Source organism: Malus domestica, chromosome 15, assembly GCF_042453785.1.
Source record: "Malus domestica chromosome 15, GDT2T_hap1".
In the NCBI taxonomy this organism is placed as follows: Eukaryota; Viridiplantae; Streptophyta; class Magnoliopsida; order Rosales; family Rosaceae; genus Malus; species Malus domestica.
The window spans coordinates 30,220,549-30,288,289 of record NC_091675.1 but is presented as its reverse complement, the minus strand read 5'-3'; the positions used below and the strand labels follow the sequence as shown (position 1 = coordinate 30,288,289).

At 39.6% G+C, this 67,741-nt stretch overlaps 3 protein-coding genes across 4 annotated transcripts; 1 reads left to right on the top strand and 2 right to left on the bottom strand.

Moving 5' to 3' along the window:
• The first annotated feature begins 10,917 nt into the window (after positions 1-10,917).
• On the top strand, positions 10,918-15,958 carry LOC103431625 (serine hydroxymethyltransferase, mitochondrial). 2 transcript variants are annotated; one of them, XM_070813548.1, is made up of 16 exons: positions 10,918-11,297; positions 11,460-11,504; positions 11,609-11,695; positions 11,973-12,094; positions 12,190-12,266; positions 12,508-12,632; positions 12,910-13,002; positions 13,488-13,580; positions 13,668-13,865; positions 14,005-14,109; positions 14,220-14,285; positions 14,474-14,551; positions 14,741-14,852; positions 14,927-15,037; positions 15,198-15,365; positions 15,775-15,958. In XM_070813548.1, exons 1-15 carry the CDS (start codon positions 11,208-11,210, stop codon positions 15,341-15,343), a joined length of 1,548 nt encoding a protein of 515 aa, XP_070669649.1. In that variant the 5' UTR covers positions 10,918-11,207; the 3' UTR covers positions 15,344-15,365; positions 15,775-15,958. The 2 variants fall into 2 exon arrangements, with proteins under 2 accessions (XP_070669649.1, XP_070669648.1); XM_070813547.1 differs by having other exon boundaries at positions 10,976-11,297; positions 14,912-15,037.
• A 9,201-nt stretch (positions 15,959-25,159) lies between these two features.
• Positions 25,160-41,568, bottom strand: LOC103431631 (nodulation receptor kinase-like). The gene is made up of 14 exons (XM_070812875.1): positions 41,563-41,568; positions 40,657-41,195; positions 38,865-39,343; positions 38,634-38,784; positions 38,186-38,284; positions 38,013-38,081; positions 37,155-37,226; positions 36,872-36,934; positions 36,590-36,765; positions 35,370-35,528; positions 34,952-35,078; positions 34,801-34,869; positions 26,673-26,862; positions 25,160-25,599 (listed from the first exon to the last, which is right to left on the bottom strand). The coding sequence occupies exons 1-11, from the start codon at positions 41,566-41,568 to the stop codon at positions 35,050-35,052; spliced, it is 1,842 nt and encodes a 613-aa protein (XP_070668976.1). The 3' UTR covers positions 25,160-25,599; positions 26,673-26,862; positions 34,801-34,869; positions 34,952-35,049.
• Positions 25,267-25,959, bottom strand: LOC139187561 (nodulation receptor kinase-like). Its single transcript, XM_070812876.1, has 2 exons — positions 25,834-25,959; positions 25,267-25,599 (listed from the first exon to the last, which is right to left on the bottom strand). The coding sequence occupies exons 1-2, from the start codon at positions 25,957-25,959 to the stop codon at positions 25,267-25,269; spliced, it is 459 nt and encodes a 152-aa protein (XP_070668977.1).
• Positions 41,569-67,741: the final 26,173 nt, after the last annotated feature.

Below are 67,741 nucleotides of genomic sequence, written 5' to 3'. Positions count from 1 at the left end.
GAGCCTTCGGCCACCCCCAGTCGTGACCTGCTATTCCATGTGTTCGACTCATCTATGTTGTGGTTGTGGTTGGTGTGGTATGCTCCTAGCAATAGAGTGAGTAACTCACAAGCTACTGGTTGAACTTGAGCTGGATTGAGTGACTACTTATCTCTATCCGCTGTGCTGCCTACTCCAATGTGAGGTGGATGATGCTCTTTGCAGGCCTTGCCGTGAATGAACACTTTGCCTGGAAGGTTACTCATGTTAATTATCGGAGTGTGGCCCCAACCGTGAGCGTATGTTTGTCTGTGGGCCTAACTGAGAGTGCACGCTCCTCCACATGTTAAGACGGGAGTATATGTTATCTCGGGGGTCCAATTGAGAGTGTACTCCGTTAGAACGCTCGGTTCATAACTGGTCAAGTGGCTGCTTGTCGAGACGTTAATGGAGAGGTTCGTCTGCCTTTGTCCTTCTTCGGGACACCTCATCCGGGGCACGTTAGATCTCAATGCATTGCAAGAGTTGATTCACCAAGGTTGTCTGTTGTGCAAGGGTGTTCGTCAACTATATGACTTGTCGAGATAAGTGTTGTTTGCCATTTGGATTAGAAGAGCTTGGAAGGAATATGCCTCCTTAAGCAATGGAAGTGTGGTAAGCTCCAGGCGCGAGATTTGAATTGGGAAATGTTAAATCCGTGGAGAAACATGGTGAAAATGCCCCTGGCTCAATGATTGGTTCGGATGGTTGAGATAGTCTTGGGATGATTTGGGCTGCTTGGAATGTCACGGAAGCAGGCTGTGCCGCAGGAGCAGGCTAGGCCACAAGAGTGGGTTGTACGGCAGGAGTAGGCTGCTCAGCATATGATGCATGCAAATGCGAGGCTTGGGCTCGGCTTGGCAACGCGTTGGGCGTGGAGTGACATGGCTTGGGCCGTGGCCTTAGTGCAGTGAGCCGCCTTGGATGGCACTGCTCGGGCTGTGGTGGTGACACCATGGACCTCGCCGCAGGTGGCTACCATGGTAGCCACCGCAGTGGTTCCCGTGGTGGAAACTTGTGGTGGTGGTGCCGTTCCACCTATTGTCACATTTAGCCTCATAGATTGTTGTGGTCCCATCTCTTTAATGTTGAAATTTTTATTTGTTGAATTTTCTAAATTTCTTGCCATTGTACTTCTTTTTTACGTTTTATCAAAGAATTTTTGCAAATAAAAAATTCTAATAATAAGAACATACGAAAAATCTACAAATGGACAAGAAAATAGAAAACCTTGGATGCGAGAGTCTTCTACGATTGTGGGACTCAACTCTCAATGAAAGCACCAATTTGTGGATGCAAATTTCCGCCTTCTTCTTCTTGGACAAAATTGCACCTAAAAAAACAATTAACACCTTAGGTCAAGGCCAAGAGCCTCACGCACCCACAATGAATGGGGGGGCTTTGGCCAAAGAACCTCCGATGCCAAAGTTAGAATTTAAGAGAAAAGTGTTTGGAGAGTTTTTTGGAGTTTTGCAAGAGTGTGGCCCTAGTCTTTCAAAGAAAATGGAGTCCTATTTATAGAGCATGGCCGGCCCTCACCTTGGATGTTTTTTGGGGTGTAATGGTGATTAATTTGGTGATTAATGGATTAATTTGGAATTAATCCATTAATTAGCCTAATTAATTTAATTTATATAGAAGGTTTTGAAGGTTATGGAATGATTTCCTTGTAGAGGATATGGAGTAAAGATGGATGAGATAAATTTGAACTTGTTAACTATTTTGGGCACTTTTGACTCGGTTGATGGATGATTCTCCATTGCTCGTGTGTAGGAAACCCGGTGTGTCTCGAGGGTAATTTTGTCCTCTTCACCTAAAAATCCATATGTCACCTCTTGATTATTTTTTACTCCACAACGAGCCTGTTGGCGAAGCTGAAAAAGCAACTACTATGATCTTCATTCGAAGACATATTCATGATGCTCTATAAACTGAATATCTTGCTGAGGAGGATCCAAGTGCATTATGGGTCGCTTTGGCTGATCATTTTTATCACCGAAATGACATATTCTTGCCTGAAGCAAGACATGACAGGCATCATTTGCGCTTCCAATACTTTAAGTCATTGAATGAATAGAACTCTGAAGTTTGTCGAATCCAATCACTTCTTAAGTTTTGCAATGAAACTTTGATTGAAGAGGATCTCATGGAGAAGACCTATTCGACCTTCTCTGCTTCTAATATTGTCCTGCAGCAACAATATAGAGCTCAGAAGTTCACCAAGTTCTCAGATTTGATCTCTGTTTTACTTCTCGCTGAAAAGCAGAACCAACTGTTGATGAAGAATCATCAAGCTTGACCTACTGGGACGACTGGTATGCCTGAAGCACATTATAGCAATCATCAACGCCCAAAACGCCAAAGGGGGCGTGGTAGGGGCGGCCAGAAGCCATCTGTGAAGACCTATATTTAAATATTTTTATTTAGTAATTAAAGAAATTTTGATTAAATAGACAAATATATATGTTTCAAATTTATTTAGTTGTTGGTGTCAACGTGTTGGCCAAATGAAGGGATTGGCATGCTTGCAATTTGAAAGAATGAATGAGTAATTATAGCATAGGACTACTTGGAGAGCACTCCAGTTTGGAGGTGGCAAACCAGTTTTCATCTTTCCTTTCGAGTGACACCTCCCCCTTCACTTTGATCATTGAACACTTGTAGCTCGTGCTTTGCATGATGATAAAAAAAAAAACCCAAGCCTTATCTATTAGCTAGGTGTAGCTGCCTTATTTTTTCTTCTTTATTAAGTCGACAGCTCCTCCTCTCCAATTGCCGACTATTCCTTTATATATATTTATCTGATGCGTAATCATCAAGGATTGTATAAGTATAAATAGGGACCTCAAGAGCTGCAAACTCCAGTAAGAAACGAGTCTAGTGAGAGATGAATAAAGAGAAGAGGGAAAAGGTACTTTGGGTTGGAGAAAGTGAGCGAGTGAGAGAGAGGATGAGAAAAGAAATTAAGATGAAGGTTGAATTGGATGTCTGCGGAGATGGAAAACAAATTAAGGTATAAGAGAAGAGAGCTGTTGTGTTGATGATGGTCAGTCGGTTTTGAAAGAATCAAATAAAGGAGCAAGGTCGATTACGGTGGACTAATGTCCTTCTGCCAGTATGAGGGGAACACGGACACAGAGGGGTAAGTACTAATTCTTTGACCTAAATGGTAGAGCTTCTGAGCTTTTAATTAGGGTTGTGATTGAATGGAGTTAGACAAGAAAGTATTAGTATTATTATAGTTTACAGTGAATCGTTTGGTTGTGATAGCTCTTATGAAATTAGCTTCACAAAATCCAATCCTACAATATTGCTATCTTTTGCACTACCGCTTCAAGTATATATGTCAATTGATTTCTCAACGAGTTATATATATAAAGCAGCATATTAGTATTAGACTATATATATACACTAATCGGAGGAAAGAGCTGTTATCTACTAACTTGATCCAAGCTTGTTATCTTGTTATCAAGCTACAGACACATATGATATAAATAGTTTCAATTATATATAAAGTAAAGCATATGTCTTGGAGTTGGAAATAATTGTATTATGCATACACATGGTTTAAAATGCCACCTTTCTTAATTATATACCAGAAGAAAACATGCATATGTATATTTGAATTTCACATGCTCCCTGATTTTCTAAAAGTTGTACTTATTCAAACATTTAGTTTGTTATGACCAAGCTATTCTAGATCAACCAAAATGACGTTTAAATTGGTTGGTGTTCAATTAGTAATACCAAGTTATTTGACTGGGGTTAGAGTTCATGTCATGCTTTTTAGTAATTGCTTACACTTGTGAATAGGAGTTGCTGAAGGTAGACTCTTGTAGTAAAGAGTCGGAGCAATGCATTGGAATCCAGGTAGGGGAAATACGGCAGACCTTTACGGAGATTGGCTTTATTAAATTTCATGAAGCATTATATTATTATCGATCTTGTTGGTTGATTAATGTGATATGGGTTGCTAATTGGACAAATACTGCTCTTGCGTGTTTACTTGTTATTGGTTATGGAATTATTGGTGAAATGCGATTGGTTGAGAATATACTATGGAATATGTGAATGATAAATGAAAGTATTTGTGAATCATTCATAATTGGTCGTGTGGTTGGAGTTTCAGTGGTGAGAAGGAATTGGAAATGAGGGTAGTTGGAAATGATGTTTGTGTAGTTAAGCCAAACTCTTAGCGGGTACTAGGTCTCAGGCGAGCCCACAGTGCACAGATTCTTTAAGGGTAATTCGGGACTGGCGATGAAGAGTTTAGGCAAGATGACTAACAAAAGGGGAAATTGGGATGATTGAGTTACAAGGGTTAATTTGTATATTAAAACATTCGAACCACCATTGCAGAGGTAAAATGCACGGGTCTGGGGTGTGACACCATCCCACCAAGGTCAGCAGAGTCAAGGCCCATCCAAGGGAGGAAACAAAGCCCATAAGTGCCCAAACCTCGCTCCCAAGGCCCCGAACTTCAAGAATAAGGGCAAAGAACTTGAAACCATGGATATGGACATGTGCTATTGATGTGGTTCAAAGGACCATTGGTCCCGTGTTTGCCGAGCTTCCAAGAATGTTATAGATGAATATCATTCTCGTCGTAAAAAGTTTGAATCAAACTTCATGCAAGTGGACGAACCGGAGACTACAAAGATGGAGGTTTTTTATTTTAAGGCGGATACCACCCCTATGGAAGATTAGAATCTTAGACATAGACTAATTTTTAGTTGAAATAAGACAATTGGGGTCGAATTCCACCTAGTGGCCGAACCCCTCCTTTGTTTTTGGTTGATTTTTGAACAATTTTCCTTTATGTTTGGATTATTAGTTGGTGATTTGTTTTGGATATTAAGTTTTTAATCCTTGAATAAATGAAATTCTTTTGAATTGATAATTTTTTTTATAAACTTTTATGTAAGTGACCGATTCAAATTAATTTTTCATTCTAGGTATGACTAGTGGGAAAGTTAGTTGTTTGGCAGATAGTGCAACCACGCACACATTTTTGCATGAACGCATCTATTTCACTAACTTCATACCTAAAAATGCACCTCTGACAACCCTCTCAGGCCCATCCAACCTGATAGAAGGATACGGTGAGGAATGTATAATGTTGTCTAATGGTACAATCTTGACCATTTATGAGGCACTCTATTCTCCATGTTCAGGAAGAACGTTGTTAAGTTTCAAGGACATTAGAGACAACAATTACCACGCTGAAACCCACGTAGAAAACGGAGTTGAATTTCTATGTATAACTTCCTACGAATATGGGTAGAAGCATATTCTAGAGAAGATAGAGCGCATCCTGAATGGTCTGTATACTACGATCATGCTTCTCATTGAATGCCACTATGTGGCCGGCCCTACTACTGGGACCGCGCACAAAATTACACTTTGGCATGATCTTTTGGGACATCCTGGACGAATAGCGATGCGCCGTATCCTCAAATCTTCACACGGGCATCCACTAACTTGAAGTTTAGGTTTGATCCAAGGAATCGCATGTCAAACATGTTCGATGGGAAAGTTTATTACTAAGCCTTCTTATGACAAGATTCATTTGAATCCTCCTATTTTTCTACAACGGATTCAGGGGGACATTTGTGGACCGATTCACCCTCCCTGCAGACCATTTAGATACTTTATGATTTTGGTTGACACTTCCACACATTGGTCACATGTGTGTTTGTTGTCCACAAGGAACACTGCATTCTCCAAAATGTTGGCTCAGGTTATCAAGCTCAGGGCTTACCACCCTGATTATCCGATCAAATCTATTTGATTGGATAATGCTGGAGAATTCACATCTAAAACTTTTGATGACTATTGCATGTCGGTTGGGGTTGAAGTTGAACATCCTGTACCTCATGTTTACACCCAGAATGACCTGGCAGAGGCTTTCATTAAGCGCTTACAAATGATTGCTCGATTGTTGGTCATACGTACCAAGCTCCCAATCGCTGCTTGGGGCCATGCATTATTGCACACATCAAAGTTGGTTCACCTGAGGCTTGTTGCGACACAACCATGTAGTGCCCTTTAGTTGGTTGCCAGATACGAACCTGACATATCGCATCTGCGCATTTTTGGTTATGTGGTATATGTGTCGATCCCGCCGCCCTTACGTACAAAAATGGAGCCTCAGCAAATGATGGGAATCTATGTCAGATATGATTCTCCTTCAATTATTCGTTACTTAGAACCTTTGACAGACGATCTGTTTACCGCTCGTTTCGTGGATTGTCACTTCTAAGAGATAATCTTCCTGTCATTAGAGGGAGATAAGAACGTCAACGTTCCTGAAGAACGATGCGAATTATCGTGGACGACTCCCACTTTGTCTCATTTAGATCCTCACATCGCTCAGTCTGAAACTGAAGTGCATCGCATATTAGATCTCCAGAGCATAGCTCAGAGCATGCCAGATGTTTTAACCGATCTAGCACGTGTGACAAGATCACATATTCCAGCTACGAATACGCCTACAAAGATGGATGTACCAAATGTACGATGGATTGCCCTCCTAGAAGCCAATCATCCGCCCCTACACAAAAGCGTGGTAGACCCCTTGGTTCAAAGGATTCACACCCCCAGAAGAGGAACACCACGGCACAAGGTCTTGAAGAACCTACCATGAATCCGACTATCGCTTACTTATTCTACCCAACTCATGAGGAAATTCTAGATTATGGAAACGTCCTTGAAGAGACGAATTCTCCTCCCAAGAACCGTGAAATTTCAGTCTATTATGCTAGCTTATATGATGTATGGCGTAGAAATGAGATGATTGTCGACGATGCATTAGCATTTGTAGTAGCTACTGAGATCATGTTGAGCAATAACATTGAACCACGTTCCATTGATGAATGTCGACGTAGAACTGATTGGTCAAACTAGAAACAAGCAATCCAAGTCGAACTCGATTTGCTTGCGAAACGTAAGGTGTTTGGACCCGTAGCTCCTACTCCTGCACATGTGAAGCCCGTTGGCTACAAATGGGTTTTCATTCGGAAGCGTAATGAGAAGAACGAAATTGTGCATTGCAAAGCTCGTCATGTTGCACAAGGCTTCTCACAACGCCCCGGGATTGAGTATGACGAAACTTATTCACCTGTTATGGATGTTATTACTTTTCACTACATTATCAGTTTGGTAGTTTCCGAAAAACTAGATATGCAGTTGATGGACGTAATAACCGCATATCTCTATAAGGGTCTTGATACGGAAATCTATATGAAAGTTCCTGAAGGACTTGCATTGACTGGTTTAAATACTTCTAAACCCCGGAACATGCTCTCAATTCGGTTGAGGCGTTCACTCTACGGTTTGAAACAATCCGGAAGAATGTGGTATAACCGTCTGAGTGAGTATTTGACTAGTTAGGGATATGTGAACAACGAACTATGCCCTTGTGTGTTCATTAAAAAGTCACATTCCGGATTTACGATTGTTGCAGTATATGTTAATGACATGAATCTTATCGGAACTCCTGAAGAGCTCGCAAAAACTGCCGCGCACCTGAAGTCAAAATTTGAGATGAAAGATCTAAGTAAGACTCGACACTGTCTCGATCTCGAGATAGAGCATTGTTCGGATGTAATTCAAGTACATTAATCGAACTACACCCATAAGGTGTTGCGCCGCTTTAATAAAGATAAAGCGAAGTCTTCGAGTACTCCTATGGTTGTTCGTCCGCTAGATGAAAAACGAGATCCCTTCCGTCCGAAGAATGATGATGAAGAGATTTGGGTGCCTTAAGTTCCTTATCTAAGTGTGATAGGCGCTTTATTGTACTTAGCTCAATGTTCTAGACCCAACATGTCCTTCGCTGTTAATCTTTTGGCAAGATACAATAATGCACCTACACATAGACACTAGACTGGCGTGAAAGACATCTTCCATTACCTTAAGGGTACTACAGATTTGGGCTTGTTCTATCCCTACGAATCCTCGAATGATGCTGCACCCTATGCTCCTCGAGTTGATTCTCGCCTTGTTGGTTATGCCAATGCAGGATACTTATCTGATCCGCACAAGGCACGCTCTCAAACGAGTTATGTCTTTACCGTTGGAGGCACCACAATATCTTGGAGGTCAACTAAACAGACCTTAGTTGCCACTTTGTCTAACCATGCTGAAATTCTCGCCTTACATGAAGCAATTTGGGAATGCTTTTGGTTGAGAGCAGTAGTGGGCCATATTCGAAGCTTCTGTGATCTTCATCTCGACGAGATCTTTGAAGACAATGCAACTTGCATTGAATAGCTCAAGAAGGGTTACATCAAAAGAGACAACACCAAGCACATTGCGTCGAAGTTCTCCTTTACACATCAACAACAAAAGCATCAGAAGATTGAAGTCACGCAAATCCGTTCACAAGACAATGTGGCCGATCTCTTCACCAAATCACTGCCGAAGACGACGTTTCCGAAGCTTGTTCATGGAATTGGTATGCATAAACTTTCTGAGTTGTAACTTTGCTAGCATTTTTCCCATTGGGTTTTTGCTACCTAACTAGGTTTTAACAAGGCACCCACCTTGGGCTGGTCATATCCCTGATGACGTCCCGTAGACATTTCTTTGACTTTTGTATTTCTCACACATTTTTCCTTAGACCATGGATTTTGTCTCTCCTTGGGTTTTTGCCATAGCCTTCGGTTTTTTTTAGTGAGACTTACTACTTATGCAAGTTCCTACCTTATTGAGAATAAGTGTTGTTCCTTGGAATCAGTACCGATGAGTCGACTTCCTCAACTTCTGCATGATACTAAATCTACCTTGAGTATTTACACACTCAAGGGGGAGTGTTGTAAACATTCTTAGTTTAAGTGTGATTGTGTAAATCCTAGATTAGATTTGATTATAGTTATCATTTCCTATTACAACTTGTATTACTTGGGGAATAAGGAATATCTTCTCTCCTTCTACCCCTATAAATAAAGGCACAATGTAGGAGGGATAACAACACACATTCTTCTTCAATTCCACAAACACATCTCTCTTTTCTCTCTTCTCCTTGCCGCCGACCACCCTAAATATTATCAGAAAAAATAGACCACAACATAACATATTATAATGTAGAGTTTATTCATATATTTATAACTAGCTCAAGTTGTGACAAGAAGTTCTTATGACTACACAAAGTTATTCATTTATCACTCTAGAGGTTCTATTATATCATATGCAAGTAAATACAAGCTAAGACAGTAATTATATACATATTTTAATGCTTGTTTCTATTTAATTATATTTTTGATCTCATCAAGAAAAGAAGACAAACATACAATAAAACATCTCTATAGTGATACTCTATAAGGGAATAACCTTCATGTAGTCATACAAATTTCTTATCTCAACTTGGGCTGATTATATATGAATAAACTCCATATTATAATACGCAATACTATAACAAATAAAAAAAATTAAGCCAAAATAAAATAAGGAGCCTTACATAGAGGGACAAAAACACAACCTGCAATTTTTAAAGAGTGGTACTATCCATACACCTATTTTTACTTCTCACACATCCCTTTCATTTTTACTTTTCATACATCTCTTTTCTCTCTTCTTGCCGCCCCTCTCCTTCTCTCTATAGTTCTTTAGTAAAATATGCCTACAACATAAATTATTTTTTAAAATTTCCACCCTATACTCTTGACTAATCCGTTGGTTAACGGAGCCCAAACAAATATTAGAGTCACGCAACTTGTACGAAAGTACAACCCATGCCATTAGCTAAATGGGAGAATGATTGTTTGAATATGGAACGCAAAACGTTGAAGAAAAAATGTTTAGACATTTCTTTTGACAAGGGGAAAATCACATTCTTCTAGTATTAGAAAACAATCTAAACTTGAGTGGCTTGAATTGTTAACGGTTTGCTAAAAGTGGACCTTTTGCCACAAGTACCTAAGGGCTTGTTTTGTCACATCCCGGCCTGGGGCGGATCACTTCCCGAGCCCGCTCCACTACCGTAGCACGATATTGTCCGCTTTGGGCCCCGACCACGCCCTCACGGATTTGTTTTTGGGAACTCACGAGCAACTTCCCAAAGGTTCATCCATCATGGGATTGCTCTGGCCTCCTTCTCGCTTAACTTCGGAGTTCCTACGGAATCCGAAGCCGGTGAGCTTCCAAAAGACCTCGTGCTAGGTAGGGATGAGAATATACATTTAAGGATTACTCCCCTGGGCGATGTGGGATGTTACATGTTTGGTATCCTATTTAAATTTTTTTATAATTTCTCAAAACATTTCTTAAGAATTTTTCTTGAAAACAATTTTCTTTAAGGCTCAAAAACTTGTTTGGTTTACGATTTAAAAATTCTAAATCTTACAACTTAAACTAGACAAAGAGATCCAAAAAGAGGGGGTCTGAGAGAGAAAGATGATAGAGGAGGAAAGAAAGGAAGAGATAATTGGAGGAAAGAGAAAGAAGTGAGAGGATCAGAGGAGATAGAGAGAAAGATGAGCGAGAAAAAGAACCGAGAGAATGATGAGAGCGGATTGGAGGAGAGACGAAAAAGGTAAAAAAAAAAAAGAGAAGGGTGAGAGAGAGAATAAAAGAAGGATAGATTTGGAGTGAGGGGAGGAGGGAGAGAAAAGAAAGGAGTGAGTTTAAGTTTAAAAACTCTAAAAACCTACTTTTTCTATTTTTAGAGAATATACTATATTTTTTAGTTAGTCTTGAGTTCAATTTTTGAAAATAGTCATATCTAATAAGTTTTTAAGGCCTAAAGCTTGAAAAAAAAATTTTGAGTTTAAAAAATTGGATTCAAATAGAGTACCAAACATGCTATGAACGTTTAGGGTTTATTTTGCAATTAGCTTGACAATAAACTATAAAATGAAAATGACATTTGAGTTGGTGAAGTCCTCTCTCCTGCTAAAAGATCCATTCGGAAAGCTTGGGTGGCCAAATATATCTCACAAAACACAAAAAACCCGATCAGGCTATATCTTTCTGAGAGCCCCCTTGTGGCTGAGAAATGACTAGTTTGGATAGGCCTTTCATGGATGCTTTTCTTCTAATTCATTTTCCCCACATAATTGTGTTACAAGTTTACAAAAATCCAATTATTTTTATTTTTATTCGGAAAACCTCAACTCTTAAGCTTTTAGACAAAACCCCACCCACCCAACTGAACTCAGAAGCCAAAGAGTGAGAAAAACTAACCAACCATGGCGATGGCATTGGCGCTTCGCAGGCTTTCGGCTTCTGGGGACAAGCCCATTCGTCCCCTCTTCAATGCCGCCTCTCACTATTACATGGTTTTTCTGCTACCCTTTTAGTTTTCTGTTGTTGGGTTCTTTTCTGTTTTTGATTTGAACGATATTCTAATTAGTGTAATCTAAACTACCAGGACGGGGATTCAAAGTTATATAAATGCATGATAATCACCACTTACCCATTTGTCTGTTTTCATTTTTCAGTCATCTTTGCCCAATGAAGCTGTCTATGAGAAGTCTGGTGTCACTGTAAGCTCCTATATCTATCAGACTTTTTTTTTTTTTTTTTTTCTTTTGGTTTGTAATTTGGTTTGCTCTTGTGTGTTTGCTTCTGAACTGTGAAAATCTTGCAGTGGCCTAAGCAGTTGAATGCTCCATTGGAGGCTGTGGATCCCGAAATTGCAAATATCATTGAGCACGAGAAAACCAGGCAATGGAAGGTATGCTTGTATTTCCATAATCAAATCAAGACTATGTTATGAACTGTAATTGCTACAATGGTGCTTACAATTTGAACAGTGCTTTCTTTTATTAGTCTATGTTGAAAACTAAACAAATTTAGGCCATAACTGAGAAAAGTTTGTATCTTTAATTTTTATATGATTACTTTGGTGTGAAGTTTAATGATTCCAACTGCTTTTGTTTTTAGCTGTATTGGTATGTTGTTTGCATTAATCTCTTTCAAGAACTTTTAAACTTTCTGTTGTATTTTTTAAGGGGTTAGAACTGATACCCTCAGAGAACTTCACATCACTCTCTGTCATGCAAGCAGTTGGGTCAGTCATGACCAACAAATACAGTGAAGGGTATCCCGGCGCTAGATACTATGGTGGAAATGAGTATGTGAAATCTTTCCCATTGTTCCCTTCGGATAAGATACAAACTATGTGATTGAAAGCAGAGTCTTTACATTGTCAACTCTTCGTATTCTCAGGTTCATTGACATGGCAGAATCCTTATGTCAGAAGCGTGCCTTGGAAGCTTTTCGGTTGGATCCAGCAAAATGGGGAGGTAAATTCCTATGGCATGTCTCATGAGCAGCCTCCTGCTATTTGTTACAATGTCTAAGAGTAAGCATACATGTGAACTATGCATCTCAACACTCATCGGAACCATACATTCAGTATCAAACAGCTACAATATGAATTTAAGTCAGTTAAAACCCTGAATGGTAGTGTTTCAACAATTTCTCTAATATATGTTAACAGCAACAAATCTTTCTTTTACATGATGTCGTTTCCTTACATTGCAGTCAACGTGCAGCCTTTATCAGGGTCTCCTGCTAATTTCCAGGTTTATACTGCGTTGTTAAAACCTCATGACAGAATCATGGCACTTGATCTTCCTCACGGTGGTCATCTCTCCCACGGCTATCAGGTGCTTACAAATTCCATTAAGCAGTGACTGGTGTGATGAAATGTCTAATAATTTATGATCATTGTTACTCTGTCTTGATTTTAAACCTAGGGATGTGCTCAATTGGGCAGGAACAATTCCATGCCTTGTTGTAACACCGGCAGATTCTTTTTCTCTCAAAACTTATAACATCTATTGACTTGAAAGAAGTTGAAACTCGTACTGTTTATAATTTATAATTTGTGTTGTTTGAATTTTTTATAGCAATTACATTATTTCTTGTTTTAATAATGTGCAGACTGACACTAAAAAGATATCTGCTGTGTCAATCTTTTTCGAAACCATGCCATACAGACTGAATGAGAGCACCGGCTATATTGACTATGACCAGGTAATGTAGAAATTTTATTGTTATAGCAATTCTTTAAGAAAAACTCTTTTCTTTACTGTTACGGTTCCTAGTCTTTTTAAGTTATTGTAGTATGAAAGAAGCTGCATCATGAATCATGAAAAGGAAAAATGAAGTAAAAATCCAAGTTGTGTAGACATTTAAGATAGATGCAGGAAATTACTTGTTAAAAAAGTCATGATTTACGGTTCCCTCTTTAGGCCTTGACGCGACAGAGGAATTCATGAAGATCAATTAGGGCCATTGCAAATCAAACCTATTACTTCACCTGTAGGACTAGTGAAATGTCATCTTTTAAATCAGGACTGTGATGGATGAATTAAACCACAACATTGTATCAAAAGTTTACCAGACGAACTCTATCTTATTTGATTTAGTCTTGCTTGTCATATTATGTAAATTTTATGTTCAAATTTTCTACTGTGCCAGTAGAAGCATCATTTGACACGATTAACTATGATTTTCAGTTGGAGAAAAGTGCCACGCTATTCCGGCCAAAATTAATAGTTGCTGGTGCTAGTGCTTATGCACGTCTATATGATTATGACCGTATTCGTAAGGTAAAATTGTTTGGATTGGTATAATAATAGTAGAGTTATAATGCGATGGTGGAGAAGTCCAAGATTTACATTTGAAGTGCTTGACAGGTCTGCAACAAACAGAAGGCAATATTGTTGGCAGATATGGCACACATCAGTGGGTTGGTTGCAGCTGGTGTCATTCCATCACCCTTCGACTATGCAGATGTAGTGACCACCACAACACACAAGTCACTCCGTGGCCCTCGTGGAGCCATGATTTTTTTCAGAAAGGGGGTAAAAGAGACTAACAAACAAGGGCAAGAGGTGAGTTTCAAAAGATCACAGTTCAAAAACTTAATTTTATTTGCCTTTTAGCTTGCAGTTTACTCTTTAATTATTTTTTTGTCGATTTATTTTATGAATTAATTCTACAAACTGACCAAATTTCTATACTTTCCTCAAGGTGTTGTACGACTACGAAGACAAAATCAATCAAGCCGTCTTTCCTGGACTTCAAGGTGGCCCGCACAACCACACAATTACCGGTTTGGCAGTTGCATTGAAACAGGTATATATGCTCATTAAGATAAATGCTCTCCACAATCTTGCGCCTTACCTCAAGTTCTTGTTCTGTTGAAATCTTGTCGTTCATTTTGTCCGACTCTTCTTTTAATGTAGGCTACTACTCCAGAGTACAAAGCCTATCAGGAGCAAGTTCTCAGCAATTGCTCAAGATTTGCACAGGTATCAGATTACGAGATGCAAGAATATTTGTTTTCTTATACCTATAAATTCATTGTTCGTTAACTATGAATAACTTTAGACGTTTCCTTTTATTCACGTATGTTAGCATTTCACTGATGATGTCTTTCTAGTATCTTTGTCTATAATTTACTTTTAGCATTCTAATAGCTAAATTGGCAAGTATGCAGTCTTTGGCTGAGAAAGGCTACGAACTTGTTTCTGGTGGAACCGAGAACCATTTAGTTTTGGTGAATTTGAAGAACAAGGTAGCAGACGTTTTTTCCTTTCTGTAATTTTGTTTACAGAATCATCTAATTCCAGTTAATGTGGGGTTGATACCCATTTAGTACTTGCATATGAGCTGTTGACTCGTGTAATAGCATTAGCATATGGTTTTCTCTATTGCCAATGATGTACTGATATTGTTTTCTATTTCTTGAAATCTAATTTTTCAGGGAATTGACGGCTCCAGGGTTGAAAAGGTGTTGGAGGCTGTTCACATTGCAGCCAACAAAAACACTGTTCCTGGAGATGTCTCTGCTATGGTTCCTGGTGGCATCAGGATGGGTAAAGGCTTCTCATGGTTTTAGTTGCTCTTTTGTTTCTTAGATTTTCAGTAACCTTAGTGATTCTTTCGTCAGGAACCCCGGCTCTTACTTCTAGGGGATTTGTTGAGGAGGATTTCGCTAAGGTTGCAGACTTTTTTGATGCTGCTGTGAATTTGGCATTGAAGATCAAAGGAGAAGCTAAAGGTTCCTAAAAATCTTCTATATCATAAATTTCATGCTCGCCAAACTTTTGTTTTTCTAGTTGCCTTTCATATACAAGTGGTATCTAATATTTGTCTGTTGGTAATCCTAGTGCTTGCATCGGCTAATATGGAATTGCGTTTCGTTCCTTTCTCTAAACCAGGAACAAAGTTGAAGGACTTTGTGACCGCATTGTCTGCCCCTCACTTTCAATCTGAGACTGCAAAGCTCCGCCATGATGTTGAGGAGTACGCTAAGCAATTCCCTACAATTGGGTTTGAGAAAGAAACCTTGAAGTACAAGAACTGAAGAAGAAATCATGTTGTGTTAGGTATGGAATTACCTCAATAATTCAAGTCATATACGAGAAAACAATAGGGAGTTGCAAATAGTAGTTTTAGAGATCACGATGTAATACAAGTCTGCGGACATCTCTGCATCACTAATCATCAACGAAGAAATATATTCTGTCGTTGGTCCCCTAAAGTGTATTTGATACATTTGGACTCGAGTGCAGTGTGTTACTATTCAAACCGGTGCAAAGTTGAAACAAAAATGCCACTAATTGCTTTGCACCTGCTGCTAAAGCATGCTTACATTACTAGCTCACTGCTATCTTCTATGTTTACATCACTTCAATCTCATGTTAATTAGGTTTGTTAGTTTGATTGGTTGCTTATGGGTATGTGGTTGATCAGGTATCCAAATATTCTGATTTTAGTTTTATCATTGTGGAACAGGCATGGTCATCATCAACGGAGTTTAATTTCTTGGTTGAGAAAGTGGAAGGATCGTATGTCAAGATCGAAGTTAGAGCTACGGTGTGTCTAAATTCAGCGAACCTCAATTCGGATCCTGATGAATGTATATAAGTATATCTGTTGAAGCTTTGCAATGCAATAAACCTGCCTTCATTTCAAAAAAGCACAAAGAAAATAAGTAGTATCACTAATCAGTACGGCCAACATGATATGACATGATATCCCTCTTAGAGCAACTCCACCACTAATTAGGCAACCCAATGCCTCAACCCCCCAAAAATTGCTCCAGTCCTATCCAATCAACTAGGCTCGAGGGGAGCTGGACACACCACCCAGGCCCGAATTGCATGACCCGCTGACTGGGGGGGAGGGGGTGAAGACATCAGCTTGGCATCAACCACCATTTTATATTTTTTTTAAGTAAGCGTGTGAAGTACATGCAGGAGAAGGGCGACTGGCCCTTCAAGAAAATAGGGCTGGAGCCTCCGAGCAGGCGCACTTAGCCCTTTCCAATGGCTTGGTGACATGTTGTAATTTGAACTGTTAAATTTTCATATCAATGGTTTAGATTTTAAGGCTTTAAAAAAATTAAAAAAAAATTCAAATGTTACCGTTGGCATACGCGTCAAAATATAGACTGTTGGATTACAATTTTTTCTTTTTTTTTTTTTTTTTTTTGTGATCCAACAATTCATATTAATTAAGTCTAGCTTTCTGGAAGGCTTGTAGTAGTCAAGAAGAGGTTTATGCAACAGAAAGAATGGTTTCCTACAGCAGGATGAATCTCTTCTTCCCTAGGCATGAGGTTGAAGGGACGTGTTGGAAGGGGTTTGGTCTGTAGATTTGGTATCTTTCAAGTAGATCAAGGGAGACATTAGAGGAAGGAGAATAGAAAACTTAGGGCTAGGCTTGTGGCTGGTGTAGGAAGCTTGCAGCAGGCAAGAGAGACTTCCTACAGGTGGGGAAGATGTTCTTCCCCTTTGCTTGCAGCTGAGCATGGTGTGTCTCTCCTACCTGTAATCGAACTGGTATCCCCCTCTCTCTAATATGGGCTTCCAAATTATAATAGGCGATGGTTATCCCTAATTTCTGTTGAATAAAAGGATGTGCCAACAACTTGTCCCCAGCGAGTAAAATGAAGAACCGAAGCTGCCTTATATCCAGCGAACAAATGGGGCGCTAGAACTTGAGATCATTGGTTCTCTCAGAATTATTGATTTAGGCTGGAGCCAAAGTAAATAATCTTGTTGTTGGAGCAACTCTTTGCACATTGCTGCTGATATTGGGAGCCCAGAGGTTTAACAATTATTGTTAAAAGGTGGAGGTGATCCCAATATCGATGATGAGGATGGATATATATTGGTTAACAGAGGCTTTTCTAAGTAATAGAGCATTATGATGGCGAGGAGTCTGCTGCGTGGTACCACTTCAATGCTACATATACAATAGACATTCCTACTTTATTTAAGAGTGCAGCCTTATTGAGTTACATACTCAGATCACTTTGTCTAGACCTTTGTTTGTTGCTAATTATGCGAAGAAAGGACAGGATTTACAAGGAATCTAGGTTAAAGTCATGCCATGAAAATATGAGCAGAATTTGCAGCAATCCAAGTGTACTCTATCACCATGTGGATCAGAAGAAAGGTTGGCCAGTATTACATGTGATGCTTGCTCTGAGATCCTGCAATTCCGCAGCGAACAGATGCATATTTGCATAACATTGGCGTGGTTACTTATGTGCTTTGGTATGGAAACCCAATTTTTTAGGCATTCCTTATCCATACAGTTCGAGTTGCAGATGGTCCCATCTTCTACCACCTTGCTCCAGCTTTCACATTTTGGAAGCATAGAACTTGGATTGAAAACATGTCCATTCACAAGGGTGGTGCTACAAGTCCTTTGGTTCATTGGATCAATAGGTATTGCGCATCGTATTTGGTGGTCTTATGTTTTGCACTTAGGTTCCAATTTGCTCCTTCCACCACCCTGCTAGTGAGCACAGAGGAAGGTCTAGTGCAGGAATTCACCCTACAAGCAGCGTTGGACAAAAGAATTTATAAGCAAGAAAATGTTGTTGGAGTTCAAATTTTGGTGCAGTGGCTTAGCCAGACAACAGAAGCAGCTACTTGGGTGGATTAATGAGTTCACATCCAAATTCTCAGCTTTTCAAACTTCAACCTTGAGGACAAGGTTCTTCTTTGAAGGAGAAGTAGTGTTATGATCCTATAAATATCCTGAACACAATTAGTGATATATTAGAAGATTAAATAATGCGTATTAGCGCACGATTAATTATTGCCAGTTGGCAGTTTGGTTATATATCTTGCAAAAGAACGGAGAATTAGATGGAGATCTCAACCATAGAATACAAGCTGGATGGATGAAGTGGAAGAGTGCATCCGGCGTGTTGTGTGATCGTCGTATGCCACTGAAGCTTAAGGGAAAATTCTATAGAACGGCAATAAGGCCGGCGATGCTGTATGGCACAGAATGTTGGGCGGTGAAGCATCAACACAAACATAAAATGGGTGTAGCGGAGATGAGGATGCTTCGTTGGATGTGTGGGCACACGAGAAAGGATAAGATTAGGAATGAGGATATCCGAGGTAAAGTAGGAGTAGCCGAAATTGAAGGAAAGCTGAGAGAAAATTGGTTACGGTGGTTTGGACATGTGCAAAGAAGGCCTACTGACGCTCCGGTTAAAAGATGCGACTACGAGACAGAGGTTCAGGGCCGAAGGGGTAGAGGAAGACCTAGGAAAACTTTGGAAGAGACTCTAAGAAAAGACTTAGAGTACTTGGATCTAACGGAGGACATGACACAAGATCGAGCACAATGGCGTTCTAAGATTCATATAGCCAACCCCACTCAGTGACTTGGATTTTTTCAAGTATCCAATCGAAAAGTTTTCTCCACTCAGGAAATTAAGGGAACACTACCTCAACCTACATGCTCCACTTACAAAGCTTCAACATACAAGCTTCAACAAAAGAAAAATTCAAAGAACTTAGCGAAGAAGGCTTTGGTGTATTTAACACAATACGTTGAAATGAAACAAAGCTTATTTATTGACATCTCCAATAAGTTACAAATATGTACATATACATGAGTCAAAATAAACAAACAAGAGGAAGGCTTCACAAAGGCTGCTTAGGAGAAGCCTTAGCAGTCGGTAGAGCCCCAGAAAGAGAAAGCACCGGAGGGGGATCATTCGGAGCCTCAGTACTGGACAACACCTTAGAAGGAGGAGGAGGCATCGGAGGTTGATCATTTGGAGCTTCATTACGCGGTACAGCCCCAGAAGACGAAGGCAATAAATGCCTTTGGAACAAACCCACAAACCTCTGATGATCATGTAAAATCTGACCATCAGATTCCTTCATCTGGTCAAGCTTCCTCTTCATGTTTGTAGCATAGTCATGTGCGAGCCGGTGCAATTGTTTATTCTCATGCTTGAGCCCTCTAATCTCCTGTTTGAGACTCATCACTTCAGCTGCCAATGATTCAACTTGGCGGGTTCGAGCAAATAGGCGTTGGGCCATATTAGACACAGAACCTGCACACTGAACGCTGAGAGCCAGAGAATCCTTAACAGCCAACTCATCAGACCGTTTGGAAAGTAGTCTGTTATCTTTGGGAGTGAGAAGGTTCATGGCCACCACCGCAGCGGTCATATCATTCTTCATCACGGAATCCCCAACGGTAAGAGGACCAGTAGGGGATAAGAAGGATGGGCGCCATATGTTGTCTGGAGAAGGCGTGGCTGCCTCTTCAACAAGGTTCAAGTCAAAACGACGGTCGGAGGGGCCAGACATTTTCAAAGGTGTTGAAGAGAGAAGAGGTCGGATAAATCAAGATCTTAGAAATGCAAGAAGGGAGCTTCTACTAGTGGAGATTCAAGTGTGCTTTGGAACTTAATACCAGCCTCTATAAAAATCTGCACTCGATGGAGCTTCAGAAATCGAAGAGGCCCCTGCTCAGAAATCGAAAAGGCGTTTGCTTTCTCAAAAGCTGGGCTGCTCAAAGAACACGAGGGCCGATCTTAGGAAACGAAGAGACGTTTGCTTTCTCAAAAGCTGGGCTGCTCAAAGACCACGAAGGTCGATCGCAGAAATCGAAGAGGCGCTTGCTTTCTCAAAAGCTGGGCTGCTTAGAGACCACGAGGGCTGATCTCAGAAATCGAAGAGGCACCTGCTTTTTCAGCCTTGTCAGCATCTGTCACATGCACACTCAACTTTGCGAAAATTACGGGCATTCTGTCGAAGATTTCTGGTGAAGTAGAAAGCACATGAATGTTACTGTTCAATCATCCACTTTCCACACGCAACATCAGCTCACGGGTACCACAGATAACTTTGCCAAAAATCTCTAACAAAGTTTAGACACGTGAAGCTTGCAGCTCCCATTACATCGCTATGACCAAGAAGGGTAAAAGAATAGCAAAGAAACAGCACTAACAAAGTTTAGACACATAAATTTTGAAGGTCTAGCTACCATATTATTACCCACAAGGGTAAAGGAACAGGACCACTGCTGGATAATTGGAAAGTTCCTGTGTGTCAATCTCTGTGCTCCGTGGCAAGGTAGACTAGCAAACAGGCCTAACCTTTACTCACATTCGAGAAAACACTCCCAACAAGATTGCTTGCTTCAAGATCGAAGAGGCACCGCCCTTCGAATCTCAAGAGCCAGACTCCCAACATGATTACTTTCTCAAAAAATGACGAGACACCGCTCTTCTAATCTCGAGAGCCAGACTCCTAGTAGGATTGCTTTCTCAAACATCGAAGAGGCACCGTTCTCCGAATCTCGAGAGACAGATCCCCGACAGGATTGCTTGTTCGAAAACCGAAGAGGCATCGCTTTCTCAACTTCGAGAGCCCCTTAGATAAAGCTTGTCTGTAATCCTCACACCGCTTTCTCAACTTCGAGAGCCAGATCTTCTTGGATAAAGCTTGTCTGTAATCTTCACACGTAACATCAGCTTTCTAGATACCACAGATCACTTTTTCAAAGTGCTCTGACAGAGTTAAAACACGTGAAGCTGGCAGCTCCCACTACCGTGCTATGACCAAGCAGGGTAAAGGAATAACATTACTCCTTGTTGTTAAGGAGACTCCTATATATTTCGACCTCCATCCTCAACGGACAGGCAGACCTGCAAAAATGCTCAACCCTTCCTCATATTTGACAGGGCACTCCCAACGAAACCTCTCGAAATACTCAGCTTTCTTTCCCCCCGAGAATACCTCTGCAAACAAGCTACACCAGAGCAAGAATATCTCATATCATCAGGGTTAAAAGCAAGAGTATCTCATATCATGCTTTTTCCCTGTCTTTTCCTTTGGCCTTGTTCTTACCTGCAAGATAAGGAGAAAGAGAGCAATCAGTCAGCACTTGGAATCAAGCTTCCAGTCTGGAACTGACTGCCTGGAACCCCTTACCTGATTACTTACCTGGCATTGCTCTCGAGTACTCATCTTCAACATCTTATGCTTCTCGAGAAGATACCACATCTGCCTGAGGAACAAATAGGGCAAGTGAGAAGGATACAAGGAAGCATGTAGAGACAAGCGCAACAGAACACGTGCCGATACATCCACTACTTTGTCAACAGCAAAAGTATCTCATATCAGCAGGGTCGAACGTACTCTAGATTTGATGGACTTGTTTTGACCCTCAAATTCTTCAGTCGGCCTTATACTCTGGCTGAAATCAGAAAACCCTCAAGCCCAATTCAAGAGTAAGCATGTGGAAAGTTACTTCTTCAAAAGCAAAAGTATCTCATATCACCTTTTCTCCTTTTCTTCTCTTTATCCTTCATGCTGCCTGCAAGATAAGGAGAAGGATAACAATCAGCCAGAACTCGAAATTAAACTTCTGATCTGGGACTGATTGCTTGGAGCTCTGATTGCTTACCTTGTCTGTCACCTCTTTCAGTAGATCCCCTAACTCGGCGACTTGGGAGACTCCTACTACATGGTTTGTATCGCGCTTGATCAAGCCTGAAACTACAAGTAAGCGTCAAGTGAAATTGATACATTACCTTGTGCATCTCCACCAGTTAAAGATACCACCCCTGAAGGGAGGAAGAGTACTTCCAAAGAAGATGCCACATCTACCTATGAGACAGATAAGGCAAGTGAAGACGATACCACACTTCGGTACTTAAAAGTTTCGTGATTACGAGATCATTCTCCCATAATATTTCCTAATGTCATTTGTACTAAATCATTCACTTGTACTCACTAAAGGAGAGCTTGAACCTATGTACTGTGTAAACCCTTCACAATTAATGAGAACTCCTTTACTCCGTGGACGTAGCCAATCTGGGTGAACCACGTACATCTTGTGTTTGCTTCATGTCTCTATCCATTTACATACTTATCCACACTAATGACCGGAGCAATCTAGCGAAGATCACAAACTTAATATTTAAGATGATATTCTTTGGTGTATGTTTTTCGCAAACGATATAGTGTTGATAGATGAAACTCAGGAAGGGGTAAACGCGAAGCTTAACCTTTAGAGAGAAGTGTTGGAATCTAAAGGTCTTCGCCTAAGCCGATCAAAGACAGAATATATGGAGTGCAAGTCCAGTGCAAACAGAGGCCAAAATGAGTTAGGGGTGAGGATCGGAGATTAGGAAATACCAAAGAGCGACCGTTTTCGCTACCTAGGATCTATCTTGCAAAAGAACAGAGAATTTAATGGAGATCTCACCCATAGAATACAAGCTGGATGGATGAAGTGGAAGAGTGCATCCGGCGTGTTGTGTGACCGTCGTAGGCCACTGAAGCTCAAGGGAAAATTTTATAGGACGGCAATAAGGTCGGCGATGCTGTATGGCACAATATGTTGGGCGGTGAAGCATTAACACGTAGGTGTAGTGGAGATGAGGATGCTTCGTTGGATGTGTGGGCACACGAGAAAGGATAAGATTAGGAATGAGGATATCCGAGGTAAAGTAAGAGTAGCTGAAATTGAAGGAAAGAGGAGAGAAAATCGGTTACGATGGTTTGGACATGCGCAAAGAAGGCCTACTGACGCTCCGGTTCGAAGATGTGACTACGGGACAGAGGTTCAGGGCCGAAGGGGTAGAGGAAGACCTAGGAAAACTTTGGAAGAGACCCTAAGAAAAGACTTAGAGTACTTGGATCTAACGGAGGATATGACACAAAACTGAGCGCAATGGCGTTCTAGGATTCATATAGCCGACCCCACTTAGTGTGAAAAGGCTTTGTTGTTGTTGTTGTTGTTGTTGTGGCAGTTTGGTTATATATGAGCCCATGCTCTGAATGTAAGGGAACAGATATATTTTACAAAATAAATTAAACACACAAAATATATCCGCCTTCCTCTTTCATTCCACTCTCCATTGAGTTTTATCTGGGATTCACAATACAGTGGTGTCAGGAGTGGGGTGCAAATGGGTTACTCAGTAAATGATAAGGATGTATATTTTCTTTCGTTTCTTTATTGATTTATTTTGTATTTATTGTTAATTTTCTTTTTACTTGTTTGCTATCACTCATCATCCTCAGAATTTAAATTCAATTAACTTTTTATTTTTCAATCCATGTGGCATTATTTAGTGTATACGTAGAATTTGCTGGTTTTTGAGATTTGGGGCTGATTTTAAACTCTCAAAGATGTCCAATTTGTTTTCATTGCATATTAACTTGAACCGTAGCTACAATTGCACCCGATGTTGCCCAAGATTTGGTTCTAATTTACCCAATCTCGATATCTAAGTAATTAGAAATGAGAGTTAACATGAGCCGGGTTGATTTTGACGTCCGAAATCAAAGGAATGTGGCATTGTTAATCATCTTGTTCAGGCAGGGTGCTTTTGCCTGACTCAACCCTTCTTCTTGAAGCCCTACTTGAATCTTTCCTTTGGTGATCTTTCCATTGTTTGAACAACTACTTTCCCGACTTTAGTGCAATTGTTTATTATGTTGGGCAATGATTTCGGATGTGGGTTGAATTACATTGCTGGACTATTTCTTGTTTTTCTTGTTTTTTAAGAGGCTTCGACAAAGAGCAAATTGGCGTCATTGAACGAGAAGCTTGATGTATTGGAACGTAAGCTAGAACTTCTTGAAGTTCAAGTGGGTACTGCATCAGCCAACCCTTCGCTTTTTGCTCGTGATGCTTAGCGGATCATGCCATTGTTATAGACTATAGTATACACGGCGTTCCTGTAAGCATCCTCTTGTCTCGAGTATGGACGTGAACATATTTCTTCGCCTTGTAACTCAGTTCTAAATCAACCTATTCATTTCTTCTGCTTTTATGTTTGAGGTAAAGAAATATTTTTGTTTGTCCAGAGGGTTTTTTTTTTTTTTTTTGGATATACACTTTAAATGAGAACACACTCTGCTTAGGATCTTTTATTTTCTCCACGGTGGAAGGCGACTTCTCTTGAAGAAAAACTAGTCCATATGAATGAGAAGATTGCAATCACAACATATCGAAGAGGTCACACCATGAACCTTATTTGTGCAACAACTTCAAGATACGATCACAAACACCCTTAGAGCAAACTATGGAGCTACATTGGGATATTCTTATGTACTCTTAACCGTATACCAAGAGGGTTGACTGCTTGCGGTTGTCACCAGGATACCAATCTCATAGGTTCAATGCATTCAGATTAAAAAGGCAACCCAAAACAACATGTTGCCCATTTCGTCAAAACCTTTAACAATGTCGGAACAAAAGGTGACCAGCTTGTGAAACAGTGAGGGAATGCGTTCGATTGGAGCACGAACCTTAAAACCTAAATTGATCAACAATTGGGACCAGATGGCGCGGGAATTCTTTAATAGCTTCTATAACAACCGTCGCATAGTGAGCATGATAGAATTCACAAACACAAAGAAATGTGACTACATTGACTGATGACGCTCATTAAGCCTTGACTACAAGGATAGACTTACCGAAGTATCAGCAGTCGCCCAGTGGATGCAAGGTATGCATTGGGTGGTTACTCTAAAGCTTAGGGGCTTACCTTACAAGGGAATAAGCCATGATAAAAGATTTAATATGTAGGCTTGCAAGTAATTGCATGCTCGGTTTCTTTTCTTTCTTTCTTTTTTCCGTGATAAGAGAAATTCTTGGTCCAGACGACCATACCACACACAAAACACTTCACTCTTATATTTTGTGCCCACCGGTCCTTTTGCGATTGGCGTCCATATACGAACATCCAGACCAAAGAATTTCTCCTTTCAAAGACGACTTGCTAGGTATAATCCGCAATGGCAATGGTTTTGGTAGCAAAATATATTAGCGTTGCGTAGGTTACTTGAATGTTAAAGGATAAGGAAAATATATTACACAAGAAGGTGCAAAATTTCAAAAAGAGCATTTGGAAATTACTCTAATTCTCTCCTTTATCACTTATGCCAAGCAACAAAACAAATCATTCACAAACGGATGAAAATCTCATAAAACCATTCACTATCTTGGCTCTGGAGGAGCCATTTGTGACAAAATAGGTGAAGGTTCTGAAGGAGTGGGTGGCGGAATCCTTCTCTCCATCACCATGGAAGAAAAGTGATTGGATCCCGAGCTCTCTATGGATCTCATGTACTCCGATGCATTGTTCTCTATAATCAGAGCAAACTCTAGCTCCCTTACGACTTCAATCATGTTTTGTCGTGACGCGGCAAAGGGCTCAATACATGACAATGCAACCTCCACTACTCTCCACATGGCCTCCGCATGGTACGCTCCTTTTATGTTCGGGTCAACAATTTCATCAATCTTTGATTCCCTTGCATAGGATTTTGCCTGCATGAAAAGTTGTCTCTTTGTTAGTTTTCACTTATGAGCTGATTATGATAACTTCCTTCAGAAGCTTCACAATGATAATTAATCTCCAGAGGAGATGGAAAAGAAAAGTTTTCAGCCAGTCTGAAAGTGTAGACTGATGCAAAAGGTCATTGAGCTTTAAGCAAAACATCTAGGTTAGGAACATTAAATGGATCAAGGGTCTCTGGCGTCATAAAACATGATTAAACATACCCATTCAACCAAGCTCCACTCGGGGCGTGGCCTGTGTATGTTCAGAGGTTCCTGACTGCTTACGATTTCAAGCAGAACGACACCAAAGCTAAAAACATCACTTTTTGCTGATAGATGATGGGTCATGTAGTACCAGGTTCTGTTAAATATTTTCTATGGCTTAATTTTCTTCTTGCACTACATGAAAACTTCAATGCGCAAAAGCTAGGAGCATATTTAGCAGTTATTATCTTCAAAGGTTCCTGAATTGTCCATGTACTACATTCATCAAGAGTACAGTGGTTACATATATAATAAAAGAAACAAGATTTATTTTGTAAGCAGATGTGAGCTCAGAAGTTTTCTGGATTCGTATCCAAGATTTTATTTTATTTTTATTTTTATTTTTATTTTTTTTGTGTAGGGGTTTTCTCAATTGAATTGTTAGATTATTATGTTAATTCCTAAGCACTTTAAGAGTCATATCACTTCGGATTGCATCCATATGATAAATGGACCGTAATATTATATGGTTTCATGTTCTGGTATATATATTTGAGGATACCTTATTTTTATCTATTTCAATTTTCTCTTTGAATTTTCACTTCTCTCTTTGAATTTTCACTTCTCTCTCTCTCTCTCTCTCTCTCTCTCTGTTTTCCCTCCTCAACCTCCCTTCTTTTGTTTCTATCATCTTTCATTTTCATTCTGTCCTACCTTAATTGATATTTGAGTGTTCTTGCAGTTCGACGTATCGATAGTCCATACCAATTGTGAATATAATTATAAACCAAACTAAAATTTAAAGGCCCAAAAAAATTTAAAAAAACCAAAGGTATAAGTTGACGAAGCAATCTTACTCCGGATCCAAGTATCCCGCCGTCCCTCTTACTTCCAGAGAAGCACAACTGTCACCTTCTTGAGGAGCATATTTTGAAAAACCTAAGTCTGCCACCTTGGCAGTCATGCTATCATCCAAAAGTATATTACTTGATTTCACATCCCTATGTATAATGCAACGACCAGCAAAATTGTGAAGATGCGTCAAACCTGAACAGTAAAAGCACTCATCAGAGATTCTGATATTCCAAATGCTCAAGGGATAAGATTGTGAAATCAACAAAACAACCAGAAGATGAGGCTATAACATGAGGAAAATTTAAAGTAGGTACCGTATGCCACAAACATAAAATGCTATTACATGGAACTTTACTGAAGCCAGACCAAAATCTTAAAGCACAAAATGAGTTGCCAACTTTCAGGTCCTTCCAATATATGAAGGTCCCCAGACAACAAGTGCCAATCCATGGGAATATATCTAGGGAAATGCTATTTACACCACTTTCTCACCTCATATACACCTCTTGTTTTGTAGCCGTTAGATTGACCACAACAACAACAACAACAAAGCCTTTTCCCACTAAGTGGGGTCGGCTATATGAATCATAGAACGCCATTGCGCTCGGTTTTGTGTCATGTCCTCCGTTAGATCCAAGTACTCGAAGTCTTTTCTTAGAGTCTCTTCCAAAGTTTTCCTAGGTCTTCCTCTACCCCTTCGGCCCTGAACCTCTGTCCCGTAATCACATCTTCGAACCGGAGCGTCAGTCGGCCTTCTTTGCCCATGTCCAAATCACCGGAACCGATTTTCTCTCATCTTTCCTTCAATTTCGGCTACTCCTACTTTACCTCGGATATCCTCATGCCCAATCTTATCCTTTCTCGTGTGCCCACACATCCCATGAAGCATCCTCATCTCCGCTACACCCATTTTGTGTACGTGTTGATGCTTCACCGTCCAACATTCTGTGCCATACAACATCGTTGGCCTCATTGTCGTCCTATAAAATTTTCCCTTAAGCTTCAGTGGCCTACGACGGTCACATAACACGCCGGATGCACTCTTACACTTCATCCATCCAGCTCGTATTCTATGGTTGAGATCTCCATCTAATTCTCCGTTCTCTTGCAAGATAGATCCTAGGCAGCAAAAACGGTCGCTTTTTGTGATCTTCGCTAGATTGCTCCGGTCATTAGTGTGGATAAGTATATAAATAAATAGAGATAGGAAAGCAAACACAAGATGTACGTGGTTCACCCAGATTGGCTACGTCCACGGAATAGAAGAGTTCTCATTAATTGTGAAGGGTTTACACAAGTACATAGGTTCAAGCTCTCCTTTAGTGAGTACAAGCGAATGATTTAGTACAAATGACATTAGGAAATATTGTGAGAGAATGATCTCGTAATCACGAAACTTCTAAGTATCGGAGTGTGGTATCGTCTTGACTTGCCTTATCTGTCTCATAGGTAGATGTGGCATCTTCTCTGGAAGTACTCTTCCTCCATCCAGGGGTGGTATCTTTAACTGGTGGAGATGCACAAGGTAATGTATCAATTTCACTTGAAGCTTACTTGTAGTTTCAGGCTTGGTCAAGCGCGATACAAACCATGTAGTAGGAGTCCCCCAAGTCGCCGAGCTAGGGGATCTGCTGAAAGAGGTGACAGACAAGGTAAGCAATCAGAGCTCCGGCTGATTGTTCACCTTCTCCCCATCTTGCAGCAGCATGAAGGATAAAGAGAAGAAAAATGAGAAGAGATGATATGGGATACTTTTGCTTTTGAAGAAGTAACTTTCCACAGGCTTATTCTTGAACTGAGCTGGAGGGTTTTCTGGTTTCCTCCAGAGCCGACTGAAGAATTTGAGGGTCAAAACAAGTCCATCAAATCTAGAGTACGTTCGACCCTGCTGATATGGGATACTTTTGCTTTTGACAGAGTAATGGATGTATCGGCACGTGTGCTGTTACGCTTGTCTCCACATGCTTCCTTGTATCCTTCGCACTTGCCCTATCTGTTCCTCAAGCAGATGCGGTATCTTCCCTGGAAACATAAGATGTTGAAGATGAGTACTCGAGAGCAATGCCAGGTAAGTAATCAGGTAAGGGGTTCCAGGCAGTCAGTTCCTGGTTGGAAGCTTGATTCCAAGTGCTGACTGATTGCTCTCTTTCTCCTTGTCTTGCAGGTAAAAACAAGGCCAAAGGAAAAGACAGGGAAAAAGCATGATATGGGATACTCTTGCTTTTAACCCTGATGATATGAGATATTCTTGCTCTAGTATAGCTTGTTTGCAGAGGTATTATCGGGGGGAAAGAAAGCTGAATATTTCGAAAGGCTTCGTTGGGAGTGCCCTCTCAGATATGAGGAAGGGTTGAGCATTTTTGCAGGTCTGCCTGTCCGTTGGGGATGGAGGTCGACATATATAGGAGTCTCCCTAACAACAAGTAGTAATGCTATTCCTTTACCCTGCTTGGTCATAGCACGGTAGTGGGAGCTGCCAACTTCACATGTTTTAACTATGTCAGAGCACTTTGAAAAAGTGGTCTGTGGTATCTGGCTCTCGAGAAGTCTTCGACAGAATGCCCATAATTTCCGCAAAGCTGAGTGTGCGTATGACAGGTGCTGACAAGGCTAGAAAAGTAGGTGCCTCTTCGATTTCTGAGATCGGCCCTCGTGGTCTCTGAGCAGCCCAGCTTTTGAGAAAGCGAGCGTCTCTTCGATTGATTCGGAGAACGATGCATCTTCGATTTTTAAGAAAGCAATCATGCTGGGGGTCTGGCTCTCGAGATTCGGGGAGCAGTGTCACTTCGATTTTTGAGAAAGTAATCATGTTGGGAGTCTGGCTCTCGAGATTCGGAGGGCGGTGCCTCTTCGATTTTGGAGCAAGCAATCTTGTTGGGAGTGTTTTCTCGAAAGTGAGTAAAGGTTGGGCATGTTTGCTAGTCTACCTTGCCACAAAGCACAGAGGTTGACACACAGGGATTTTCCAATTATCCAGCAATGGTACTGTTCCTTTACCCTCTCTTCGATTTTTGAGAAAGTAGTCATGTTGGGAGTCTGGCTCTCGAGATTCGGAGGACGGTGCCTCTTCGATTTTGGAGCAAGCAATCTTATTGGTAGTGTTTTCTCGAGTGTGAGTAAAGGTTGGGCATGTTTGCTAGTCTACCTTGCCACGAAGCACAGAGGTTGACACACAGGGACTTTCCAATTATCCAGCAGTGGTACTGTTCCTTTACCCTTGTGGGTAATAATATGGTAGCTAGACCTTCAAAATTTATGGGTCTAAACTTTGTTAGTGCTGTTTCTTTGCTATTCTTTTACCTTTCTTGGTCAGAGCGATATAGTGGGAGCTGCAAGCTTTACGTGCTCAATTTTGGCAGAGAACTTTGGCAAAGTTATCTGTGGTACCCATGAGCTATTGTTGCGTGTGGGAAGTGGGTGATTGAACAGTAAGATTCATGTGTTTTCTACTTCCTCAGAAGTCTTCGACAGAATGCCCATAATTTCCGCAAAGCTGAGTGTGCGTGTGACAGGTGCTGACAAGGCTGGAAAAGTAGGTGCCTCTTTGATTTCTGAGATCGGCCCTCGTGGTCTCTGAGGAGCCCAGCTTTTGAGAAAGCGAGCGCCTCTTCGATTTCTGGGATCGGCCTTCGTGGTCTTTGAGCAGCCTAACTTTTGAGAAAGCAAACGCCTCTTCGATTTCTGAGATCAACCCTCGTGGTCTCTAAGCAGCCCAGCTTTTGAGAAAGCAAACGCCTCTTCGATTTCTGAGCAGGCGCCTCTTCGGTTTCTGAAGCTCCGTCGAGTGCAGATTTTTATAGGGGCTGGCATTAAGTTCCAAAGCACACTTGAATCTCCACCAGTAGAAGCTCCATTCTTGCACTTCTAAGATCTTGATTTGTCCAACCTCTTCTCTCTTCAACACCTTTGAAAATGTCTGGCCCCTCCGACCGTCGTTTTGACTTGAACCTTGTTGAAGAGGCAGGCCCGCCTTCTCCAGACAACATATGGCGCCCATCCTTCGTCTCCCCTACTGGTCCTCTTACCGTTGGGGATTCCGTGATGAAGAATGATATGACTGCTGCGGTGGTGGCCAGGAACCTTCTCACTCCCAAAGATAACAGACTACTTTCCAAACGGTCTGATGAATTAGCTGTTAAGGATTCGCTGGCTCTCAGTGTTCAGTGTGCAGGTTCTGTGTCTAATATGGCCCAACGCCTATTTGCTCGAACCCGCCAAGTTGAATCATTGGCGGCTGAGGTGATGAGTCTCAAACAGGAGATTAGAGGGCTCAAGCATGAGAATAAACAGTTGCACCGGCTCGCACATGACTATGCTACAAACATGAAGAGGAAGCTTGACCAGATGAAGGAAACTGATGGTCAGGTTTTACTTGATCATCAGAGATTTGTGGGTTTGTTCCAAAGGCATTTATTGCCTTCGTCTTCTGGGGCTGTACCGCGTAATGAAGCTCCAAATGATCAACCTCTGATGCCTCCTCTCTTCTGGGGCTGTACCGCGTAATGAAGCTCCAAATGATCAACCTCTGATGCCTCCTCCTTCTAGGGTTCTGTCCAGTACTGAGGCTCCGAATGATCCCCCTCCGGTGTCTTCTCTTTCTGGGGCTCTACCGACTGCTGAGACTTCTCCTAAGCAACCCTTGTGAAGGCTCCCTCTTGTTTGTTTATTTTGACTCATGTATATGTACATATTTGTAGCTTGTCGGGGATATCAATAAATAAGTTTTCCTTCATTTCAACGTATTGTGTTAAATACACCAAAACCTTCTTCGCTAAGTTCTTTGAATTTTCTTTTGTTGAAGCTTGTATGTTGAAGCTTTCTGAGTGAAGCATGTAGGTTGGGGTAGTGTTCCCTTAATTTCCCGAGTGAGGAAAACTTCTCGGTTGGAGACTTGGAAAATCCAAGTCACTGAGTGGGATCGGCTATATGAATCTTAGAACGCCATTGTGCTCGGTCCTGTGTCATGTCCTTCGTTAGATCCAAGTACTCTAAGTCTTTTCTTAGAGTCTCTTCCAAAGTTTTCCTAAGTCTTCCTCTACCCCTTCGGCCTTGAACCTCTGTCCCATAGTCGCATCTTCTAATCGGAGCGTCAGTAGGCCTTCGTTGCACATGTCCAAACCACCGTAACCGATTTTCTCTCATCTTGCCTTCAATTTCGGCTACTCCTACTTTACCCCGGATATCCTCATTCTTAATCTTATCCTTTCTCGTGTGCCCACACATCCAACGAAGCATCCTCATCTCCGCTACACCCATTTTGTGTATGTGTTGATGCTTCACCGCCCAACATTCTGTGCCATACAGCATCGCTGGCCTTATTGCCGTCCTATAAAATTTTCCCTTGAGCTTCAGTGGCATACGGCGGTCACACAACACGCCGGATGCACTTTTCCACTTCATCCATCCAGCTTGTATTCTATGGTTGAGATCTCCATCTAATTCTCCGTTCTTTTGCAAGATAGATCCTAGGTAACGAAAACGGTCGCTCTTTGGTATTTCTTGATCTCCGATCCTCACCCCTAACTCGTTTTGGCCTCCATTTGCACTGAACTTGCACTCCATATATTCTGTCTTTGATCGGCTTAGACGAAGACCTTTAGATTCCAACACTTCTCTCCAAAGGTTAAGCTTTGCATTTACCCCTTCCTGAGTTTCATCTATCAACACTATATCGTCTGCGAAAAGCATACACCAAGGAATATCATCTTGAATATGTCCTGTTAACTCATCCATTACCAACGCAAAAAGGTAAGGACTTAAGGATGAGCCTTGATGTAATCCTACAGTTATGGGAAAGCTTTCGGTTTGTCCTTCATGAGTTCTTACGGCAGTCTTTGCTCCTTCATACATATCCTTTATAGCTTGGATATATGCTACTCGTACTCCTTTCTTCTCTAAAATCCTCCAAAGAATGTCTCTTGGGACCCTATCATACGCTTTTTCCAAATCTATAAAGACCATGTGTAAATCCTTTTTCCCATCTCTATATCTTTCCATCAATCTTCGTAAGAGATAGATTGCCTCCATGGTTGAGCGCCCTGGCATGAACCCGAATTGGTTGTCCGAAACCCGTGTCTCTTGCCTCAATCTATGCTCAATGACTCTCTCCCAGAGCTTCATTGTATGACTCATTAGCTTAATACCCCTATAGTTCATGCAATTTTGTACGTCGCCCTTATTCTTGTAGATAGGCACCAAAGTGCTCGTTCGCCACTCATTTGGCATCTTCTTCGTTTTCAAAATCCTATTGAAAAGGTCAGTGAGCCATGTTATACCTGTCTCTCCCAAAACTTTCCACACTTCGATTGGTATATCGTCTGGGCCTACTGCTTTTCTATGCTTCATCTTCTTCAAAGCTACAACCACTTCTTCCTTCCGGATTCTACGATAAAAAGAGTAGTTTCTACACTCTTCTGAGTTACTCAACTCCCCTAAAGAAGCACTCCTTTCATGTCCTTCATTGAAAAGATTATGAAAATAACCTTTCCATCTGTCTTTAACCGCGTTCTCTGTAGCAAGAACCTTTCCATCCGCATCCTTGATGCACCTCACTTGGTTTAGGTCATTTGTCTTCTTTTCCCTTGCTCTAGCTAATTTATAGATATCCAACTCTCCTTCTTTGGTATCTAGTCGCTTATACATATCGTCATAAGCCGCTAACTTAGCTTCTCTCACAGCTTTCTTCGCTTCTTGCTTCGCTTTTCTATACCTTTCACCATTTTCATCGGTCCTATCCTTGTATAAGGCTTTACAACATTCCTTCTTAGCCTTCACCTTTGTTTGTACCTCCTCATTCCACCACCAAGATTCCTTTTGGTGTGGGGCAAAACCTTTGGACTCTCCTAATACCTCTTTTGCTACTTTTCGAATACAACTAGCCATGGAATCCCACATTTGGCTAGCTTCCCTCTCTCTATCCCACACACACTGGGTGATTACTTTCTCTTTGAAAATGGCTTGTTTTTCTTCTTTTAGATTCCACCATCTAGTCCTTGGGCACTTCCAAGTCTTGTTCTTTTGTCTCACTCTTTTGATATGTACATCCATCACCAACAAGCGATGTTGATTAGCCACGCTCTCTCCTGGTATAACTTTGCAATCCTTACAAGTTATACGATCCCCTTTCCTCATTAGGAGAAAATCTATTTGTGTTTTTGACGACCCACTCTTGTAGGTGATCACATGTTCTTCTCTCTTCTTAAAGAAGGTGTTGGCTAAGAAAAGATCATATGCCATTGCAAAATCCAAGATAGCTTCCCCATCCTCGTTTCTCTCCCCAAAACCATGGCCACCATGGAAACCTCCATAGTTGCCTGTCTCCCTGCCCACGTGTCCATTTAAATCTCCTCCTATAAATAACTTCTCCGTCTGAGCAATTCCTTGCACCAAGTCTCCAAGGTCTTCCCAAAATTTCTCCTTCGAACTCGTATCCAACCCTACTTGAGGTGCATACGCACTAATCACATTGATAAGTTCTTGTCCTATTACAATCTTGATTGCCATGATTCTATCTCCTACCCTCTTGACATCTACAACATCTTGTGTCAAGGTCTTGTCCACGATGATGCCAACACCGTTTCTCGTTCTATTTGTGCCCGAATACCAAAGTTTAAACTCTGAGTTTTCTAGATCCTTTGCCTTACTACCAACCCACTTAGTTTCTTGTAGGCACATAATATTTATCCTTCTCCTCACCATAACTTCCACTACTTCCATAGATTTTCCCGTTAAGGTTCCTATATTCCACGTTCCTAAACGCATTTTGCTCTCTTGAACTCTACCCTTCTGTCCTAGCTTCTTCACCCTCCCCCGTCTAATAGGATCAAAGTACTTCTTTTGTGTGTCCCGTGTAAAGTTGATAGGAGCATATGCTCCCAAACAACTTTGAGTGGAGTCGTTCGAAAAGAAGTTTCTATGGCCCCCTTGCTCATTTAACACTGCATCCGGGTGCCGATGGAGATACAGCGACCCTTGCTCATTTATCACTGTGCTCGGGCCACACAGCGCGCCCTTGGTTTGTATATGTTCAAACGTATAATTAAGCTATACATGATGTGATCTTTTGAGATCTTGGGGGACATTTTCCAAGGCTGAATATGCGAATAATACAGAATATTCTGTATCACTTGCCTCGAGCAGCACCAAGAGGAATTGACAGTCTGGTTGGCCAGTCCAGAATTTTTCTTTTTGCTGCTACCCCTGTTAATAATTGGTTTCAGTATTAAAAAAAAAAATGACATTGAAAGGTAGGAATCGAAAGAAACAGTGACTCAGCCAGTACCATAGAGACGATCCTGTAAAGTGCCGTTGGACATAAATGGATAAACCAGAATTTCTTGGTCATTCTCACAACAATAACCGAGAAGGGGCACGAGGTTCTCATGGCGTATAGCTGACAGAAGATTTAGCTGTAAAGCACATTAAAAGAATTATCATTTACATTTTAAAGCATATTAAAGTCACAAATGACAGTTGGTTATGGCGATAAGAAAACAAGACACTAGGTACAGATGGGAATTTAATGTTGAAAAGAAATGATTTCTTGTATAAACATGAATAGTCCCCTATTATAGTCGTTATCAAAGAGTAACGGTATTACCACGCCCAAAGTGTTTACCCCACCCTCAATACTGTCACTCTCATATTTTCGAAGAATGAAGAGACACAATGATATTCAAGTTATCAAAGAACACTATTACCACGCTCAAATGGTAGATAACTGGAGGACCCAAACCCTCCTTGACCTATCAAGGTCTTGTACCTTTGGGTAGCAGCCTCTATGTACTCAAGAGTAAATGTCTCTATGGATATTGACTTCATAACCAGATCGTCCATGCTTGGTAACGAGAAAATTAAATCTGCAGTTTGAGGATTTCTATATTCAGAGGCTGCATATTTAAAAAAGCAAAATACAATTCCACCAGTGCCTCAACTAGCCTGACTGTGAAAAACATCTTAAATTTGCAGATTATAAACAGACCCATGTTTTTCCTTTACTGAACGTACAAGGATATATCAATCTGTCGCAGAACAGTCATAACTACAGTTGATGAGTCAAACACATGTTAATCGTATCCTTGTATATTCATCGTAACTACTCTACAAGCTATAACAGAACAGTCATATCGACACGTGATGTCTAAGTAGGTTCCAGATTAACTTGCAAAATCATGTCCCAAAACAAGCTAGCGAAAGTTTGTAACCTTCTGACAAGTGACAAGTTTACAAGACGTGTTGAAAACTCAAATTATCTATATTGTATGCATTAAAGGTGTGATTATACTAAAAATTATTGTAAAAGAAAATTAAAATAGGATTTTTCGTTCCAAGATCTAATTGAAATTTCACATTGGTAATACAATTTGAATACAATGTATGATTAAAAGCATTTATTTTAATTATGCGCAAATGTTATTCACAAACTAGTTATCAAGTCCACGATAATTTTCATGTAACTTGTGTTAGTTTAAACTTAAAAACTGCAAGAACTATTAGAAAGCAAAATTTTGTTAATTCCTTTTATTGTGGTGGAAATGTTAGGGATATGGTTGGGTAAGGGATTTCAGAGTCATGGGATTGAAAGCCAAATTATAAAGGAAAAAAATCACAAAATGCTGGATAGGAGGGATTAGGAAATGCATCATGTGAGCATTACAAAGGCATAGAGAGGGATTAGGAAATGCATCATATGAGCATTACAAAGGCATATGAGAGGGATTAGCTAATCGCTCCTAGGAGGATGTCATTTGCAAACCCCTCTTACATGCCTTTGTAATGCTCTATGGTGCATTGCTTACTCCCCCAACATTTTGTGATTCCTTTCTTTATAATTTGGCTTTGAATCCCATGTACCTCACCCAAACGTAGCCTAGAAGTATAAGTGCGATACCAAGAACAATTAAGCATCTAATGCACTCACTCTTTGTCATATGATGATGTCTTTTTATATCAAAATTTCCTTGAGGTAGAAAGTTTTGTCTCCAAGTGCAGAAAATTATCCCAACTACAATGGTTAGTAGTACAAACCCAGATGCAGCAGCAGCACCAATGATGATTCGTTGATTAGAAGCTTCTTGAGCATTGCAACTTTCTTGGCTGTATTATAGAGATACAAATTTCAGATTTTTTTCAAATACTTTTAGTTTTAGTTATTCTTCAATCCAAAAATTTCGTATGGATGCATAGAAAATAAAAATTGTACCCCGTGGTAAGTTTTGAGCCATTGAAACCGGAGGGAATATCTTTTGCAACATGAGGGTTGCACCTGAGATTTCTGTCGATGAACCACATGGAGATGAATTTATGGAGGCATGTCTCGGGTTCGAGACTTGGGAGCAGCCTCTCCATAAATGGGGGTAAGGCTAGCCGACATTCACCTCTCCCAGATCCTGCGTAAAGCGAGAGCCTTGTGCACTGGGTACGACCTTTATGTCTAATGTTATGTAGCTAGACTCGTATGAGACAAAGAATATAGAAGAGCTTACAGTATATCCAAATGTGGCAGTGAGATAAGAGATAATGGAAGTGACCCCCAAAGGTCATTGAAGCTCAGATCCCTGATGATATGAAGGTAATCAATAAAAAAAATTGAGTCATACAGAATTAGGTCCGTTCAGAATACTTAAAATTGAAGAGAAGTACATAAAGAATTTTTGAAACCATAAAAGGTAAACAGCTAGTTTTAACAACTTTTTTAGGCTAAACTATAGAATCAGAAGATCAAGTATCAAAGGCCAGTCATCATATTCAGCAGATCACATTATCCCAAATAGAGAGTGCCAAAAAAAAAAAACTGTGACTTGACGATTCAAGTATAAAAAGAGGAAAGTGCAAAAAATAACAACTTTTTTACTTCCACGAATTCTAGTAGATATTTTAGAATTTTAATATGGTATGTTTTCATGCAAATATACAAGTTTGAAATGTGGGAATGTCCTTGTAAATTTAGTATCAGCACAATATCTGGGGTGTTATCTTCCTAAGGATGCCCAGCACAAGTATGCCACAGTTGATCTGTGTAAGAAAGGACACTTTCCTACAGCTCAAGGCCACATTTATGGATTTAGTCAGTCTAGGACGCTTAACATCATTGGTTTGTATCATGCAATATTTGGGGATTATACAATGGTAGTAAGCAACGGTAGTAAGTAATGTATGGAGGCCTTTCCTATACATCACACAATGGCCTTAAATGATTCTACCTAAGCGATGCAGGCTGTTCACAATCTTTAGAATCTCTATTCCAAATGTTAGTATTCCATTGGTGGAGTTGGATAACTATTTATTAAATCACCAACTGAAACTGCCATCATTTCAAAACTGAATGTGAAAGAGAAATTTACACTGAGGTCAGCAGGGAGGAAGGAAGAAATGCTGGAATGTTGCCAGTAAAGTCATTGTGGCTGAGGTTCCTACATATCACAAACAAAAGAGAGCAATGCATTGAAATTAGAGTACAGTTACTCAGTCAAGTGAAACATGAGAAAGCCCAAATAGAACGGTGCTTCAAACATACAGGACTTTTAGGTGGCTCAGCTTAGTGATACTTGAAGGAACTGGCCCTTTAAGAAAGCTTTTATGATCAAACCCCCACTGAATGCCTGACGAAAGATCCCTGAAATTCGTAAAACTGAGGAAAGTTAAAAATGAAATGCGCAAAAGCAATTAATCTAATCAATAATCAATTTCCAATCAAAGCTGATAACTATCCTCTTTTCCCTACTTTGCAATCAAATCTTATATTATTATGGTTTTCAACTTTTTCCACAAGGAGTTGTGGATTTAAGGTCTTTAACAATACATTTTTGACAAAAAAAAAAAAAAAGAAAAAAAAGGATAAAACTTCACTCCCAAAGTATCCCACAGCACTGAAAACTAGTATAATTTAATACAAATACCATATTCTCATGATTCCATGGAAGCCATTTGCAGAACTTCTAAGAAAATGGAAACAAATAACTTACAGTTCAGTAATGATACTGTACCCATCAATGGATTCACATGTAATACCATCCCATGGAACTGGTAGACACGGGTCTCCAGCCCAACCCTCCCAAACTTCAATCTCTTGGTTATTCTTCAGCATCTCATTCTTCACCTCCAAAATCACTTCCACTGTATAAAACCCAGTTAATTACTACAAACACCCAATTGGAAACTGCAAATTCCAGTGAAAAAAAAAAAACCCAACTTACCATCACTTTTAGTAGTCTCTGGACGCCATGGGAGCACCTGCAAGATCTCATAAGCATTGCAAATGGGTCCATTTTCCGACCCGGAGACCTTAACCAGAGTCAAATTCAGGGACCCATTTGTCATGACAGTGAAAGCCAGCTCCTTGTAATTGGACCCATTTCCCGAGACGTCAAATCTCCCTTCTTTTATCTCATCGTTGAGGAAAATATCGAACACCCTTTGGCCGGTTTGGACCGTCCGATCGACCTCGTAGATGTAGAGGAACACGAGGTACTGGTAACTTTCTGTGGGGAGGCCATTGTGGAGAAAACGCAAACTGTCTGTAGCCGCTAGAGCTGTTTGCAGGACTTGCAGAGGCGGAGACGCGGTGGCGTTGCCGGAAATGGAGACGTTGGGTTGTGATGTGTGATAGGTTCCGCATCCTGGGTCGACACTTGAATTTGATTTCCATATTCTGTCATTTGTGTCATTTGGATACCTGAAAATGACCAACCCAATTCATAGTCATGTCATTAGAATGGGTAGTGAGACCAATGCACGGTAGAGGTTCATTACATTTTGGTTTAATAATGCATTGTTATATGAAAAAGGCGACCAGACTTGGTTGCAATGAGAAGAAATTATTGTCCCGATGAACTTACTTAACTTACATTTGCTCATATGATTTTCAGCTTTTAATTGTGAAACAAGTTCCTTTAAGACTTTCATACTACATCATTTACTAATGTAATGATGTATAATTCATTAATATCATGCATTGTATGTGACATGTGACTCATTGCATCACAATGACGTGGTTTAACAATTTTATTTAAACTTTTGTCTTTTTACATGTCGTAGAAGTTAATTGAGTGTTGAAGAAACGATGGGTAGTGAGTGTCTAATAATCTTTAGCAACACAGTGTAATTAATGTGGTATAACAATTTTATTTTATTTTATTGTTTTTACATGGTTGTAGAAGTTAATTGAGCGTTGAAGAAGTGGTGGGTGGTGAGTGTCTAATAATCTTTGGCAAAGCTTTGTAATTTGTTAGAGTAATATTTATGCTTCCATAATACATAAGGGGGTGTGCGGATATTTTACTTCTCACACATCTCTTAATAATTTATGTCCGTTGATCTTCTTCAATTCATCATATCCAACGTCCAAAAATTAAAAAGATGTGTGAGAAGTAAAATAAGGTGTGTGGATATCACACCCTACATAAAAAGTATAATTTCTACACATCATTGTTCATTTTGTTACTGGGGTGTGATATCCACACACCCCATTTTACTTCTCACACACCTTTTTAATTTTCGGCCGTCGGATCGGATGAATTGAAGAAAATCAATAGATAGAAATTATCAAGGGGTGTGTGAGAAGTAAAATGAGGTGTGTGGATAGCATACCCCTTGTTACTAGTACAATATTCCTCATTTCTAGATACATGTCACGAGCCACCACTACAAAGTGAGAGCAAAATTGCATTGGATTGGATAGTATACATAAGTTCACATGTGGGTTTCTCAACTTAAGTTTGACATAATTTTAAATACTACTTCCTTTTGCATTCAGGTTTGCAAATATGGATTTAACGAAATTAGTTAAAGCAGTGTGTTTTATCCTTTGCATTTCAATTTGAATCTTCATTGTTTGTCACATAAATTAAGGTATGTATTTGAGTTTTGATGATTGAATTCTGTGAGTAAAGAAAAGATAATCGTCATGTTTCCATGTTTCTATACTTTGTTTAATTACACTTTTTTTTAAGCTAACATCCTTGATCCTTGGTTTTGAAGAAAGCATACCTGATATCATCTTTTGTAATTCCAAAACTATTTCTTGTAACCAATTTCAGAACACTTGAAGGGAAGTTCTCTAAATAGTATTTCAAATCCTGCAGAAGCCTCAGCTTAAGCTCTGAAATATAAGGAGCTCCCTTGCCATACACCAAACACAGATATGTGTCATCCTCAGTAGCTCGAAAAATCCCTTCAACCACCGACAAGTCCTCCGACGAATCTACGACAGCAATCGGGGTCACACCAACTGAAACCGAAAAACTAGAGCCCCAAATGTGTCCAAATAGAAATGTAGCCCTAATCAGATAGTCTTCATCCTTCTCTGTTGATAGCTTGTAACATCTTTTCTGGCCTGAATTCTGGTAAAATACTCTACTTCTGTTGTAACCGGAGTAGTCTGCCTCTGACTGAGCTCTTGTGTAACAGCTTGTGGTATTAGGAAACTGTTCATAGTCCGATATCCAACTAATGTTTCTGCTATCCGTGTAATTCGATTCCCCGCAGCACGCAATGCTCACAAATCTGCGTGCATAACAAAGCAGATACTAAATTAATTCTTGTTAAGAACATTGGGGTGAAATTAAGCATACTCCGGAACATGTTAGGAACAATCGAAATATATGTGACTAAATTTCGAAAACCCTTGTTTCACATCTTCGAAAAGATCTGCCGTTGCTTAATGTTAGGTCATTGATCTCCAATATTATGGCATGAGAACAAGCTATCCACTACAAGAGTTTTAACTCATTTTCTTTCTACCTATTTTCTTGATCATATCAGAAGGTTTGGAATTGAGTCTCGCAGGATTAAATACGGACTAAAGTTATTAAAATACAATTACAGAATATGTACAAAATCTGAAAACCTTAATTACGTTGTTAATCTCTTAATGATGACCATGAATTTGCTTACCTTCATCTGCAGAAGTGGATGGAACAAGAATGAAGAGGCAGATGATCGAAAACTTGATTAGTCTTAAAACCCGATAATCAAATTCCTTCATCATCGTTTTATCTTAGGCCTACGTCGCCCCATTTGGTAATCAAACTCATAACCATGCCAACATATGTGACTTTTTTTCCAATCCCACCTACACAATAAGGTCTTGTAATTTTAATCGAACTCACCCTCTTTCCGGCTTGCAAAATTACTCACCTCAGTTAACTCGACCAAAATCTTGGACTAATTTCCACCAACTTACATGTAATTAGTAAAACAATTAAGCATCTTGATAAAGGTCGTACCCAGTGCACAAGGCTCCCGCTTTACGCAGGGTCTGGGAGAGGTGAATGTCGGCTAGCCTTACCCCCATTTATGGAGAGGCTGCTCCCAAGTCTCGAACCCGAGACCTACCGCTCATGGACGAAGGCACTTGCCATCGCACCAAGTGCGACCTCTCAATTAAGCATCTTGATCAGGCCGAAAAATACACACGTGACAAAGTTGTACATGTAGCAAGCTACATAGAATTATGACCTAGGAACTGCAGAGACGAAAGAGAATCAAAAGGGTGGGGGGAATAGGAGAGGGAAGAGATCTGTGAGAATGATTTGACTTGTAATTAGACCCGGTAGTTTCTAATATGACACGGTGACACAACATAAAAACGACACGAAAATAAGGAGTTTCGGGTCAACACGATAACTTATCGGATCATTATCGGGTGACCCATTAAGAACCCGTTAATAACGGATTCTTAACGGGTATACACACGGGTAACACATGGGTAACACGTTTCGACCCGTTAAGAAAAAATTTATTTTGATAATTTTAAAGTTTAATTACTAAAACATTTATTATAAAATACAATAGTCATATTAATATATACAATATATTCTATATTAAATATATAATTTTGTATTATTATTGTATATAAGTTAAAAAAAAAGTTTTAGTCATTATTTATTTTTATTATAAGAGTTCCTTATTATCATTACTAGGATAAATTTTACTTAACATGTTGTTGTCCAAAATTAAAATAAACTAATATAGTATTTGTATAGGCAAGAACTAAGAAGACATACATACAAGTATGAAAAATGTGAAAGAATATATAAACACTCATGATTCATCATTATTCCTCCACAAGTAGATAATGGTTACACTTACATTATCGTTTAGATTTTTAAAATCCTCCAAACCTTCATGAATAATGTTTTTTATTTGAGGAAAAAATTAATAAAATTAATAATAATTATTGCAGAAGTGTAAAAAATGTAAAAAAAATACAATCACTCATAGTGACAAACTTTACAACTTTCATGAAGGGGTCAGCTTCGAAATCCAACACTATAATTCATAAACCTTAAATTTATATTTAACCGTCGATTACCATTTACGCTTTATTCTTTTTACTAAATTTCATTTTTAAAATTTTCTTTTTTGAAAACATGATCATATGGCGGATGTAAGAATATGAACGGTTCATATCTTTAATATCATGTTTCGACATTTACGGTTAACTGAAATATGAGTCGATGTCATATAGTTTGTAGAAACTTTATAAACATCAAGTAATATTTTCACTAACCGTAAAACTCTGAATATAATATCAACGATCCAAACCGTTCATCTTCCTGCATCCTCTAACAGATCAAGTTTTCAAAAAAGAAAATCTGAAACAATAAAATTTGATGAGAACAATGAAGCGTAAATGTAAACAACAATCAACGGTTAAATTTTGATCTATGATTTACATGATTATAGTGGCGAATTTCGAAGTTAAGCTCTTGTTTGGACCCAAATTTACATCATCGACCCGTGCGATCGAGGTCGTTGAATGAGTATAGCTCCCAACCATCGGATGAAAAATGAAGATAATTTTGTTATTATTGAAAGATAATATTATGATTTTTATCATAATAATTATCGTTTAACAAATTATCTTGATATTTTCTTATACTGGAAGCAGTACAATTCAAATAGACTTGGGACTCCTATTATCAGATTGTGCAGCATGGTGATGGTGCATTAAGATAAGGTTTGAATGGTCAAGACGCATGGTTTGAAATCAAGATAACGATGCAAACTAGAATATCATTGGTACATGGAATTTGGATGAAAGAGATCCATGGCATTTAAATATTATAACCAATCTTTGGATTAGATTGGTGTTCTGCAAAGATGAAAGGAGCACACGGCATTGACCCGAGGAATCTTGACTTTGAGGGATATTATCAAAAAGGTTCTTTATCACAATATCCTGACGCTGAGAGTTAGAATGGAACTGGAATACTTTATTTCAGTGGTTAAGCATTACAAAATCTATAAATAGAGGCAGTGGCAACGACAAAAAAGCCCATCCAATTCAACACACAACTGCCCTGCGCAAATTCTCTCAACAACCTTGAGATTTTTTTCTTTTCTTTTTCGCTGACACATCTTCAGTTGGCATAAGCAGCACTGTGAAGACAACCGGTGATATCTTCAGTTGGCATAAACAACACTGTTGCCGTAGAACCAACCGATCTTGTAGCATCTTCAATTGGCATTGACAGCACTGTGTCGAGGACAACTAGTTATCTATCCAAGTCTCGGTCGAGAAGGATTTCCGAATCCTTGTTGGTTGAGGTCATCTCATCAGCCTTCTCGGCGAAGTGAGGTGTTACAATTTATTGGGCTCGGCACATAGCACGCCGAGTTATTTTATGATTGGATACTCTCAAGTGGGGTTTAGAGTTCGGCACTTCGACGACCGAACCACGTTTACTAATAAGACTTATATTCGCATTGAGTATTTGTGCCCTTACACTTTGGTGTCGATTCGGCGTGAGTTTACTATGACGAATACCATTATAATGACCGAATTGACGACGACGATTTGTGAACTTCGTAAGAATAGTAGCCTTGTCTTCAGGTTTGAGAACCTAGGAGGCCGAGACGTGTTCCTTCTTCGGCCGCAATCGCAAGACGTAGAAGTCAGCCGCGCACCCAACGCAACATCAATATATTTTACTCCTCGATCGAGCTCGGCCGATGAGTTGGCACACTTCGCACACAACTGAAGGACGTAGTTAGCTCATAGATTACTCGGTCTACACGCCATGTAGGCTTGGTAGTTTTTAGGGTCAACATTTTGGCACGCCAAGTGGGACACAGTGCTAAAACTACGAAGTTCACATGATCTATCTCGATCAGGCTTCATGGGATGAGTGTCATCACCTATTAAAGAAGCAAAAACAACTCTTTAAGAGATTGGGAAGAATTTTTGAAAGGCAAGAGGCCGGGGGGCAAATTTTCGCTCCAACCACAACCAATATTCGGCCTAAGAAAATTCTTAATTTGGCCGAAGAACAAAGGCCACCTATTTTTTCGGTCGATAATGAAAGTGTGGTAGGCCTAGAAGAAAATGTTCAAGTTTCTGAGCCACAAATTGACTCAGAAAATGATTCTTCAGAGGAGTGCTCCAATGATGAACAAGACCAATACATGACTTCAAACCATAAAATCACATCGATTGATATGATAATTGAAGACATAGGCCTAGCCGAAAAAATCACGCCAATTGATATGATTATTGGTGATAAGGCCGATATGGAGAAATCTCGTTCGGCTAAGTTGTTCGAGTTAAAAGCCTAAATTGACAAAATTATTATGCCTGGGGGGCATAATAATTGTTCAACACATTCGACAGCCAATGATAAAAAATCTTTCGTCAAGCTGAACACATTTACAGATGATCTTTTATTCGGCTTTGGAAAATCTCAAAGTAAAGAAAATGTGGGGCAGACATTTTGTTGGCCTCTTCCTGTTTGTTGATTCGGCTTGGAATAAATTAGTTTCTTAATCATCTGGCTAATTAAGCCAATGCGTAAGAAAACAAAGAGGGCACCAAAGATATTGACTTGCTGACTTGCAAGATGACTTGCAAAAATTAACAAGCGTGTTGCCTCGCAAAGCACTTGTAAAAATATAATTTACCCAACTGTGGGTCAAAGGGATGAGGCAGCGTGTATGTGTTTGTGCCTTCTGCCGCGAACTCCTAAGCTTCTCGGTCGATTTCTCTCAATCCACTTATTCGAGTACAAACCCCAACAACCGAGGAAATAATGATGCTATTCGGTGATGGCACGTATTCGAATTTTATTCAGAGCACAAGAAAACATGTGTAAATAAAATATTTGGTGGGACAATATGATTGGTCATTGCAAAGGAAAAGACTAGAAGCAAGTTGCTCTTTTGTAAACGTGAGTCAAAGTTTGGGCAGAAAAAAAGGGAATGTAAATAGGGTAAATACTAGGAGTCCTTTATTAGGAAGGAGTTTGTTTATATCCTGTTTTATTTTGTTTCCTTGTGGATTAAGAGTTGTATATGTATATAGTTTTGAAGGAGTAATAAAATAATTATTCCCGTAAAGTTCTTTTTGGTATCAGAGCCTTGTAACCCTAGAAACTACTGCTGCTATGTTCTGAAGTGGTGGACGTGTCGCAGCACCTCTGCTGTCGTGATTTGTGGAAATATTGCAGCGCTTGTTTGGTTGGTTGCTGCCGTGATTAACCATTCTGTGTATAAGTCGAGATGGCTGAAGATGATTCAACCATGAAGTTGGAAGGTGGTTCCCGCAAACCACTTAACAATACGGTATTGAGTCCTGTTGTTATTCAGAACGATGCATCTGCTGTGCCAAACATTGTGAAGTTGAATGGCTCCAATTACCCTCTTTGGTCCAAGGTATTGGAGATGCATATTGCTGGACGTGGTAGAAAGGTCTTCGTGACAGGGAGTACCAAGGAACCTTCTGAGGACAGTGCTGAGTATGAGACGTGGGAGACTGGGAATGCCATAGTAAAAGGGTGGTTGATTAATTCCATGGAACCTGCTATCATGGGATTTTTTATTCACCTGCGTACTGCTAAAGAAGTCTGGGAGAATGTGGCTCGGAGAATGTGGCTCGGACCTATTATGATGGTTCAGATATTTCTCAAATTTATGAGTTGAAGGTTAAGTCGTTCAGGCTTCGTCAAGAGGGCCGGCCGGTTGGTGTGTATTATGCTGACCTCAAGTCCGTTTGGCAGGAGCTAGATCAACAGAGACCAATTAAGATGGAATGTGCTGATGATCTTAAGACACTTCGAGAAGAAATTCAAATTGATCGTGTATATGCTTTTTTGGCGGGCTTGGATGATTTTTTTGATAAAGTACGTAGCGATATTCTACGTACTTAACCGTTACCATTTGTCGAGGAAGTGTTTTCAATTGTTAGGCGTGAAGCACAACGACATGCCACTATGATGGGTGGGAATAATAACCAAGAGGGGCCGTCCATGGCCATGGTCTCTCGGCCACCTGCAACTTCCCGTCCTAACAATTCTTCTAATCATTCGTTCAATTCTCGTCCCTTTACCCGAGAAAACAAAGATGATTTGAAGTGTACTTTCTATGGTCAAACTCGCCATACTGAAGATACATGCTTTACCACGCATGGTGTACCTGATTGGTTTCCAGAACTTAAGAAAAAATTGCGTACCAAGGAACGTGGAGCAGTTGGATCCAATAGAGGCCGTACCTTCTTTGCCGCAGCTACACTAACAGCTCAGGAGGCTGGGGCTAGCTATGGGGATCCTAGTCAAACTTTGTTGACTCGTGCTACTCCTGGTGATTCATCCTCCAATACAGGTACTGTGAGGCGTGTTCTTTTAGCCTCCGAATGTGATCAACATACAGGTTGGATTCTTAATTCTGGTGCAACCGATAATATGATGTATGATAAAACCCTGTTTCAATATATGACAATGTCTCACAGGAAAAGCATAGCGACTGCCAATGAGACTCTTGTACCTGTGTGTGGCGCCGACATTGTGTAACTCTCCCCATCTCTTCCCTTACATCGTTGCCTATTTGTTCCATCATTGTCCCATCATTTATTATCAATACCACAAGTCATTGAACAATTGGATTGTGTTGTTCTAATGTATCCGTCCTTTTGTCTACTTCAGGATATTCGGACCAAAGAGATAATTGGACGTGGCACTAAGAGATAAGGGTTGTACTATGTGGATGACGTCGTTTCAGGCAGGGCTAATGCAGTTCGAGCATCACATGCTAGTAGTTTGCAAGAAGTATGGTTATTGCATCGTCAGTTAGGGCATGCATCGTTTGGATATTTACGGCTTATGTTGCCTAGTTTATTTAGTAGAATAAATGAATCAGACTTACATTGTGAAGTATGTATTCTTGCTAAAAGCCATCGTGCTTCGTTTCTTTCTAGTATGAATAAAAGGTCCGTGCTGTTTGAACTTATGCATTCTGATGTTTGGGGGCCTTCTCCAGTTGTTCTTTCTTCGAGAATTAAATGGTTTATTACATTTGTTGATGATTGCACGCATATGACGTGGCTATATGTGTTGAAACATAAAAGTGATGTTGGTATAGTCTTTCGGTTTTTCTCTCAGATGATTCAGACACAATATTCATCTGTGATTAAAGTATTACGTTCTGACAATGGTGGTGAGTACATTGCTTGTGAGTTGTCAGAGTTTCTTCGTGATGGTGACATTCTCTATGAAATGACTTGTCCTTATACCCTGCAACAGAATGGGGTTGCTGAACGGAAAAACTGCCACATCTTAGAAACAACACGTGCTAAACCGCCACATCTTAGAAACAACACGTGCTCTTCTGCTTGAAGCCTCTATCCCTAAGATATTTTGGCCTGAAGCTGTTACTTATGCGGTCTATGTGATTAACCGTATGCCCTCTCGGGTTCTGAACTTTCAGACACCTCTTCAAGTACTCACTCAACATGCTCCAGTAGTGTCGACTCATACTCTCACTCCTCGAGTATTTGGGTGTGTCGCTTATGTGCATATTCAGAAAATTCATCACACCAAGTTGGATCCATGTGCCTTACAGTGTGTGTTTGTGGGTTTCTCACTTCATCAAAAAGGCTACAAGTGTTATCACCCTGAGACTAAGCATATGTATGTAACCATGGATGTGACCTTTTCTGAATTGGAGTTTTTTTATCCTTCTGTGCGCTTATCTTCAGATCACCAGGGGGAGAACACTATTGGTGATCTGGAGTGGTTGGATCTAGGAGGAGACACAATTTCATGTAGCACCAAACGTGCTATTGTACTTTCTGACGAGCATGCGAATGTTGAGGTTCATGCCGTGCCTCATGATGAACAAAATACCCAGCAGACTGCCGAGTCTAAGCAGTCAAGGGAGGATTCTGCCGAGCCTACCCGACAGACTGCAGTTTCTGAGCAGTCACGATAGGGATATGCCGAGCCCAATATACAGTTGCAGCAGCCACATACCAAAACTGTTAATGTGTTTTCCCCTCTCTCTAACTCCAATGTGTCATCCAATACATTTTCTCTGAATATACCTGAGGTAAGTATCGTGGATGATTATGTAATTAACACAAGTGATAATGTAAATGTATATAGGTTGCCACCAAGACAAAATCGAGGTGTGCCACCTGATAGATTCTCTCTGGAAGGAAAGGTGAAGTACCCAATAGCCCACTATGTCTCATGTAGTGGTCTTGCACCGGAACGCCAAACCTTGGTCAACAATATGGATTCAATTAAAGTACCAACTCGAGTGGAGGAAGCTCTAAAGGATCCAAAGTGGGCAAAAGCAATGGATGAGGAAATTTTGGCATTACAAAAGAACAATACATGGGAGGTGATGCGAAAATTATCTTAACACACAAATTAAACCCTCTTGTTGTCAATTGTAGTAAAGAATGTAAGTAGGGATCGTTCTAGGCCGGGGATTAGGAGGGATTGCTAAAACACTTGAAACTGACTTTAAAACATAAAATTAAGTTTAAAACACCAAACTAGACTCAAAAGATGCAATACAAACTAAAAAGACTCAAAACTAGTTTAAAAGACTCAAACAGCTTAAAACAATGAATTAGACTCTAAACTGACTCTAGGGATGGTTTTGGAAGAAATTAGGTTCTAACTTGACTCAAGACACTTAAAAACACAAATCATAATAGATTTTGACTAATAAAACACTTTAAGGTAAATGGGGATTTGATTTTGACGAATTTGAAAACAAAATAAACAGATTGCAAACTAAAACATATTTTGGACGAATTTAGGTAAACTATGGATGATGGGCTAGCTACAGGGTTCTTCTCCACACATGACACACTTGCACATAAACCAATTTTCAGTTGTTCTTTCGATAAATCATGAAACTCAACACCCCAGGTTAATTAAGTTCGCTTAAATTAACCTTCAAGTTCTCCTTAAGTTATTGAATTGGATGGGAAATCGCATACAACAATTCAAGCATTCTTCAAAAGTCATTTTCGTGAACAGCACAGTAAAGATACAATCAAAGATCATTAAGCATTATGAAAACTATAAGTATTGACTAGGCATTTGTTACTATGATGAGCATGAAACTCCTGCCAAGAATTCATCTAACGCGATCGTTTATAAGCGACCTCCACTACTTGTGAATATAAGTTTGTAACTATTAGATGAAACTCCCTTATACTCTAGTATCATATTCATGCATGCAAACTAAGTGTGCACTCTTAATAAACACACACGAGTAAGTTATCAATCAAGCAGTTAAACAAATTGAATTCACAACTTATGAAATCACAACCGAAGGTAATCAATTCATATTGCAAGTATGTTCATGGCTTTGAATTCCCCCTAGCTAAGGGGGGTTTGGTTCCTTGTACTCACAAGGCAAAGATAAACAAATTTAGACATTGAAAACAAAAGAATGAAAACACCTAAAAACGCTCCAACAATCCAACTTGAATGGCAAGCATGTCCAAGGGTCCTCATTCTTCTCTTTGTTGCGGCACAATGTGTGGTTTGATGGATGCATATAGATATATGGAAGGGAATGGCTGAATGTGTTTAGGTTGGATGGAGATCACGGTAAGGAAAGGGAAATGAAGGTGCATGGAATTGTGTTTTTGTTGTGGGAATGTGTAGAATGATTAAGAAGAAAAGACTATGCCTTGCGGCAGAATGTGTCTTCCTCCCTTCTCCCTAAACTGTCCCCCCTGGATGTGTCTTTAGATGGATATATTTATAGGCTAGGGAGAGGATGTAGTGGGTGGTGGTAATGAGTGGATGTAGTGGTAGGTGAATGTGTTGGGTGGTTGAAATGAGTGGATGTGTTGGGTGAAATGAGTGGATGTAGTGGTAGGTGAATGGATATGTTAGGTGAAATGAGTGGATGTAGTGGTAGGTGAATGTGTTGGGTGGTTGTAATGAGTGGATGTGTTTGGTGTAGTGGATAAGTGTTTGGTAATGAGTGGATGTAATGGCTGTAGTGGATGGATGTTTGGAGTTGTAGGTCAACACACTTGCACACACACACATGCTGATTTTCAGCCTTCAAATCTTCAAAAATGTCCATCCTCATGTCTCCATGCTTGTGCTATCCAATCTTGGCCCAAAAATGCTCCAAAATGCTCCAAATAGCACTTTGTTGCTAACTTTGTTATTTGAACCTACAAACACACGAAAATAGCTTAAAGTACTAAAATAACTAGAATTAAACTAAGTAAATGCCAAGAAACAAGCTAACTAAGTTGCATAAATATGCTCCTATCAAATTCCTCCACACTTAGCTTTTGCTAGTCCTCGAGCAAAACAAAAGAAACAAAACGAAACAAAACAAACAAAACAAACAAAACACAACCTAACCTTCCAACATTTGCCTTAGGGATTTTCAATGAAACATGACATGCCAAAGATCACCACTTACATAGATTTAAGCATTCCTTACCCTCGAGCATACTTAATTATAGTCACCATTCACTACTAGATACATGCCTTAGAGAATTTCCTCAATTCCTTACTAGATACACTCTTATTTTCATACAAGAATTTATGTATACACTCCCTATACTAGGTATATGTGAGAAGATTGATGTAAACATGAAAACTAGTACTCACATATGTTTTTCAACAAAGAAGCAATTTCTGGAATTATTAATTCATGTATATATATGATCTCATGAATGGAATGCTACTACTTAGATGCGAGAACCAGTGACACCATATGCTCATATCAATTTCAAACTCCACAAATTGAAACACACAACACTCAAGATTGAAGTCAAGGGTTGTAACAGGGCTTAGGGGTAATGGATAACAAAGAAATGATAGGAATAACAAACGTTCTTAAAGCGATAGCAAGCAAAGTAATGGAATCGACACTTGAAATTTACTTTAGAATGCAAAAATCAACTTTTAAACACAAAGGGAAGATTCATGCAACACTTAGGGTCGAATTCAATGCTTTGGACCCTTTCTTCAACAAACAACACTTTAGAGCTCTTTCTCATAAATTTTTCAACTCTTTTCACAACTTTTCTTCTTTTCATTCTATTTTCCACCAATTTTTCTTTTTCTTTTCCTTTTCTACCCGTGCCTTATGAAGGACTTTGGCACACACACACACAAGAATCACTTCCCCCACACTTGTTTTTCTGCAAGAGTTCAACAAAAGGAATTCCTTCTAAATTATGCTTTACTATGCTTCAAGAACAAGGGTATGGATGGTCCGAATCTAAGCTAGGTAAGGATAGTGTGGGTAACAAAGAACATAGGCAACACAAGGCTCAACGGGGTTAAACTTAAACACATAATGAAATAGGGGCACGACAATTTGGCTTTGGTGGTCACTACACAACTTCATCTTGAATATGTGTTATGCAAATCAATAGCATGCTTTGAATGAAATAGGCATGAGTTCTAGCATTTGGAACTAAATGATGAAACGCCTTCTAAGTAGCAACCAAGCAAAGAATAATGAGATCATGCAACGACTTTAGAAAACAATGATGCACAGATTATCAACTCTCCAAATAAATGTTTAGGCTCAAGTCTCACAAGGTTGTAGTGTTCATTTGAGTTCCTTCTTTCAAGCATGTTACAAAAACTGATTTTTCCTTTATGATTGCATGTGAATTCATAAATTATAACCATAACCAAGCATACACCAAAGATTAAATCAAATTTTCATCCATGTTTATAACTCTCTTTAACAGTCATGTAATTAAAAACCAAATCCTCATCATTGTGTTGGAAGGTACCCTAAGACACAAACAAGCACACAAAAACAACTCTTTTTGGGTTTTTCAAAACAATCTTTCAATTTTTTATGAGATTTTCAAATTTTTATGTCAAAACAGACTAAAACACTCCAAAACAGCATAAAACACTTAAAAACAGCAAGGAACAACACTTAGAAGTAATGGATGATAAACTCCCATGAATTTCATGCAAAACAACTTGGTTACCCCCCACACTTAAATCAAACATTGTCCTCAATGTTTCAAGCATAAACTGACAAAAAAAAAAAAAAAAAAAAAAGCAAACAAACAAACAACGAATAAACATGACAAGTATGGCAAAGTAAAAACCAGACAGAGTAGAGTTTAAGAACCTAAATCTGGTTTTGGAGATAGATGATCTTGTTGTCTTTCCACAGCTTTGATCTCGAATTGGTTTGGAATTCTGAGCGAGGAATATGAGACTTCCTTAGTTTCAAATCAGACTCCTTCTGCTGGATTGATTTGATTGTGCAGTCTGCATTCTTCTCTGCTTGTTTCTTCTGCACAACAGGCAGGCACGAGGTAGAGGTGTTGGTCTGTTTCTTTCTTCAATCTTTCCAAGTGCCCACCTCTTGCTTTCTTTATCCTTGTCCTTAGCTGAGGATGAATTGGCAAATTGTCTTCACATGCTTTGAGGTATCATTTTCATTTCCCTTATCTGTTCCCTAGGCAGATGTGGTAGACGAAGAGGAAGCATAAAATGATGAAGATGAGTACTCAAGAGCAAGGCTAGGTAAGCAATTAGGAAGGGGTTCCAGGCAGTCGGTTCCAGATCGGAAGATTGATACCAAGTGCTAGCTGATTGCTCTTTTTCTCCTTGTCCCAAAACAACTACAAGGAGAAGGACAGGGAGAAAGCATGATATGAGATACTCTTGCTTTCAACCTTCATGATATGAAATACTTTTGCTTTGGATGAGTTGTTTGCAGAGGTACCCTAAGGAATAAGGAACACTGAGTGACTCGAAAGGGTTTGTTGGAAAGGCATTCTCGGAGAAGAATAAGGGTTATGTATGTCTGCCTTGCAATGGAGGGTGAAGGGTGACATTTATAGGAATTAATAACCGGTACTATTCTTTCACCCTTGTTAGCAACCGTTGGATGATTTAATAGTAAGCTTCACGTGTTTTCTACTGCACAAGAGATCTTCGACAGATTGCCCGCAATTTCTGGAAGGCTAAGTGTGCATGTGATAGGCGCTGACACGTCTGGAAAAGCAAGTGCCTCTTCGATATCTAGAATCGGCGCTTCGACAAACTGCTCGTGATTTCCGCAAAGTTGACTCTACATGTGACAGATGCTGATACGTTTGGAAAAGCAGATGCTTCTCCAATTTCTGAGCTTGCCTCTTCAAGTTCTGAGCTCACCTCTTCGATCTCTGAAATCCCGTCGAGTGCAGAGGTTGCATGTGACAAGTGCGGACAAATCTGGAAAAGAAGATTGGCCCGTGGTTTCTAAGCAAGCCCAGCTTTTGAGAAAGCTAGCGCCTCTTCGATTTTTGAGTTGGCCTCTTCGATTTCTGAGCTCGCCTCTTCGATCTCTGAAATCTCGTCGAGTGCTGATTTTTATAGAGGTACGCAGGACGTTCAAAGCACACTTGAATTTCTGCCTGTAGAAACTCCCTTCTTGCACTTCTACAATCTTGACTTGTCCGACCTCTTCTTTCTTTAACACCTCTGAAAATGTCTGGCCCCTCCGACCGTCATTTTGACTTGAACCTTGGTGAAGAGGCAGTCCCGCCTTCTCCAGACAACATATGGCGCCCATCGTTCATATCCCCTACTGGTCCCCTTACCGTTAGGGATTCGATGATAAAGAATGATATGACAACTGCGGTGGTGGCCAGGAATCTTGTCACTCCCAAAGATAACAGACTACTTGCTAAACGGTCTGATGAGTTGGCTGTTAAGGATTCTCTGGCTCTCAGTGTGCAATGCGCAGGTTCCGTGTCTAATATGGCCCAACGCCTATTTGCCCAAACCCGTCAAGTTGAATCATTGGCGGCTGAAGTGATGAGTCTCAAGCAGGAGATTAGAGGGCTTAAGCATGAGAATAAATAGTTGCACAGGCTCGCACATAACTATGCTACAAACATGAAGAGGAAGATTGACCAGATGCAGGAATCTGATGGTCAGATTTTACTTGATCATCAGAGGTTTGTGCGTTTGTTCCAACAGCATTTGCTTTCGTCGTCTGGGGCTGTACCGTGTACTGAAGCTCCAAATGATCAACCTTCGCTGCCTCCTCTTTCTGGGGTTCCGCCGACTGCTGAGGCTCCGCCGACTACTGAGACTTCTCCTAAGCAACCTTTGTGAAGGCTTCCTCTTGTAATTTTCTGCTTAATGTTCCTTTTTTTTTCATGAAAATGAATGTAAGAATACCTTGCATATCTGTCAATGTTTCAAAAATAAACTCACACCTAAAAATAATTAAATAAACAACAAAAATAAAAAATGACAATCATGGCAAAATAGAAATGCAGAAAAGGAAAGGTTTTTAGAAACGCAAAACTGATTGTGGAGTGATTAAAAAATCTTCCTTATTTGAATACATGGGTTTCTTTCCAATAAGCGCTGGCTTTAACGTCCTTCAGCCGGACGAAACTTCCTTCTAAACTTGGATAGGGCCCATAGCATGGAATTGATCCTTGAATGGAAGGTGATACTTGACGTGATCCGGCAATGGTTTAAATTCTAGTGTAGGTGCCTGAATCATTAAAATCAGCAAGTTAGTATAAAATAAAATCGAAGTTGGAGAAGATGGCTTACTTTCTTGCTCCAACACAAACTCAATTACGAACACCACATCTTTGAAGGTTGCAGGGATATAGGACTTGGCCAGATTTGGTGTTTTGGGAGTTATGACTTGTCCCGTGTCATAAAATCCAACTTCTTTGGGAATTTTCGTCTCAAGTGTATCTTCTTTGATGAATTCTAGACATTCCCCATCCACTTCTTGCTCTTGATTCTTTGGAAAGGTTTCGAAGATGCCTTTCTCACCTTCTTCTTTCTTAGATTGCATGATCCTGCAAGGAATAAGGACATTTGGTGAAACAGGGTCAGGACAATTTGAATTTAGGCTTACCTTGGTTGTAATGGACGACATAAAGGACATATGGGGCTGCAGCAATGATGTGAAAATTATGTTGACACACAAATTAACCCTCTTTTTATCGATTGTAGTAAGTATGTAAGTAGGGATCGTTCTAGGCCGGGGATTAGGAGGGATTGCTAAATCACTTGAAAACTGACTCAAATACGTAAAAACAAGTTTAAAACACTAAACTAGACTCAAAGAATGCAAAACTAAACTTTAAAACACCAAAACAAACAAAAAGACTCAAAACTGCCTTAAAACACTTTCTGGGCAGTTTCTGACACTCAGGAAAAATTTGGACGAAAATTGATTATAACTTGACTCAAGACACTTAAAAACACAAACTAAATTGATTTCTAACTAGTATGACTCAACAAAGAAAAGGGGGATTGATTTTGGACGAATTTAAAAACAAAACAAAACTTTGTAAACTAAAACAGATTTTAAAACGAATTTGGATGATTTGAATGGATGGAAGGCTAGCTAAGGGGTTCATCTCCACACATGTCACACTTGCATATAAAACGATTTCCAATTGCTTTTCAATAAACCATGAATTCTCAACGCCCCAAGTTAATTAGGTCCGCTTAAATTAACCCTCAGATTTTCCTTAAGTTATTGAATTGGATGAATTGCATACGACAACCCAAAGCATTCCCCACAAGTCCCCTACATGATTGCATAATAGAGATACAAGCAAGAATCATTAAGTTCTATGAAAACCATAAGCATTGACGAAGCACTTGTTACTATGATTGCATGAAACTTATGCCAAGAATTTACTTAACACGATTGTGATCAACAACCTTTACTACTTGTGAATATAAGTTCATAACGATTAGGTGAAATTCCCTTATATCCTAGCATCAAATTCATGCATGCAAACTCAGTGTCGACCCTCAATCAACATACAAGAATAAGTTTTAATTCACATAGATAAGCAAATTGAAATCACAACTTATGAAACGCAATTAGAAGTAATCAAATCATATAGCAAGCATAATCATGGTTTCGAATCCCCCCCTAGCCAAGGGGGTTTAGTTCCTCATACTCGCAAATAAACAAAGATAAATAAATTTAAACATTAAAACAAAGATAGAAAACACCTAGAAACGCTCCACAATCCAAGTTCCTTGAATGGCATGCACGGCTCCAAGAGTTCTTCCTTCTTCTCCTTTCCAAACTCACGGCACAAGAGGTATATTTGGGTGAATGGTGTAGTGAAAATATGGTAGAGGATGGTGACTAAATGGTGCAGCAAAGGATGGTATTTATAGGCTGAAATTCGCAGCCCCTATGTAGCAAAGGAAAAGGATTTAAAAGCCTAATTTGTATAGGATAATAACACACAATCCTTGAAGGAAAAGGCTAAGGCTTTTAGAAACCAAGGGGGAAAGGAATAATCAGGTTTCTAGAAGTTCTAGAAAGGTTTGGGGCGTCACTTTTGTAGGACAAGGGATAAGGCCTTCTAGAAAGGTTGTTTTGTGGCTAATTTCTAGAAAAAACAAGGGATAAGGTGTGGCACCTTTGTAGGAGTGGATAAGGGCTTCTAGACACCAATTTTAATGTGTCCTAATCTGAAAATAAATCCCCCATGCAGCTGGAATTAAATTAGGATAGGATTAGGATAGGATAAGATAAGATAGGATTGGATAGGATAGGGTTTGGATAATGTTTTGGATAAGGTTTCTTCACTTGAGCTGATTCTTTGGCTTCAACTTCCCTTCTTCAAGTAGGAAACCTTGTTTGAGTAGGAAACTTCAATCTTCTAGGAATCCAACTTCAACTAGGAATCCATCTTCAACTAGGATTTCATCTTCAATTAAGCACTTTCCCACTTCAATTAGGAATCTTTGTATCTTCAATTCTTCATCTTCAAAACACATTCCTAGCTTCATCAATCCTTCAAATTCGTCCATCCCTTGTGCTTCATGTGCATGAACTCCATTCTAGCCCAATTTTGCTCCAAAATGCTCCAAATTGCATCCTTTTGCTCACTTTGTCTCTAAAACCTGAAAACACATGAAAATAGCTTAAAAGACTACTTTAACTAAGAAAACACAACATAAATGCATAAGAACTAGCTAACTAAGGTGCATAAATATGCTCCTATCAAATTCCCCCACACTTAGCTTTTGCTAGTCCTCGAGCAAAACAACGAAACAAAACATGACCTAAACCTTCCAACAATCGCCTCAGGGATTTCCAATGGTACATGACACGCCAAAGATCACTACTCACATAGATTTTAGCCATCTTTACACTTAAGCACATACTGAATCATAGTCATCACTTACTAGCTCACAGTTAATCAATTAAAACAATGTTTTGAATGTAGTAACATGCCTTAGAGAATCCCTCAATTCCTCACTAGATATACACTCATTTTTCACTTTAGATTTTCTGACTACACACCCTACACTAGTTATATGTGAGAAGATTGATGTAAATATGAAAACTAATGCTCACATATGTTATGACAATAAAAGCAATTTCTGGAATTATGAATGTATGTATATGATCTCATGAATGGAATGCTACTACTTAGATGCGAGAACCAGGGATATCATATGCTCATACCAATTCCAAACTCCACATATTGAAACACATAACAATCAAGATAGAAGCAAAGGGTTGTAACAGGGCTAAGGTCTTGGCTAATCAAAGAAAGGTAAGGATAAACAAACATTCTTAAAGAATAATAACCACATATTCACTTTTGCATGCAAAAATCAATGTTTAAACCCAAGGGGAAGACTGATGCAACACTTAGGGTCTAATTCCACTTTTTGGACCCTTGCTTCAACAACCAACAACTTAGAGCTCATTTTATGCTCTTTCAACTCCTTTTCATACTTTTCACACTTTTCTCTTTTTTTTCTTTCTTTTTCTACGAATTTTCCTTTTTTTTTTTTGTTTTTTTTTTCTTTGTCTAACCCGTGCCCTCCTTACTTCTTTTGGCACACAAACTTTCCCTTCCCCCACACTTAGTTTTCTACACAACGTTGATCAAAAGGAATTCCCTCTAAGTCAAGTTTTATTATCCTTTAAGAACAAGGGTATGGATAGTCCTACTCTAGGCTAGGTAAGGATAATGTGGCTAACAACAAAAATAGGCTAAATAAGGCTCAAAGGGGTTAATCCTACAAAACAAATGCATGGGATGAAGGCTTTTTGGCTTTGGTGATAACTACTAAACAACTTCATCTTGTTATATGTTATGCACTCAATTTTAAGCTTTGAATGAAATGGGTATGAGTTCTAATATTTGGATCTATAATGATGAAACGCCTTCTAAGTAGCAACCAAGCAAAGAATGATGAGATCATGCAACGACTTTAGAAAACAACAAATCACAGATTATTAACTCTCCAAAGAATGTTTAGGCTCAAGTCTCACAGGGTTGTAGCGTTAGTTTGAGTTACTTCCTTCAAGCATGTTACAAAAACTGATTTTTTTCTTTGTGATTACATATGAATTCGTAAATAACAACGATGACCAAGCATAAACAAAAGAGCATATCAAACTTCCATCCATGTTAGTAACTTTCTTTAACGGTCATGCAATTAAAAACCAAATCCTCTTCATTGTGTTGGAAGGTACTCTAAACAAACAAAAACAACTTTAAAACAACTCTTTTTGGGTTTTTTCAAAACTTTTTCGAATTTTTTCTTGAATTTTCGGATTTTCTGGTAAAGCCACATAAAAACACATCAAAACATTCTAAAAACACTTAAAAACAATGAAAAACAACCTTTGAAATGTTAGGTGGTAAAATCCTACGAATTTAGCAACAAAAACACTTTGTTTACCCCCCCACACTTAAACCAAACATTGTCCTCAATGTTTCAAACATAGACTCACACAAAAACAAGCAAATAATACAACTAGCAAACATGACAAATATGGCAAAGTAAACGCAATAAAGAGTAGGGTTTAGAAACGCAAATCTGATTATGATGCCGGGGCTTCCTAGGTTGTCTTTATTTGCATGGGTTGCCTCCCAAGAAGCGCTTGCTTTAACGTCTTCCAGCCGGACGATGCTCCATTGAAGGTTTATGGAACCCCACGGCATGGAGGGGTGTTTCCACAACCTGACCTACGAAATACTTCATTCTTTGGGTCCTTGAATGGGATGGGATAATGATCTTTTCTTATTGTCATGTGTTGCTTCTCTAAATCAACACAAACTCTCCCACTACGTTGTCTTCGATTTGGTACCTGCACCATACAAGGTAACAACCTATTAGTTGAAATGGGAATCGAAATTGGAATAGGTGGCTTACCTTTGTACGGCAAAGAAGTGGTAGCACTATGGACACATGCACAAGGGTTGCACTTGGGCAGATTTGATGATTTCAAGGTTGGGGCCGTGCACTCTTTGTTGTTCACTCCAATTCCTTCCTCGATGGTGGGTTGTGGTACATTCTTGTTGACTAGTGTTGAACATTTCTGCCCTATATTATCAATTACATTAATAGCACAACAAGAACGAACATCATTAGTATTCTCAACCGATTCAGAAATCTTAAAGTTAATCATATCACCACCAAAGGCCATAGTTACTGCTCCCTTGGCCACGTCAATCTTGGTTTGAGCTGTTTTCATGAAAGGACGTCCAAGTAAGAGTGGTGACGATGGAGATTGTACCGAATCTTCCATGTCAAGCACATAAAAATCTGCAGGAAAAATCAAATGGTCTACCTGCACCAAAACATCCTCCAAAACTCCTTTCGGATATGCATTAGATCGATCGGCTAATTGAATAATAACACCATCATGTTTAAGCTCTCCTAGATTCATCGATGCATAAACAGAATATGGCATGACATTTATAGATGCACCTAAATCTAACATAGCATTATCAAACCTCGCATTGCCAATAACACAAGGGATAGTGAAACTACCTGGATCTTTGCATTTAGGTGGTAACTTTCTTTGCAACAATGCAGATACATTCTCACTTACGTGTACCACCTCTTTCTCCCGAATCCGTTTCCTTGTTGTACAAAGCTTCTTCAAAAACTTGGCATACTTCGGGATTTGCTTTATAGCATCGAGGAGAGGGATATTGACATGCACCTTTCTAAATGTCTCAAGAACGTCATTTTTCTCTTCTTCATTCTTGGCTTGCAAAAATCTGCTAGGAAATGGTACATCCGGAGGAATAACATTAGAATTAACTTGAATTGTACCTTCCTTACCCTTATTGGCCGAATTGGATGGCTTGGGTGGTTGCGGCAAAGGGTGCTCCATCCTTGCCGTGGGTGAGGTTTGGGGTTCTTCCTCAAACAGTAGCTTTTCATCCTCTTTTTTACTTGAATTGGATGCTTGAGATTCAAGTCCAACTTGTTTGCCACTCCTCAATGTAATTGCTTTGGCTGTTTCGAATCCCCCCTTTGGATTTGCAACGGTTGAACTAGGGAGTCTTCCTTGGTCTTGAAACTGTCCTACAAACTCCGCAATTTGCCCAATTTGTTTTTCCAAGTGATCCACCTTTTTAGCTTGGGTTTGCAGTGCTGTGGTTTGATTCTCTAGCCCCTGAGACAAAGTGTTGAGTAATTTAAGAATTGTATCATTATCCAAGGACGTACCTGAATTTGTTGGGGTAGATTGTATTTGAGTTTGATTTGGTGCGAATGGCGTTTGATAGAAACCTGGGGGTTGTTGCCGAAATGTGTTTTGTTGTTGGCCTTGTTGGGGTTCCCGCCATTTGAAATTCGGATGATCACGCCAACCGGGATTGTAGGTGTTAGAAAAGGGATCATTCCTTTGTTGGTATTGCTGCCCAAAGCCCACGGCATTGAGGGTCTCCCACCCTCCGTTCTCGATCAATTGTGGGCATGTGTCCGTAGGGTGTCCTTGCATGGAACATACACCACACGCACTTACATTTTGAACTTTTGGCCCTTCCACAACCTGAGAAAGCAATATAGTAAGGTTAGCCATTTGATTTTGAAGTTCGGTTATGGTACTTACCTCATTCACTTGGTGTTGCCGTGGGGTGCCTCTTTGTCCAACGCCTTCGTATTGTTGAGCGTTCAACGCTCGATTGGCAATCAACGTCTTTGCTGCCGTGGGGGTCTTGTCCACCAATGCTCCTCCTGCTGAGGCATCTAGCATTTGTCGTTCGATTGGTAGAAGTCCCTCGTAGAAGTATTGTAGAAGAAGCTCCTCCTTCATTTGATGCTGTGGACAAGAAGCAACAAGAGATTTAAAACGTTCATAATATGTAGGAAAAGACTCACCTTCTTCTTGTTGAATTCCACTTATCCTTTTTCGTAGGAGGATGACTCGAGAAGTTGGGAAAAACTTCTCCAAGAAAGCCCGTTTCATGCTCTCCCAAGATGTGACTGTTCCGGGAGCCAATTCGTATAACCAATCTTTCGCCTTTTCCAAGAGAGAAAAGGGAAAGGCCTTCATCTTTAATATGCTTCCATCGACGTTGATTGGAGTCATGCTTGAACAAACCACTTCGAACTCTTTCAAGTGCTTGTTAGGATCCTCCATGGACAATCCATGGTACTTCGGAATGTGGTGTAGCAAACTTGACTTCAACTCGAATTCCTCGGTCTTTCCTTGGGCAGCTGCGGGATATTGAATACATAGTGGTGCGGCATTATCCAATCCCGAAGCCGAAAGCTCCTTGATTGTACGATTGTTTTGTGCCATGACTGTCTCAACTTCACCCACTTGTGCCGTGGGTTCCTCTTCCTCAATCTCAACTTCGGCTTCCGAATTTGAACTTGATTCACTAGGCTTTGGATTCTTCCTCTTTCGTCTCAACTCTCGTTCAAAATCGTCGTCAAAGTCAAAGATGTGTTCACAATCCGGATGAGAGCTCCGAGTCATAAACTAGTACCTAAAAACAAGAAACAAAAACAACGTAAAAATCTGGACACAAATAAAACAAATTGAAATAAAACAATCCAAGGGATTAGCAACTTTGCTAATCCCCGGCAACGGCGCCAAAATTTGATGTGAAAATTATGTTGACACACAAATTAACCCTCTTTTTATCGATTGTAGTAAGTATGTAAGTAGGGATCGTTCTAGGCCGGGGATTAGGAGGGATTGCTAAATCACTTGAAAACTGACTCAAATACGTAAAAACAAGTTTAAAACACTAAACTAGACTCAAAGAATGCAAAACTAAACTTTAAAACACCAAAACAAACAAAAAGACTCAAAACTGCCTTAAAACACTTTCTGGGCAGTTTCTGACACTCAGGAAAAATTTGGACGAAAATTGATTATAACTTGACTCAAGACACTTAAAAACACAAACTAAATTGATTTCTAACTAGTATGACTCAACAAAGAAAAGGGGGATTGATTTTGGACGAATTTAAAAACAAAACAAAACTTTGTAAACTAAAACAGATTTTAAAACGAATTTGGATGATTTGAATGGATGGAAGGCTAGCTAAGGGGTTCATCTCCACACATGTCACACTTGCATATAAAACGATTTCCAATTGCTTTTCAATAAACCATGAATTCTCAACGCCCCAAGTTAATTAGGTCCGCTTAAATTAACCCTCAGATTTTCCTTAAGTTATTGAATTGGATGAATTGCATACGACAACCCAAAGCATTCCCCACAAGTCCCCTACATGATTGCATAATAGAGATACAAGCAAGAATCATTAAGTTCTATGAAAACCATAAGCATTGACGAAGCACTTGTTACTATGATTGCATGAAACTTATGCCAAGAATTTACTTAACACGATTGTGATCAACAACCTTTACTACTTGTGAATATAAGTTCATAACGATTAGGTGAAATTCCCTTATATCCTAGCATCAAATTCATGCATGCAAACTCAGTGTCGACCCTCAATCAACATACAAGAATAAGTTTTAATTCACATAGATAAGCAAATTGAAATCACAACTTATGAAACGCAATTAGAAGTAATCAAATCATATAGCAAGCATAATCATGGTTTCGAATCCCCCCCTAGCCAAGGGGGTTTAGTTCCTCATACTCGCAAATAAACAAAGATAAATAAATTTAAACATTAAAACAAAGATAGAAAACACCTAGAAACGCTCCACAATCCAAGTTCCTTGAATGGCATGCACGGCTCCAAGAGTTCTTCCTTCTTCTCCTTTCCAAACTCACGGCACAAGAGGTATATTTGGGTGAATGGTGTAGTGAAAATATGGTAGAGGATGGTGACTAAATGGTGCAGCAAAGGATGGTATTTATAGGCTGAAATTCGCAGCCCCTATGTAGCAAAGGAAAAGGATTTAAAAGCCTAATTTGTATAGGATAATAACACACAATCCTTGAAGGAAAAGGCTAAGGCTTTTAGAAACCAAGGGGGAAAGGAATAATCAGGTTTCTAGAAGTTCTAGAAAGGTTTGGGGCGTCACTTTTGTAGGACAAGGGATAAGGCCTTCTAGAAAGGTTGTTTTGTGGCTAATTTCTAGAAAAAACAAGGGATAAGGTGTGGCACCTTTGTAGGAGTGGATAAGGGCTTCTAGAAACCAATTTTAATGTGTCCTAATCTGAAAATAAATCCCCCATGCAGCTGGAATTAAATTAGGATAGGATTAGGATAGGATAAGATAAGATAGGATTGGATAGGATAGGGTTTGGATAATGTTTTGGATAAGGTTTCTTCACTTGAGCTGATTCTTTGGCTTCAACTTCCCTTCTTCAAGTAGGAAACCTTGTTTGAGTAGGAAACTTCAATCTTCTAGGAATCCAACTTCAACTAGGAATCCATCTTCAACTAGGATTTCATCTTCAATTAAGCATTTTCCCACTTCAATTAGGAATCTTTGTATCTTCAATTCTTCAACTTCAAAACACATTCCTAGCTTCATCAATCCTTCAAATTCGTCCATCCCTTGTGCTTCATGTGCATGAACTCCATTCTAGCCCAATTTTGCTCCAAAATGCTCCAAATTGCATCCTTTTGCTCACTTTGTCTCTAAAACCTGAAAACACATGAAAATAGCTTAAAAGACTACTTTAACTAAGAAAACACAACATAAATGCATAAGAACTAGCTAACTAAGGTGCATAAATATGCTCCTATCAAGCAAGGGTGGTTCTGTTGGAAATGTGCCCTAAACCAATCATATGATGATACTTTACGGACATTTCACATGTTAAACTAATCTAGTTTAATATCAAGGGCAAAGATTATTGTTTTAAGCCGTCTCATATAAATGTTATACGCTTAAACGATAAGTCCAAGGAATATGTGATTGGGAGAATGCAATCTAAAGAAGTTAGATTCATGAGACCATTCTTTCGTAGACACATCCTAAACGTTCCTGATCCTAGGATTGGCAATTGGGCATTGACAGTCAGTTAAGATCAGTACGTGCTATGTCTTCTCTCAGGGAGAGTGACTAGTCTCGAGTCATTGGTGTGTGTGACATCAAGACAAGTACGTAGGTGCTCAATAGAGAATGAGTTCACTGAACACGATCAACGAAGAGTTCTCATATTCATGTCACATGAGAACTCATGGTTGGGATAATGCAAAGTAGTCCTTTGACCTGAGGCATCACAGTTGTCTTGTGGTTAAGTCCTTGATCTTTGATTATGTCAAAGTCACCCCATCGGGGTGTCCACAGCATCGTTGGGGTTAAGCCACTTAGTCATGGAGACAAGTGAATGCGCAACAAGGGATCTCTAACCTTCAAATCGTTTGAGGGAGAATACTCTATGATATGATTTAAAACCTCTGGCCAGAGTATGAATGAGATTTAGGAAAGCGTTCCAAATCACATTCAAGGTAATCATATAAGCACACGAATCACATTGGATAGTAGACATGAATAAATAAACTATCAAACCAAACAATGTGGTCAAGAGTATTAGATTAGAGAAAGACCGTATTGCATTTGTAATCCTAAACTGAATAGGTTCTCCACCTCTTCTGATTAGCTTGGGTAACCATGATATGTTGCTAGGTGTCACTCATGGTTTGTGGAAGCCCTAAACGTGTGTAATCACTAAAGGGAGAATTGAAAGTAAGTTTCAATTCACAATCGATGTAAAATGGTTTTAATCGCCCACTGCCTTGCTAAAAGGAACCTAATGGATTGTACACCGTGTAAGGTGGAGATTGAAGAAACAATGGAGATGAGTAAGAATAATTAAATGGTTTAATTATTTATGGCAAGGATTAATTAATATGTTAATTAATCAAACGAATAAGTTCGTTAAAGACCTCGGGATAGTTTTGGGCCTTAAGGCCCAATGGGCTTCGAACGTCAAGTCCATTGACTTAAGTTGTATGACAACTTAATTCACAAAGGCCCAAAAGTCCAAACAAATCCCCATGGCCGGCCATTTAGAGGAAGGGTAGTGAACTTGCTTTAATTACAAGTTTGCCACTCAAATGAATAAAGGTATAAATATGACTTTATAGCCAAAATTCATTAGGGTTTTCTTTTGGAGAAAATTGGTGAGAACTTGTCTCTCCTTTTCTCTCTAAAGAGGCCGGCCCCTTGGAGGGGGTATCTAGCCATACTACTACTCCAAGGTCACTCATTTCTTCTCCAATCTAACCTTGGTGAAGATACTTAGAGGTTCTCAATTTTGGGAACTTGGAGAAACCTTTTCATCCATCCAAATCCATAGATTTTAGATGCAAGGAATGAAGGCCCTCTCTATGGGTGATTAGCCTTTGCTTATGCAAAGAGGAATCTACAAAGGTATGATTTCCACTCACTTTGTTTTGAGTTGAGTTTTGGTTCACCAATCTACTAGGCTTTGAATTTCATGGGTAATGTTTTGTTTTTGAATGCATGCTAGCATGATTCCGCCTTTAATTTGTTAAATGCATGCTATAGATGTTATTCAAATGAACATGTTTTCACAAAATAATCCTTCAAGTGGTATCAGAACCTAGGTCTAGTAGTTGGTGAATCCTTTTGGGTTTTGTAGTTCATAGTTTGTGATTTAAAAGTTGTAATATGTTACAAGCTTTATTCTTGTTTCTTTGAATGTAAATTTTGTTAGAAAATTTGACATCTCAAATGTTGTAGATGTAGTTCATATGAGCATGAATATTGGAGCTAAAATTTGGTGCCATGCTTTTGGGAAAATTCGGCCAAATCCAAAGGGTGGATTTTTGGGTTCTTGTTTGACTTGTTAAAAGTGTTTTCAAGTAACTTTTGGAACCCCTATGTACCCTAGTTTGGTTAGATGTTATTTCCCTTAAGTTTGAATGGTTTTGGAATGTTTTTGGGTGAAAAATGTTCATGGAAAAATTTTGGGTTTTTCATGAGTGTTCTTCATTGTTCTTGACATTTTTGCCAAGAACATAAAGTTTGGTGTTTTGATTCAAAGTTTTGAATTATTTCATAAAGTTTATGTTTTATGATTTTCAAATGTTTAAATGTTTTAGATATTTGTTTAAATGGTGTAAGAGATATTGGTGGGTATGTAAGGATTAATTTCCTTTCACACACACCACTTGCACCACTTGCATGCTTTATGTCAAAACTCACAAATCAACACACACATCACTCTAATCCCTCTCCCAAAACCGGCCACTCCTCAAAGGGAGTACTTTTGGGGCTTTTATGCAATTACATAAAGTTTTGATACTTTTGTGTATTTGCACTTTGGCCCAAAAGTTTACGTTTTTACGTTTAGGTCCAAAAACGCTAAAGGACAAATTGTTTTGCTCCTTTAATGAAGTTTTTGCATTATTAAAATTTTGGGTTCTAGTTGTAATTACATGAAGTAGTGGACTTTTGTGTCTTTACAAAGTGATCCCAAAAGTTTTGCAATATAGCCCAAAAGTTGAGGTTAATTGCTTTATAGCCCAAAAGTTGAGGTTAATTGCTTTATGGCCCAAATAAGTTGTGGTTATTGCATATTGGCCCAAATTAGATAGAGAACAAAATTGTTTTGTCTCTTTAAATGAGAATTGGATTTTCATTTTGTTTAGCTCCATTT

What these genes read in the sequence shown, in the direction of transcription:
- LOC103431625 (XM_070813547.1), top strand. Translation starts at nt 11,208, where the DNA reads ATGGCGATGGCATTGGCGCTTCGCAGGCTTTCGGCTTCTGGGGACAAG. An exon ending in ATCTCTCCCACGGCTATCAG is followed by an intron (nt 12,633 to 12,909) that starts GTGCTTACAAAT and finishes AATAATGTGCAG; the next exon opens with ACTGACACTAAAAAGATATC. An exon ending in ATTGCTCAAGATTTGCACAG is followed by an intron (nt 14,286 to 14,473) that starts GTATCAGATTAC and finishes GCAAGTATGCAG; the next exon opens with TCTTTGGCTGAGAAAGGCTA.
- LOC139187561 (XM_070812876.1), bottom strand. Translation starts at nt 25,959, where the DNA reads ATGACCCATCATCTATCAGCAAAAAGTGATGTTTTTAGCTTTGGTGTC. An exon ending in AGTGGAGCTTGGTTGAATGG is followed by an intron (nt 25,600 to 25,833) that starts GTATGTTTAATC and finishes CTTTTCATGCAG; the next exon opens with GCAAAATCCTATGCAAGGGA.
- LOC103431631 (XM_070812875.1), bottom strand. An exon ending in TACAGTATCATTACTGAACT is followed by an intron (nt 38,285 to 38,633) that starts GTAAGTTATTTG and finishes TACGAATTTCAG; the next exon opens with GGATCTTTCGTCAGGCATTC. An exon ending in TCCTCCCTGCTGACCTCAGT is followed by an intron (nt 37,227 to 38,012) that starts GTAAATTTCTCT and finishes TCATATCATCAG; the next exon opens with GGATCTGAGCTTCAATGACC.